The sequence below is a fragment of the Triticum aestivum genome, chromosome 7B, assembly GCF_018294505.1.
Source record: "Triticum aestivum cultivar Chinese Spring chromosome 7B, IWGSC CS RefSeq v2.1, whole genome shotgun sequence".
NCBI classification, from domain to species: domain Eukaryota; kingdom Viridiplantae; phylum Streptophyta; class Magnoliopsida; order Poales; family Poaceae; genus Triticum; species Triticum aestivum.
Window position 1 is genome coordinate 367,760,084 of NC_057813.1, and position 72,089 is coordinate 367,832,172.

Genomic DNA, 72,089 nt, shown 5'->3' on the forward strand with positions numbered 1-72,089 from the left:
TGGACTCTCCACCAAGCATATCATCGGATAATTTGCATTTGTAAGTATAACATACCATATCATGTCGATCGACCATGGTACTTGTCAGGCGGGTCACGAATGGCACCCCGACAAAGTCAGCGCGTGGCGGCATTATGTCCCATAGGTTGCACACCTCCTCCTCGCTCAGCCTCATTCTTTGAGCTATGATGGCTTCATGAAGTGGGTCCTCATCATCTTCATCGAGTGGGTCCTCATTACCTTTATCATCTTCGTCATCTTCATCATCTTCGTCATCTTCATCATCTTCCACCAGGTTGATATAAATGACAGCCAGCTTGGGTCTTTCTGCTCTGAAGGATAAGCTGGTAAACTCACCACCAGTAAGACGCATGTGGGCGAGGAAACGTGCCCATCCATCTCCTCTAATTTGTGAAATATTGCATCCTTTCTCGACCTCCATAGTGTACGGCCCCCAGCAGCCTCAAATGTCACAATGTCTCTTGTAAGCTTGTTGAATTTCAACCTCACATTGCATGGGACGATCTGTGTAAAAAAGCAAAATGACACAATGCAGTAATGCCAACACTAAAAATAAAATAGTTGTTACATTTCATATAATTTCTTACCGCCGCATGATGAAAACTCGGCTGGAAGTAGATGCCGAACAGCTTGCCAGTTGCAAGGTTGCTGGCGCACCTTGACTTGCACAATCGACATGGTGGTGGTGGTGGTGGCGCCATTTTTATAAAGCAGTATGAGCAAAGGATTAACGATCCACTTCACACGAAAGAAAAACAGTAGCATGTGATTTTTTTGGTTCTTCTTCACTTATATTTTCACAGCTAGGTGGTGCCAAATCTTCAAAGCTATCAACTAGCATACTAAATCAACTAAATCAAAATGTTCTATAAATCAACTAAATCAACTAGCCTATTAAATCAACTTGCCTACTAAATCAAATAAATCAAAATGTTCTATAAATCAAATAAATCAACTAGCCTACTAGATCAACTTGCCTACTAAATCAACAAAATCAAAATGTACTAAATCAACTAGCCTACTAAATCAATTAAATCATATGAACCAAATCAAAATGTTGCATATGACCTAGCCTACTAAATCAAAATGTAGTAGGGAGGAGGGGTTGTAGATGGAGGAGGGAGGAGGGAGAAGGAGGGCGACTGGAGGAGGGAGGAGAGAGTAGGACGGAGGAGGAAGGGCGGAGTGAGGAGGGGCCGGCCGGCGCCGAGTCCAGGGAGGACGGAGGAGGAGGGCGGTACCGAATCCAAAGAGGAGGAGGAGGTGACGGCGGCGTAGAGGGAGGAGGGGTAGGCGACGGTGACGCGACAGGGGAGGACCAACGCGGGGGTGTTGAGGGGGAGATCGAGTGTGTGGATCGGATAGAGAGGAGGGTGGGTGGTGAGATAGCTAGTTTTAGTAGTAGCGCGGTGTACATAAAGGCTCTATTGCGAAACTACCTAGCAGAAGTGCCCTTCTATTTAACGCGTTGCTGCTATAACTAGCTCCATGGCAGGGTTGTGGGAATTATAGCAGTAGCGTGGCTTAGAGGTGGCGTTCTACTGCTACTTTTCTTTCAGCGGCGAGTTCTGGTGGAGCGCGCTACTGATAAATTGCAGCAGCGCCTTATTTAAAACTCGCTGCTGGTAAGATCATGTGTATAGGCTTTTCCCTAGTAGTGAATGGCAATGATAAGGCCCCAGCCCTTGAAGCTTGGGATTTGGAGTGCAAGCCAAAGAATATGGGGGGGTTGGGCATCATGAACCTGGGTGTTCAAAATGATGTTCTTCTGATGAAGCATTTGAATAGGTTCTTTAACAAGCAAGATGAGCTCTGGCTTAATTTGATCTGGAATACTATCGGCGTTCTGGATACGGGGGTACCCAGACTTGCCTGCCCGCGGCCCACTGCATGGCTTCATTGACGGCTTGGTATGGCCCAACTTCAGCATCAACGACTCAAGAGCCTTGCGAGGAGCCAAGCCTCGTGAGGCGGACGACGCCAAGACATCCAAGGGGGTTGGCCTCCTCAGGTTGGCTCCCGAGGAGCGGAGACTTCTATGAAAGGTGTACCTCGTGAGGCTCAGCTGACGTGAGCCATGACGATCAAGGCCAGGCAGGCGCCACGCAGGCGCTAGCGGGAGCAGAATGCCAGTTTCCTCTTTGATGCAAAGGAGGCAAGTGCCAGGCGCGGAGTCCCGAGGAATCAGCCAAAGGTTTCCATTCTGGTGCAATAAAACCAAGACCACCAGGACGGCAGGACGGAGGTTATCGCTAAACCCATCGCAGTGTCACGACCAGAGGCTTTTGCAGGCAAAGACCACTTTAGTCAGGATAGGGTGTACTTCTTATCCCCCTTCAAATATGTCCATTGTGGGATCGCTTCCTGCCTACATTTGGGAAGAGGACCAAGGCCACTATAAATAAGACTTAGCCACCACCATAGAGGAGGGACCCGAATTGATCAGAACCATTCCACCATCACCATCTCACCAGCTCACTTGAGCTCAAGACCACCTCACTTCCTGAGGCTGTTCATCCACTGTATTAGTTCATCCTCAGCCCATCGAGGCAATCCACCACAAAGCTCGTGTAGGGTATTACACCGCAAGGTGGCCCGAACTAGAATAAACTGTTGTGTACCTCTGTCCCTTTGAGCTCGACGCGCTAAGTTGCGAGGATCGCGAGTAGGCAGGCTAGGTAGGTTGAGATCTCCACACGCACCCAGAGTTCGAACCTCTCAAGGGTTTGCGGAACCTGAAATGTGAGATTTGGCGCGCCAGGTAGGGGTGCGTCGGATCTTCTCTTCCGTCAATCGATCCACCGCTACTCCGACGCTTCCATGGCTGACGCACGTCGGGCTCGCGCTGAGCGTAGGCCCACGGTTGCCGCCCGCGTCGCCTAGACATCACATTCGGGCGACGGTTGTGCTCGCCGTCCTTTGTCACCAGTGGCCAACGCCGCCATGGGCCCTGCTAGCCACGAGCAGCATGCTTCATTGCTGCACCCCTCGGTGCGCCGCAATGAGCGCCCCGCCACTCCGTCGCTGACTCCGGCCGCTTCGTCCTCCCACGCGCGTCGTGAACCTGCAAACGTGCATGCTGCTCTGCTCATGGTGCGGGAGATACTTCGCTACCGCCCAGTTGACGACTTCTACAAGGAGTGGCTTGAATGCATCGCCGAGCTCGTTAGGCCGCCGGAGACTCTGCTGCGCCAGCCCGCTTGCTGCCTCAGCAGCCGCCTGCTGCGGGCGACGTGGCTTAAAGGGCACCTCTGCCACCTCCAGCTCAGGGCGCCATTGTCGAACCCAGGCGGGTGGCACCACGGCGCGACCCACCGCGCCAGGCGCCTCCGCGAAGAAGCGAGCTACCAAGTGGTGCAGCAGTCCCAAGAGGATGCTCGTGCGCTTCCAGGACCTCCACGTCAAGACCGTGCGCCGCATGTGATGGTGGCGGCATGCAAGTGCCAAGACCAGGCTCCACCTCCTTAACGCGCTCCGGTGACCACAACAGGGTGCCGCGCGTTCACCCCGGAGCTGCGCAACATTGTATGGCCGGGCAAGTTCAAGCCTGACATGCCCCCGTGCTACAATGGCACCGCCGACCCCGCCGAGTTCCTGCAGCTCTACAAACTGAGCATCGAGGCGGCCAGCGGCGACGAGAGATCATGGCGAACTGGTTCCCCATGGCCCTCTAGGATGGCGCATACTCCTGGCTCCTGAATCTCCCTGTGGGTCCGTTGAGGGAGTCCTGGATTAAGGGGTCCTCGGATAGCCGGACTGTATACTTTGGTCGGACTGTTGGACTATGAAGATACAAGATTCAAGACTTCGTCCCATGTCCGGATAGGACTCTCCTTTGCGTGGAAGGCAAGCTTGGCAATTCGGATATGTAGATCTCCTTCTCTGTAACCAACTCTGTGTAACCCTAGCCCCCTCGGGTGTATATATAAACCGGAGGGTTTAGTCCATAGGACAACAACAATCATAATCATAGGCTAGCTTCTAGGGTTTACCCTCTACGATCTCGTAGTAGATCAACTCTTGTAATACTCATATCATCAGGATCAATAAAGCAGGAAGTAGGGTATAGGGTATTACCTCCATCGAGAGGGCCCGAACCTGGGTAAAACATCGTGTCCCCTGCCTCCTGTTACCATTATCCTTAGACGCACAGTTCGGGAACCCCTACCCGAGATCTGCCGGTTTTGACACCGACATTGGTGCTTTCATTGAGAGTTCCACTGTGCCGTTGCGATAGGGCTTGATGGCTCGCCTTGTTGTCAAGGACAACATCACCTCTGGAGGATCCCTGGCTGTAGGCCAAACTCTCCGGCTGGGTAGTTTCATCATGGCCACCTGTTCAGTTGCCACGCCGACGATGACTTCTCAGGTCATCAAGAACAACCTCCACGTCAGCTCGGAATTCACCGAGCAGATGGATCCAATGGAGCTCTCCTCCCTGAAGGAGCTCTTCGATCGCATCGCTGCCCTGGGAGTCGCTATAGACTATGATCAGATCAGGCTTAAACCCAACCAAAGGGAGATTAACTCTCCGCCAGTCACCCGTCAGATAGTGCTGGTGGAGGAACAAAACAACGATTCTTTCTCTATTTTGAGGACAAACTAAGTCCGGATTCCCGAGCTCTCTGAGCCGGATACCCGTCTACGGGAGGACATGGCCCAGGCTCCGAACTTAGAATCAGGCAACGAGCCACAAATATTGGGCAACATCCTGGAGCCCGAGCTGCCAAGCTCGGGAGCTCCTTTGCCCCTGGGTCTCAGATCGGATCAGGATGTGGACTCAAGTCTACCCACCCACCCAGACACAAATGATCTTTCCCAAATTAGACAAGAGTCCCAAGAGACAGTACACCACTTCTGGGCCAGAATCCTCCTTGTAATGAGCAAGGTTAAGGACTGTCACGAGAAAGACGCAATCTCATTCTTTTGCAAAAATTGCATGGACAAGGGAATTCTCAACGCCATAAGTCGCCGTGACATAGCACACTTCGCCGATTTGGCAGCCATAGTACAGTACTGTGCAATGGAAAGTGCTTGGAAAAGCCAAACAAAATTCTGGGATCCTTTGGCTCTAACTAAACCCCTCTTCCAAACTAAAAGGGTGCGCTCTCGCAAGTCACCCAATCCAATTACAAAGAAGCTAAAGCCCTCTACAGGGCGTGGAACCGTACTGGAGGGATGGCTCAACAGGCCATGCAAAATTCATAGCACACCGGGCATCATACCAACACACAGCCTTAGAGCATGTTGGATACTCCGGCAGGTGGCCAAGAGCGGCGAGGACCTTCTCATCAACAATACTGCAGAGCACCATCCCGCAGAGAATAACAATACAGTACTGACAGTCTTCGAGACTTTCGCCTCAAACAGCCTCGCCGAAGTCTGCCACGTCGCAGCAATAAACCCGTGGAACGATACGGCCATAACCTTCAATGCCAGCAACGAACCTCAATTCCGAACAGTCCGAGCACCAGCCACTTTGGTCCTTAGTCCAATTATGGACGGCTTCCGGCTTACTAAAGTGCTCATGGACGGCAGCAGCGGATTAAACCTCATCTATGAGGAAACTCTTAACAAAATGGAAATAGATAAGAGCCGCATTAAGCAAAGTAGCACGACCTTCAGAGGAATCATCCCTAGTCGGGAGGCACGATGCGTGGGAAAAATCACATTGGATGTGGTATTCGCCACGCCGGAGAATTATAGGTCTGAAGAAATCACATTCCAAGTGGCCCCGTTTAACAATGGATACCACACCCTTTTAGGGGGGATGCATTCACAAGCTTCCAAGCTATACCCCATTATGGGTACATGAAGCTTAAGATCACTCTAGCCAATGATCCGGACATAGCACTCCGCACCGAAAATAAAACCGCCGCACTAGCCCTAGAGGCATTATCCGAAGCCCTCGCGGCCGAAGAGTTAACTGTGCTACTCTCCATAGTGGACAGGGACGATGTGATACTCGACAAACGAGCCAAGTCCACCTCTTTTAAACCAGCAGACGAAATTGTGAAATTCCAGTTCCACCCAATGGACCCTACAAAAACAGCATCAATTGGGGCACAGCTGAACCCCACAATAGACGCTGCACTACGAGAGTTCTTGCGCGAGAATTGGGACATCTTCGCCTGGCATCCTTCGGATATGCCAGGTATCCCACGCAGGCTGGCTGAGCATAGCCTAAACATACTAAAGGGATACAAGTCGGTCAAGCAGATTCTTCGGCGCTTTTCAGAACCCAAGCGACAAGCCATGGGAGAAGATCTAGCCAAGCTACTCGATGCCAGATTCATCAGAGAAATTAAACATCCGGACTGGCTAGCAAACCTGGTGATGGTACCAAAGAAGGACAAATCCTAGTGCCTATGCGTTGATTTCAAGGACCTCAATAAGGCTTGCCCCAAGGATCCCTTCACCCTCCCCCGCATCTATCAAATCATCGACGCTACCGCAGGACACGACTCATTGTGTTTCCTCGACGCATACTCCAGATACCATCAAATCAAGATGGCGGAGTCCGATCAAGCTGCAACGACATTTATCACTCCATACAGCCCCTTCTGTTTTAACACCATGCCTTTCGGGCTCAAAAACGCTGGTGCAACCTATCAACGCATGATTCAGACATGCCTGGAAACACAAATCAACAAAACAGTGGAGGCATACATAGACGATGTGGTCATCAAACTAGACACGTCAAATCTTTAATAGACGACTTGAGGCTTATGTTCGACAATCTCCAAACATATGACATCTAGCTCAACCTGAAAAAATGCGTTTTCGGTGTACCTGCTAGAAAACTCTTGGGCTTTATCGTTTCCAATAGAGGCATCGAAGCAAACCCGACTAAAATTCGAGCTCTGTCACAGTTGGCTACCCCAACAGACCTCAAGCAAATCCAGAAATTAACTGGATGCGTGGCCGCCTTGAGCTACTTTATCTCCCGATTAGGAGAAAAGGCACTACCTCTTTATCGCCTTCTTCGACGCACCGAACACTTCGAGTGGACGGTTGCGGCTATGACCGGACTGGAGGAAATAAAAGCCCTCTTGGCCACCAATCCAATCCTGGCCGCGCCAAATGTCGGTGAACCAATGCTGCTATATATAGCGGCAACACATCAGGTTGTAAGCGCAGTGCTCATCATCGAACAAGAGACAGATGGACATAATTTCCCGCTTCAAAAGCTGGGATACTACATATCCATTGTCCTCACCCCATGAAAGTTACGGTACCCACATTATCAAAAGATAGCATAAGCGGTCTTCATGGCATCCCGAAAACTACGACACTACTTTCAAGAGTGTTCGATCACGGTGGCCTCCGAAGTACCACTCAATGACATAATAAATAACCGCGATGCCATGGGACGGATTGCTAAATGGGCTATCGGACTCCTCCCATTCGACATAACATACAAACCACGGCAGGCCATTAAGTCGCAAGTACTGGCTGACTTCATCGCTGATTGGACAGAAGCCGAACTCCCTAAAGAGTATGGAGCATACTCCAATTGGATCATGCACTTTGACGGCTCTAAGATGCTAGCTGGTCTAGGGGCAGGCGTCGTCCTGACATCCCCCACCAGAGATACAGTCCAATACGGACTCCAAATACTTTACACAGATTCCAACAATGCAGCCAAATATGAGGCCTTGTTGCACGGTCTTCGGATGGTAGTCTCCATGCGCATTCAATGCCTAGAAGTGTGTGGGGATTCAAATCTCGCAATATCTCAAATAAATGGAGACTTTGACGCCAAGGACCCAAAAATGGCGGCCTACAGCAATGCCATCCTCAAAATGTCAGCTCGGTTCGAGGGGCTCGAATTCCACCATGTGGTTCGAGAAAACAATCAAGCGGCGGATATTCTTGCCCGCATCGGTGCTGAACATGACCCCGTCCCACCTAATATCTTTTTGGAAAGGCTGTTCAAGCCATCCGTGGTGTGGGAAGGGGAGACCGACAATACCAGTCTGGATCCGCATACAACCCCAGATCCCAAACAATCTGACACAATCGGAGCCTCTGCCACCGAAATAACACCTTTGGCCCACGCGATTATGGTTGTCATCACCCCGTGGACAGAGCCCTTCTTGGCCTACTTAAATAGGCAAGAACTCCCTGAGGACCAAAATGAGGCACGTTGCATTGTGCAGCGCTCTAAAGCCTCCAAATCCACGAGGGAGAGCTTTATAAGAAAAGCGCGACTTGATTGCTCCAAAGGTGCATCTCCGAAGTGGAAGGGCGGCAGCTTTTGGCCAAAATTCATGCCGGACTCGGGCGCTCGTAAGGAAGTCCTTCCGTACAGGTTTCTGCTGGCCGATAGCCCGGGCAGACGCACAGGACTGTCGGTGTCAAAAGCGGCGGATCTTGGGTAGGGCGTCCCGAACTATGCGTCTAAGGCTAATGGTAACAGGAGGCAGGGGACACGATGTTTTACCCAGGTTCGGGCCCTCTCAATGATGGTAATACCCTACTTCCTACTTGATTGTGTTGGAAATATGCCCTAGAGGCAATAATAAAATGGTTATTATTGTATTTCCTTGTTCATGATAATTGTCTATTTTTCATGCTATAATTGTATTAACTGGAAACCGTAACACATGTGTGAATACATAGACCACAACATGTCCCTAGTGAGCCTCTAGTTGACTAGCTCGATGATCAATAGATGGTTATGGTTTCCTGACCATGGACATAGGATGTCATTGATAACGGGATCACATCATTAGGAGAATGATCTAATGGACAAGACCCAATCCTAAGCATGGCACAAGATCGTGTAGTTCGTTTGCTAAAGCTTTTCTAATGTCAAGTATCATTTCCTTAGCCATGAGATTGTGTAACTCCCTGATACCGTAGGAGTGCTTTGGGTGTACCAAACGTCACAACGTAACTGGGTGACTATAAAGGTGCACTACAGGTATCTCCGAAAGTGTCTGTTGGGTTGGCACGAATCGAGACTAGGATTTGTCACTCCGTATGACGGAGAGGTATCTCTGGGCCCACTCGGTAATGCATCATCATAATGAGCTCAATGTGACCAAGTGGTTGGTCACGGGACCATGCATTATGGAACGAGTAAAGTGACTTGCCGGTAACGGGATTGAATGAGGTATTGGGATACCGACGATCGAATCTCGGTCAAGTAACGTACCGATTGACAAAGGGAATTGCATACGGAATTGCCTGAATCCTTGACATCGTGGTTCATCCGATGAGATCATCGTGGAACATGTGGGAGCCAACATGGGTATCCAGATCCCGCTGTTGGTTATTGGCCGGAGAGGTGTCTCGGTCATGTCTGCATGATTCCCGAAACCGTAGGGTCTACACACTTAAGGTTGGATGACGCTAGGGTTATAAGGGAAGTTTGTATGTGGTTACCGAATGTTGTTAGGAGTCCCGGATGAGATCCCGAATGTCACGAGGAGTTCCAGAATGGTCCGGAGGTAAAGAATGATATATAGGAAGTGAGGTTTTGGCCACCGGAAGTATTTTGGGGGTCACCGGTAATGTACCGGGACCACCGGAAGGGTTCTGGGGGTCCACCGGGAGGGGCCACCAGCCCCGGAGGCTTGCATGGGCCTAGAGTGTAAAGGTACCAGCCCCACAGTGGGCTGGTGCGCCTCCCACCAAGGCCCAAGGCGTAGCTAGGAGGGGAGAGGGCAAACCCTAGGCGCAGATGGGCCTAAAGGACCACCTTAGGGCGCGCCCCCTCTCACCCCCTCTTGGCTGCCCCTCCAAGTCCCATCTAGGCCTGCCGCACCCCTAGGGTGGGAACCCTAGATGGGGGCACAGCCGCCTCCCCTCCTCCTATAAATAGTGGGGGTTTTGGGGCTGCCATACACATGAGTTTCCATCTCTCCCGGCGCAGCCCTACGCCTCTCCCTCCTCGTCTCTCGTAGTGCTTGGCGAAGCCCTGCTGGAGTGCCACACTCCTCCATCACCACCACGCCGTTGTGCTACTGCTGGACGGAGTCTTCCCCAACCTCTCCCTCTCTTCTTGCTGGATCAAGGCTCGGGAGACATCACCGGGCTGCACGTGTGTTGAACGCGGAGGCACCGTTCTTCCGTGCTTAGATCGGATTCGGCCGCGATCTGAATCGCTTCGTGTACGACTCCACCGACCGAGTTCTTGTAACGCTTCCGCATCGCGATTTTCAAGGGTATGAAGATGCACTCCCCTCTCTCTCGTTGCTAGTATCTCCATAGATGATCTTGGTGATGCGTAGAAAATTTTGAATTTCTGCTACGTTCCCCAACAGTGGCATCATGAGCTAGGTCTATGAGTAGTTTCTATGCACAAGTAGAACACAAGTTGTTGTGGGTGTTGATTTTGTTCAATATGCTTACCGTTACTAGTCCTATCTTGTTTCGAGGTATTGTGGGATGAAGCGGCCCGGACCGACCTTACACGTACACTTACGTGAGACAGGTTCCACCGACTGACATGCACTTGTTGCATAAGGTGGCTAGCGGGTGCCAGTCTCTCCCACTTTAGTCGGATCGGATTCGATGAAAAGGGTCCTTATGAAGGGTAAATAGCAATTGGCATATCACATTGTGGTTTTGGCGTAGGTAAGAAACGTTCTTGCTAGAAACCTATAACAGCCACGAAATAACTTGCAACAACAAATTAGAGGACGTCTAACTTGTTTTTGTAGCATATGCCGCGTGATGTGATATGGCCAAGAAGGATGTGATGAATGAAATATATGTGATGTATGAGATTGATCATATTCTTGTAATAGCAAGCACGACTTGCATGTCGATGAGTATGACAACCGGCAGGAGCCATAGGAGTTGTCTTTATTTATTGTATGACCTGCGTGTCACTGAATAACGCCATGTAATTACTTTACTTCATTGCTAAACTGTTAGCCATAGTAGTAGAAGTAATAGTTGGCGAGACAACTTCATGGAGACACGATGATGGAGATCATGATGATGGAGATCATGGTGTCATGCCGGTGACGATGATGATCATGGAGCCCCGAAGATGGATATCAAAAGGAGCAAAATGATATTGGCCATATCATGTCACTATTTTATTGCATGTGATGTTTATCATGTTTATGCATCTTATTTGCTTAGAACGACGGTAGTAAATAAGATGATCCCTCATAATAATTTCAAGAAAGTGTTCCCCCTAACTGTGCACTGTTGCGAAAGATCATTGTTTAGAAGCACCACGTGATGATCGGGTGTGATAGATTCTAACGTTCACATACAATGGGTGTAAGACAGATTTACACACGTGAAACACTTAGGTTGACTTGATGAGCCTAGCATGTACAGACATGGCCTCGGAACACAAGAGACCGAAAGGTCGAACATGAGTCGTATAGTAGATACGATCAACACGAAGATGTTCACCGATGATGACTAGTCCGTCTCACGTGATGATCGGACACGGCCTAGTTGACTCGGATCATGTATCACTTAGATGACTAGAGGGATGTCTATCTGACTGGGAGTTCATTAGATGAACTTAATTATCCTGAACATAGTCAAAAGGTCTTTGCAAATTATGTCGTAGCTCGCGTTTTAGTTCTACTATTTTAGATATGATCCTAGAGAAAATTTAGTTGAAAGTTGATAGTAGCAATTATGCGGATTGGGTCCGTAAACTGAGGATTGTCCTTATTGCTACACAGAAGGCTTATGTCCTTAATGCACCGCTTGGTGTGCTGAACCTCGAACGTCGTCTGTGGATGTTGCAAACATCTGACATACATGTTTTGATGACTACATGATAGTGCAGTAATGTTAAACGGTTTAGAATTGTGGCGCCGAAGACGTTTTTTGAAACGTCGTGGAACATATGGGATGTTCCAAGGGCTGAAATTGGGATTTCAGGCTAGTGCCCACGTCAAGAGGTATGAGACCTCTGACAAGTTTCTTAGCCTACAAACTAAGGGAGAAAAGCTCAATCGTTGTGCTTGTACTTAGATTGTCTGGGTACAACAATCACTTGAATCGAGTGGGAGTTAATCTTCCAGATGAGATAGTGATGTTTCTCCAAAGTCATTACCACCAAGCTACTAGAGCTTCGTGATGAACTATAACATATCAGGGATAGATATGATGATCCTTGAAATATTCGCGATGTTTGACACCGCGAAAGTGGAAATCAAGAAGGAGCATCAATTGTTGATGGTTAGTGAAACCACTAGTTTCAAGAAGGGCAAGGGCAAGAAGGGATACTTCATGATATGGAAAATCAGTTGCTGCTCAAGTGAAGAAACCCAAGGTTAAACCCAAACCCGAGAATAAGTGCTTCTGTAATGAGGAGAACGGTCACTGAAGCATAACTAACCTAGATACTTGGTAGATGAGAAGGCTGGCAAGGTCGACAGAAGTATATTGGATATACATTATATTGATGTGTACTTTGCTAGTACTCCTAGTAGCACCAGGGTATTAAGATACCGGTTCGGTTGCTAAGTGTTAGTAACTTGAAATAAAAGAGCTACGGAATAAACGGAGACTAGCTAAAGGTGAGATGATGATATGTGTTGGAAGTGTTTCCAAGGTTGATGTGATCAAGCATGGCATACTCCCTCTACCATCGAGATTGATGTTAAACCTAAATAATTGTTATTTGGTGTTTGCGTTGAGCATAGACATGATTGGATTATGTCTATCAAAATACAGTTATTCATTTAAGGAGAATAATGGTTACTCTGTTTATTTGAATAATACCTTCAATGGTCTTGCACCTAAAATGAATGGTTTATTGAATCTCGATCGTAGGGATACACATGTTCATACCAAAAGATATAAGATAGTAATGATAGTACCACCTGCTTGTGGCACTGCCATTTGAGTCATATTGGTATAAAACGCATGAAGAAGCTCCATGTTGATGGATCTTTGGACTCACTCATTTTTTGAAAAGTTTGAGACATGCGAACCATGTCTATTGGTATGTGCGCATAAAGAAACTCCATGCAAATGGATCTTTTGGACTCACTTGATTCTAAATCACTTGAGACATGCAAATCATACCACATGGGCAAGATGATTGAAAGCCTCGTTTTCAGTAAGATGGAACAAGAGAGCAACTTGTTGGAAGTAATACATTTTGATGTGTGTTGTCCAATGAGTGCCGAGGCACGCAGTGGATATTGTTATGTTCTTACTTCATAGATGACTTGAGTACATGCTGAGTATATTTACTTGATGAAACACAAGTCTGAATTATTGAAAGGTTCAAGTAATTTCAGAGTGAAGTTGAAGATCATCGTGACAAGAGGATAAAATGTCTATGATATGATCATAGACATGAATATCTGAGTTACGTGTTTGGTACACAATTAAGACCTTGTGGAAATTGTTTCACAACTAATACCGCCCGGAACACCATAGTGTGATGGTGTGTCCGAACATCATAGTTGTACCCTATTGGATATGGTGCATACCATGATGTCTCTTATCGAATTACCACTATCGTTCATGGGTTAGGCATTAGAGACAACCGCATTCACTTTAAATAGGGCACCATGTAATTCCATTGAGATGACAGTGTATGAACTATGGTTTAGAGAAACCTAGGCTATCGTTTCGTGAAAGTTTGGGGCTGCAACGCTTATGTGAAAAAGTTTCATCCTGATAAGCTCGAACCCAAAGCGGATAAATACATCTTCATAGGACACCCAAAATAGTTGGGTATACCTCCTAATTCATATCCGGAAGCAAAAGTAATTGTTTCTAGAAACGGGTCCTTTCTAGATAAAAAGGTTTCTCTCGAAAGAATTGAGTGAAGGATGGTGGAGACTTGATAAGGTTATTGAACCATCACTTCAACCAGTGTGTAGCAGGGCACAGGAAGTTGTTCCTGTGGGACCTAAACCAATTGAAGTGGAAGTTGATGATAGTGATCATGAAACCTCGGATCAAGTCACTACCAAACCTCGTAGGACGACAAGGATGCGTACTGCTTCAGAGTGGTACGGTAATCCTATCTTGGAGGTTATGTTGCTAGACAACAATGAACCTACGAGCTATGGAGAAGCGATGGTGGGCCTGAATTCTGACAAATGGCTCGAGGCCATAAAATCCGAGAGAGGATCCATGTATGAAAACAAAGTGTAGACTTTGGAAGAACTACTTGATGGTCGTAAGGCTATTGAGTACAGATGGATTTTAAAAGGAAGATGGACAATAATGGTAAGTATCAGCATTGAGAAAGCTCGACTTGTCGTTAAGATGTTTTCCGACAAGTTCAAGGAGTTGACTACCATGAGACTTTCTCACTCGTAGTGATGCTAAGAGTCTGTTGGAATTATATTAGAAATTACTGCATGATTTATGAAATCTTGCAGATAGGATGTCAAAAAACATTGTTTCATCGACGATATTCTTGAGGAAAGGTTGTATGTGATACAACCAGAAGGTTTTGTAAATCCTGAAAGATGCTAACAAGTACGCAAAGCTCCAGCAATCCTTCTAAGGACTGGAGTAAGTATCTCGGAGTTGGAATATACGCTTTGATGAGATGATGAAAGATTTTGGGTTTATACAATGTTTATGAGAAACTTGTATTTCCAAAGAAGTGAGTGGGAGCACTATAGCATTTCTGATGAGTATATGTTGTTGACATATTGTTGATCGGAAATAATGTAGAATTTCTGGAAAGCATAAAGGGTTATTTGAAAAGTGTTTTAATGGAAACCACGGATTAAGCTACTTGAACATTGAGCATCAAGATCTATAAGGATAGATCAACAACGCTTAATAGTACTTTCAAATGAACACATACCGTGACAAGATTTTGAAGGAGTTCAAAATAGATCAGCAAAGAAGGAGTTCTTGGCTGTGTTATAAGGTGTGAATATTGAGTAAGACTCAAGACATGACCACAGCAGAAGAGAGAGAAAGGACGAAGGTCGTCCCCTATGCTTCAGACGTAGGCTCTATAGTATGCTATGCTGTGTACCGCACCTGAAGTGTGCCTTGCCATGAGTTAGTCAAGGGGTACAAGAGTGATCTAGGAATGGATTACAGGACAGCGGTCAAACTTATCCTTAGTAAATAGCGGACTAAGGAATTTTCTCGATTATGGAGGTGGTAAAAGAGTTCGTCGTAAAGGGTTACGCCAATGCAAACTTTGACACTAATCCGGATTATTCTGAGTAGCAAACCGGATACGTATAGTAGAACAGTTATTTGGAATAGCTCCAAATAGAGTGTGGTAGCTGCATCTAGGAGATGACATAGAGATTTGCAAAGCACACACGGATCTGAAAGGTTCAGATCCGTTGACTAATAACCTCTCTCACAAGCGAGATATGATCAAACCCTATGGGTGTTGATTCATTACAATCACATAGTGATGTGAACTAGATTATTGACTCTAGTGCAAGTGGGAGACTATTGGAAATATGCCCTAGAGGCAATAATAAAATGGTTATTATTGTATTTCCTTGTTCATGATAATTATCTATTGTTCATGCTATAATTGTATTAACTAGAAACCGTAATACATGTGTGAATACATAGACCACAACATGTCCCTAGTGAGCCTCTAGTTGACTAGGTCGTTGATCAATAGATGGTTATGGTTTCCTTACCATGGACATAGGATGTCATTGATAACGGGATCACATCATTAGGAGAATGATGTCATGGACAAGACCCAATCCTAAGCATAGCGCAAGATCGTGTAGTTCGTTTGCTAAAGCTTTTCTAATGTCAAGTATCATTTCCTTAGACCATGAGATTGTGTAACTCCCTGATACCTTAGGAGTGCTTTGGGTGTACCAAACGTCACAACGTAACTGGGTGACTATAAAGGTGCACTACAGGTATCTCCGAAAGTGTCTGTTGGGTTGGCACGAATCGAGACTGGGATTTGTCACTCCGTATGGCGGAGAGGTATCTTTGGGCCCACTTGGTAATGCATCATCATAATGAGCTCAATGTGACCAAGTGGTTGGTCACGGGATCATGCATTACGGAATGAGTAAAGTGACTTGCTGGTAACGGGATTGAACGAGGTATTGGGATACCGATGATCGAATCTCGGGCAAGTAATGTACCGATTGACAAAGGGAGTTGCATACGGGATTGCCTGAATCCTTAACATCGTGGTTCATCCGATGAGATCATTGTGGAACATGTGGGAGCCAACATGGGTATCCAGATCCCGCTATTGGTTATTGGCCGGAGAGGAGTCTCGGTCATGTCTGCATGATTCCCGAACCCATAGGGTCTACACACTTAAGGTTCGATGATGCTAGGGTTATAAGGGAAGTTTGTATGTGGTTACCGAATGTTGTTCGGAGTCCCGGATGAGATCCCGGATGTCATGAGGAGTTCCAGAATGGTCCGGAGGTAAAGAATGATATATAGGAAGTGAGTTTTGGCCACCGGAAGTATTTCGGGGGTCACCTGTAATGTACCGGGACCACCGGAAGGGTTCTGGGGGTCCACCGGGAGGGACCACCAGCCCCGGAGGATTGCATGGGCCTAGAGTGGAACGGGACCAGCCCCAGAGTGGGCTGGTGCGCCTCCCACCAAGGCCCAAGGCACAGCTAGGAGGCGAGAGGGGAAACCCTAGGCGCAGATGGGCCTACAGGCGCACCCTAGGGCACGCCCCCTCTCTCCCCCTCTTGGCCGCCCCTCCAAGTCCCATCTAGGGCTGCCACACCCCTAGGGTGGGAACCCTAGATGGGGGCACAGCCGCCTCCCCTCCTCCTATAAATAGTGGGGGTTTTGGGGCTGCCATACACATGAGTTTCCATCTCTCCTGGCGCAGCCCTACCCCTCGCCCTCCTCGTCTCTCGTAGTGCTTGGCGAAGCCCCGCTGGAGTGCCACACTCCTACATCACCACCACGCTGTTGTGCTGCTGCTGGACGGAGTCTTCCCCAACCTCTCCCTCTCTTCTTGCTGGATCAAGGCACGGAGACGTCACTGGGTTGCACGTGTGTTAAATGCGGAGGCACCGTTCTTCGGTGCTTAGATCGGATTCAGCCGCGATCTGAATCACTTCGTGTACGACTCCACCGACCGCATTCTTGTAACGCTTCCGCATCACGATCTTCAAGGGTATGAATATGCACTCCCCTCTCTCTCGTTGCTAGTATCTCCATAGATTGATCTTGGTGATGCGTAGAAAATTTTGAATTTCTGCTACGTTCCCCAACAGATTGATCTTGATGATATGAGTATTACAAGAGTTGATCTACCACGAGATCGTAGAGGCTAAACCCTAGAAGCTAGCCTATGATTATGATTGTTGTTGTCCTACGGACTAAACCGTCCGGTTTATATAGACACCGGAGGGGGCTAGGGTTACACAGACTCGGTTACGGAGAAGGAGATATATATATCCAAATTGCCAAGCTTGCCTTCCACGCAAAGAAGAGTCCCATCCGGACACGGGACGAAGTCTTCAATCTTGTATCTTCATAGTCCAACAGTCCGGCCAAAGTATATAGTCCAGCTGTCCGAGGACCCCTTAATCCCAGACTCCGTCAGGAGCCCCTGGACGAGGCTTCAATGACGATGAGTATGGCGTGCAGATTGTCTTCGGCATTGCAAGGCGGGTTCCTTCTCCGAATACTCCATAGAAGATTTTGAACAGGAGGATCGTGTCCGGCTCTGCAAAACGAATTCCACATACCACCGTAGAGAGCACAATATTCCGTAGATCTAATCTACCAACAAATTTTTTCATAGCGCGACATCACGCCACGGCCCGATCCTCATTCGAACCGTTTTTCACAACCAGCCACGACACATGCTGCGAGACGGTTTTATTGGCACGTCTTGTCGAAGCATAGATCGTGTTCCCCTTATCCCGGGATTCTCATAAATACAGGTGTGGGTAACCCAACCACGTTTGTTTAATATGACTCCTCGATTTTAGGCAAGTCCCAAACGGCCATGCGGGGGACGCTTGATATTTGTCCTCTTTATAAAGGGGGCCAAGGCCTGTCCTTTTCTTCCATGCTTGATCCATCCCCTCCCACACCTCGAGTTCCAACACACAAGGCTCAAGCTAAGCGCTTCGGACCTTCAACCATGTCCGGATCAAACCTTCAAGGCCAGTGGATGGCCTCCTCCGTCACAGAGGAGGACATCAAGAAACTTAGGGAGGCCAGGTATCTTACCGCCGAGATTCCGCAGAGGCTGCCTGCTCAAGGGCAGGTCATCCCCACTCTCGAACCCAATGAGAGTGTCGTATTTATTTCCCACTTTCTCCGAGGGCTAGGTTTTAGTCTTGATACCTTCGTGAGAGGGCTCATGTTCTATTACGGGCTAGATTTCCACGATCTAGCCCCGGATTCCATCCTTCACATCTCGTCGTTTATCGTCGTGTGTGAAGCCTTCCTCCGCACCACCCCCCACTTCGGCCTATGGCTCAAGACCTTCAATGTGAGGCCGAGGGTGATTGACGGGCGTCACGCAGAGTGCGGAGGCAGTATAATAAGCAAAGGCGCTAACGCCCCATGGCCAAAGGGTTCCTTCACAGAAACTTCTGTCTTATGGCAACAAGTGTGGTTTTACATCACAGCTCCCCGAGGTACAAAGCGGGCAGCCGCTCCAGCGTTCCGCTCGGGCCCTCCACCGCAACTGGCATCATGGGTCAACAAGGGGCTGGACTAGGGGCCAATTAACACGTGCTGACACTGCAAAGCCGCATCCGGGACCTCCTTAAGAAGGATGTCAGTCTTGTCAAGATAATGCAAGTAATGATGGTTTGTCGGGTCCTGCCCTGCCAACGTCGACCTCTCTGTATGTGGGAGTTCAACCCGGAAGGACCGCGAACCATCCAACAATTCTTCGGCATGACGCTCAAAGAGATGTATGGGTCATTCTTCGGGTCACAAATAAAGTGTCCGGATACCACTGAGGATGTGGGTCTCAACTGCAACCTCCCGGATACCCAAGTAAGTAATTCCGCTACCGAACACACCGTCCTTTGTGTTTATTATAACATCATTCTGAAAATTGCTCTCTGCCAGGACTTGATAAGGAAGGAGGAGAGGATTAGGTGTTCGGCCCCTCTTCCTGAAGGCTCGCCGGATCCTTTATTGACCAGGATGCTTGAGCGCGCGCCGTATCAGGTGCCATCAGGAGAAGACGAGGGGAGGAATAGAGAAGCCACATGTGGGCCTCATACTTTACACATCCAAATCGGGGGAGTAAGTGCCTCCAAGAAGGAGGACAATCGGGGAGGTGAACCTAAAATCCCCTCTCCTCAAGGTAAGAAAAGGGCCGCCTCTAAAGACATGGAAACAGAGGCTTCCAAACAAGGGAAGAAACCCTCACCAAGGGGCCCTGTCCCAGAGGGTGTCCTTACCGCACAGTGCCCGGAAGGGGGCCAGCCCTCCACCGAGCCGTAAGTAAAAAGAGTACTTTGGTAAATATATCATGTTTTGTGTATGAGAATAATAACTGAGACATATTTGTTGCATTCCGGCTCGTAACCCTTCTCCATAGAGTTCGTCTTCGGGGGATCTTCTTCTGGAGATGATGGAGAGCGAAATGCCCTTTTTCCCCTGCCTCCCCGCCACATGGGGCGGAAGACCCCGAGGTGTCGTCACGGGGGATTTCTCCTGATCCATCGAGGCCAGAAGTTGACACTTAGGCTGCCTGAAGTTCGGAATATTTGGCTCCCAAGGAGAGCGATAGAAAGAGTCCGTGATTGTCTGGCATACAGCCGGACACACTGATGGGTCTTCTGGAGCGAGAAGCCATCTCAGAGACACATTGTACCTTAATGGGTACAGTGATTGAGAGGATTTCGTCCGCCAAAAGTGGTTTGAATGCAGCCTTTACAAGTCTGCTGAGCGGCTTTGAGGTACGCAAAATAATATATGTATTTCTGACGGTACCGCACATGTTAAGTGTGCTCTGTATAGATAGTAGCCCCTGAGACTCTGGTTGCCATCCAGAGGTGGCAAACAGAGGATCGTAATCCCAGGTACTAATCGCGCTGCTTTTATTTGTAGGCGGCTGATTGTCTGGCGGCTAACCGGACTGCTGATTTTGCTGAACTAAAGCGGGAGCTTGACATGGAGGATGCCGACATCAGCTTGTTAACAAGCGGCTTGAAGAGGCCCAGGGTATGTATGTTCGGCTTGTCAGTAAATTGTAAGAGGAGCATTATGCTAGTATCTATAATACACTGTGACTGTAGATGGAGCTGCTGCCGTAGAGACCCTTCGGGCGGAGCTTGCCCGAGCCAAGGAACAAGCTCGTATAAGTGATGTGGCCGCCCTGAAGGCGGTCGAAGAGTTGAGAGCCAAATAGGCTGCTCATCGCCAGAGCGAGGAAAGGATAGCTGAGATGGCTATTGAGCTGAAAGATGCCGCCGACCGCTATGAGCTCCTTGAAAAGGACAGCTAAGCGAGAGCGGCTGACCTGAAGAAGGCCCTGGAGGCAGCCAAGGAAACCCGCTCTGAAATGAGAGGGATAAGGGAGGAGCTTTGTGAAGCCGGAGATATCACGGCTGGGAGGCCCTATTTGTTGCGGATGAAGTTCGTAGATCCGAAGTATGCCCCTCTGGATAAGTTGTGGAGTGCTGCAGATGCGTATGTAGACCTGGCAAGGAGTGCTGCTAATGCGACTGAGTTTTACAAAGATCGGAAAGACCATAAGGTAGAATGTTTATTCTGGTCACAGTTCAGTGCCCCGACGCGTCCGCTGCCATTTAATGAAAGGATGGCCGCATGGGCCGAGCTCCACAGGTTGTCCGGGCTTGCTATGAGGTCTGTCGTGGATCATCTTTACCGACGTGGACCAAGGCCGGATAGTTATTTTGGATTAGTGCAACAATTCCTTGGTGTTGTGTCGCATATCGATGATGTGAAGAGGTCGGCGTGCATAGAGGACGCGTGGATGGCTCTTGCCCATGTTAAAACATACTAGGCTGGGATGGAAACCACCGCTATTGCAACCCGGGGTCCGGAAGAAGGCTAGGACCTGGCCGAGCACTATTTTGAAGAAGTCTTAGAAGGCGCCCATTTAATAGAGGCTCAGTGCTCGAAGAGTGCTATGTTCGAGTGACATGTATCTCAATTGTAAAAACAATGCTATTTTGATTATAAAGGTTGTGTTTATATTTTTGCCCGAAACTATTATAGTGCCTCCTGTGCGGCCGTTTATGTATGTATATAACCTAAAAGTTTGCAGTCGTCGGCTTCAGCCCCCACGCATATAATGCGGGGTTGTTCGAGAAAACGCGTAGTCACAGTTTATCCAACGTCTTGGTCCGTTAAGGAGATGGTAGCATGGCGAACTAGGCAATCGGACTATATAGCCATAGGAGTTTGACGGTGGGGCTACTATATAGCCCCTGGTACTTCCGCGTTCATCCGAATATGGTGCGCGTACGTACATGACCGGGAAACCGGTCCTTCGTTAATGCGGAGGAATCGTGAAGATTCCGTTGAGTCATCGAGTGGTTGACCAGTCTCGCGCTGTATCATGATAGTCAGCTTTCGGCTTTCTCTACTAAGGTGCTCATCCAGATGAACCAGGGCACAATCGCAGTAGTTCTCCCGGTGCCGCCTTAGCCGATAGAGCAGAACGTAAGGTGGCAAAACACGAGAGCCAGGCAAACCCAACATTTGACCAAAGACATGATTCAGAGCTGATGCATATAAGGCCAAACTCGCGACGCCAAACACTCACTAAGGTATTCGGACTTTACAACATATACTGGGCTGAATAATGCCCTCGATAATAAGCACTGAGTTTCCAGGTATGTGCATTAGTCTGGTGTGACAAAAATGCCAACAACGCCAGTATCCCTCCCGGTTGTGTTAAGTTTCCGGAGGGGAAGAAGCAACAAGAGACATTAAAAAGGTTTACGCAGGGTCTTAATCTAAAGAAAAACCTTTGAGCGGGGCCCTGCTGCACGTCTGCGCCTTTGTCTTTGTTGTGACATATCCTGGAAGGGTGTAGCACGATGATCATCTGTAAAAAGGAAAAACCCAGGTGAAAGACTTCGTGTGAAGGGTTGGTTAATCTGAATGAACCATGAAAATGTGATATGTTATTGTATTAATAGGGTCGAGCCAAACTATGGGCTTCTTTTTTGGCGAGTAGCCCCTAGCACCACTTATGGGGGTATCACAGCTGGGCTGTTACATCTGGTGGAGCGCCAGACTAGTCTAACCGTGTCCGTGGTCTTGATGACCGACCGTTTATTCTGGTTGGAGGGGCCGCTCAGTGTTCGGCTGCTAGAGCCACCACATATTCTTCCGCATGTAAGGAATGCTCTGTGTTTCTGCTAACTGTGATGACGCCACGTGGACCGGGCATCTTAAGTTTAAGATAGGCGTAGTGCGGTACTGCATTGAAACGAGCGAAGGCCGTTCTTCCGAGTAGTGCGTGATAGCCGCTTCGGAATGGAGCGATGTCGAAGATTAGTTCTTCTCTTCTGAAGTTGTCGAGAGAACCGAATACAACCTCTAGTACTAGAGAGCCCGTGCAGCGGGCCTCGGCGCCTGGTATCACTCCCTTAAAGGTAGTGTTGCTTTGGGTGATTCTTGACGGGTCTATCCCCATTTTGCTGATAGTGTCCAGATATATTAGGTTAAGACTACTGTCGCCATCTATAAGGACTCGAGTGAGATGGTATCCATCAATTATTGGGTCGAGCACCAGGGCAGCCAATCCTCCCTGCAGGATATTAGTTGGATGATCCCTGCGATCAAAAGTGATCGGGCAGGACAACCAGGGATTGAATTTGGGGGTGACGGGCTCCACAGCGTATACGTCTCCGAGTGCGCGTTTGCGCCTTCTCTTTGGAATGTGAGCTGCGTAAATCATCTTCACTGTTTTGACTTCTGGTGAGAATTTTTTCTGTCCCCCAATGTTCGGCTGGCGAGGCTCATCCTCGTCTTCGCTTGGCGTCTCCTTCCCCTTGCGTTCGACATTTAGCTTGCCGGCTTGCTTGAAAACCCAACACTCTCTGTGGGTGTGATTTGCAGGTTTTTCGGGGGAGCCATGAATCTGACATAATTTGTCTAGAATTTTATTTAGGCTGGATGGTCCATCTCTGCTACCTTTAAATGGCTTCTTCTGTTGATCGGGTCGAGAGCCCCTGAATCCGGTGTTGACTGTCGTGTTATCTGGGCTGTCTTCATTGTTTCGACGCTTGTTTTTATTGCATCGCAGCTTCCCGCTGCCATCTCTGACTTCGGATGTGCCTGGGTCGCTGGTGCCTCTACGGGCCAGCCAACTGTCCTCGCCCGTGCAAAAGCGGGTCATGAGGCTTGTTCAGGCTGCCATTGCCCTCGGCTTTTCTTCGCCGAGGTGTCTGGCAAGCCATTCATGCCGGACACTGTGCTTGAAGGCTACTAGCACTACAAAAAAAATACACTTCCGTGATGATACGTGTTTGTCATAGTAGGTCGCGTTTTCTGTCATGCATGTATATCCATGACAAATTTATGACAGAATCAAGATAGTCATACCTGTGCTGTCGTAGAAGTGTTCCATGATATTACCAAAGTTATCATCACAAAAGTGTCCACTTCCATGATGATAAATCGCGTGTTACAGAAGTGCTTTTGTCAAGGGTGACCGACACATGGCATCCACCGTAACGGAACACCGTTAAGCTATCGGGTCGGGTTTTGGATCCGATAACCCATTAACAGCCCCGACCAATGGGGATTTTCCACGTGTAAAATCATCATTGGCTGGAGGAAACACGTGTCGGCTCATCGTTGGGACAGATGTCATCCACTCATTGGACGGAAGGCGCCTATGATACGTCAACACGTGGCACGGCCCAACAGAGGCCCATTCCTGTGGAAAGGCTGGCCCGTTTGACTTGGTCAAAAGGTGGCGGGCCGGCCCATGGAAAGCCTGTTAACGGCCTGTTCGCATATAGCCCATTTACAGCCCGCTAACCCAAGGTCCATTACGCCCTATCCGAATTAGGCCCAGGAGAGGTCATCTGGGCCATCCAATATGATTCCAGTCCGTTTTCACTTCTGGCCCATCTATGGCCCATGACGTCTTTCGACCCATATGAGGCCCTATGTAACTCTTGGCCTATTAATTGCCCGTGGTGAAATTGGCCCGTAATGAACAGTGTATCACTTTACACCCATTAATGGCCCGTGGTGAAACTGGCCCGTAATGAATAGTGTAATCTTTATACCCATTAACGGTCTGTTATTCCGTTGAGCCGTTTCCAACCCATGTTATCTTTCGGCCTTCTCAGAGCCCATTTATTATTGGTCTCATTTCCAGCATTCGTTTACTTACGGTTCGTTACTGTCATTTTCTGCTTGTGGGCCAAATTTAGCCCGTGGTTACAGTCGGCCCGTTTGTGGTCCGTTAATACGTTGGGCCTTTTTCATAGCGTCATCAAATACGTCCTATTAAAGATGGCCCATTATGGTCGGCCCATGAATGGATGATTCCAACTCTAGCCCATTTACGGCCATAATGCGGTCTGTTTGGCCCATGTTTGGCCAATCGATCATACGCCCCGTATAAGGCCCATTGATGATATGGCCCACAGAAGGCCCATTATTTCTACGGCCCGAAGGAGGCCCATTGTTTCTACGGCCCGTAGAAGGCCCACTGTTTCTACGGCCAGTAGGAGGCCCAGTGTCACTACAGTAAATATTAGCCCATGGTTATTGTGGCCTACTTTTAAAAAATAGGTTATTGCATCCACTAGCAAACCGCGGAAAAAGAACTGCAATGACTACAAGCAAACAAATAAACAAGACAACAAGGAAATAAATAAGCAAGCAACTAACGCTAGGCTATCACGGCTATTACACATATTACATCCACTAGGCATCAAAGTTCGCCACCAGTGCAAATATATGGAACAAAGCAGCATATCATATACACTGGTTGTCAAAGTTGGTGACCAACGCAAATAAACGCCGCAGCAAAACAAATCCAGAACTGTAACCACTTCAGAAGATCTCAAGAAACAATATCCTGGGTACCCATAATGCTGGCAAGATGCTTAGCAAGCTTATTAACTTTCTCTTGTTTGGAGCTTAAATCCTCTAGCGCTTGCTGTTGCACCAGAAAATATGCATCTGAATTCTGCAGGGACTTCCTCAGTCCTTTAGCTTCCTGTCGTAGCACATCTGATCGATGTCTTTCAACTTGAAGTTGAGACTCAAGAAGACGAACTGATTCAGGCAGCGAGTTCGAAGAGCTTGTGCCAGCAGTAGTGGCCAGTAACTCGAACACTACATCAAGACAGGACTTTTGGGTTCCCTCACTGTTGTCAAGATAGTTTTTATCAGCTTTCTTGGAGACCAACAGGGATGTCTCACTATCATGAACCTTATCTGCATTACTTCCTTTACCATTGGATAACGCGGTACTGTTCTCCAATATTTTGTCCGCATTCTAAAAGAGAAACTAGCAGACACATCACATGTTTACCATGTTGTATATGAAACTCATTTTGGTAAATGAGTTCAGTAGTAAAGTGGACGGGATAACAACATGAAACAAACATATATCTATGTACCATGGTCACTTTATGGTCTATATCATTCTAGTTTTTGTTGCCAAATCAAGATAGAGACACATTTAAAATAATATTTTTTCAAGACAAAGCAAAATAGAAAGAATATAAGTGTGGGTAACTATAGAGCAATAACAACACTTGTAATGTGCATGACATGAGAACATAATTGTTTATTCAATTGAAACTGAAATCAACATAGAGAAGGTTACAACAGCAAACCAGTTAAAGAACCAGGTTTAAAACATACCTGTTGCGCTATTGGAGTTTCAATTCCATCCTTCAAATTTGAAAATAGTTGGTATGAGTAAATAAAGTAATGCAAGAGCAAAGGAGTATGAACCATAGCTACAGAACCTGACCTGATAACAAATGTTCTTCTCCTTTAAGCGTTGAGTTTGGATTTGGAGTGGTGGTCCTCGTGCTTTGGGCACTGCAGTTCCCTTACTAACTACTCGTGTTTGGGTGCTCTATGGTGGAGATGGTGCTGTGCCAGCTGGAACTGGGTTACCATCTGCCGGGGTTGGGGTTAGAAGGGGTGTAGCCAGTTCTCTATCCAACTGGGTAGGGGTACACTGCGAGAGTTTGGGTTATGTGTGGTGGATCTGGTCCTTGGGCAAGTACAATCGTGGTTCTATCTGCATCAACTGGTAGCACTATCTTTTCTGAAGACCGTGTTGTTACTCCCTTAGATAATGCCATCACGCTCTCCAATTCAAATGGCTGATAAACAAGAAAAGTAATTGAAAGTATAGACATTGTATGATAGACAGGTGCAATTGATAGTGGGGAATAAAAGAGGGCATGAAATAATTCATATTTATGGTTTTCTAACCAAACAGGGTAGCATGACACAATTTCACATATATGATGGCTAACTAAACAGGATAGCATGACACAATTTCACATTATGATGGCTAACTAAAAAAGATGGAAAGACATAGTTCAAAATATGAGACTATGTAAACAGGATGACATGACATAACTATATAATGTGTTTATTAAATAGTTTGGCATGCCATAATTCACATACATTCACGGATAGAATGCCATAATTCAAAATATGATGACTGTAAACACTAAATAGGATGAGATGATATAACTATATGATGTCTGCATTAAATGGGTTGCCATGCCATAATTCAGATAGATGATGTGTATGTACTATGTAAACATGATGGAATGATATAATTCAAATATATGATTTATATAGTAAGCAAGTAAGCAGATGACAATCCATATATGATGTAAAAACTAAGCAATGCAAGACAACATGCATGACATGGGTAATATAACCCTCCCAAGTTTGAGCATAGACCTCAAGGGGAAAATAGGACTGGTCATCAGTCTATGAATCCTCCTTTGACGAGCTCTCTATAACCAGCAAGATGTCTGCTTTAGCAGGTAGCATTGTCTGCTCTGAATACCTTGTTTTCACTCCAGATACTTCCATCACCGCTTCAAATGGCCGATGCACAGGAAGAGTAGTTGAATATACAAACGTTGTCGACAAATGGAACACGTAATACAAAAAAATTATAGCATGATATAATTCACATACATGATGATTGGATAAACAGCATGGCATTGCATAATTCACATATATAATGCCTTTGCAACAAGATAGCATTGTATAATTCACATATATAATGTCTTGCAACAAGATGGCAATGCATAATTCACATATATGGTAATTAGACACTGAACAGGTGGCATTCACACAAAGCATGTGTAAACTAATCATATGACATAGCAATGCGAGACACCATACGCACGATATGAGCAACATAACCCTGCCAAGTTAGAGCATACACCTCGGGGGGGGGGGAATAGGACTTGTCATCTGTCTCTGAATCCTCCTCTGAGGAGCTATCCGTAACCAGCGAGATATGCGCTTCGTCAGATAGCATAGTCTGCTCTGAAGACCTTGTTTTCACTCCAGAATTTGCCATCACCGTGTCAAATGGCTGATGCACACGAAGAGCAGTTGAATGTACTACATTGTTGACAAATGTAATATGTAACGAAAAAAGGATGGCCTGATATAATTTACATATAAGATGACTGGCTAAGCAGGATGGCATTGCAAAATTCACATATATGATGCCTGGCTAAACAAGATGGCGTTGCATAATTCACATAAACGATGAATAAACTAAACAGATGGCATTCGCACAAAGGATGACTAAACTAAGCAGATGACATATTTGATGTATAAAGTAAGCAATGCAAGACACCATATGCATGATATAACCAACATCAGCATGCCAAGTTAGAGCGAAGACCTCAGGGGGTAAATAGGAGTTGTCTTCTCCTTCTGAATCCCCCTCAGAACAGATATCTTCCTCTCGATTACAATCCGAAATGCGTGGAGGGGGGGCTACCTTTGCGCCTACCATGGAGCGACGTTTGCATGAAATTTTATTGCCACGCAAGGCTCGTCCCTTTTGCTCTACATGTTCAGTTCCATTGTTTACAATAACTGTCATGCATAGGAATAAAACATAGTGAGATTATGTAAGGAGTGCATGCAGAAATCCAGAGTGATGGTAGCAACCTGTGGATAGACCCAAAACCAATAATAGCAGGCAAATAATGGCTTCAGTTAAAAAATACAGATAATGGCTTCTTTACTATTTGTTTCCCACCCAACATGAAACTCATAGTAGACACTGGAGATTAACCAGATAGTAGATAGATACTATTGATAGCGGCGCCGATATGTACCCCACAACCATTTAAAAACTCAAGTTTGACCATTAGTTTGGAGCTGACTCAGAGTCTAATCAATGAACAGGATGATAAAGTAGCATGTAATATTAAGCGATGCATAACATAAGCAGACACAAAAGAGTGCGACCTCTCTTGCGGACCCGTGTAGTCCTCGAGGTCATCTACTCGGTTGATGATGGTAATGTAGTTTTCATGGCCGCCAGTGGCGGGGAACAAGATCTGAGGCGGCGAAAGACAGTCTGGAGGCCGGATCCCTGTTGTGCTAGACCCTTCTGTCATTGGAGTAGCTGAGCTGGGGTGGACGACAGCACAGCAGGAGTGGGACAAACCACGCAAGGTTTTCTTTGGCAACTATCTGTAAGAGAAGTAATTCTGTAAGGGCTCGTTTGAATTGGAGGATTCCAACAATGCAGGGATAGGAAATAGACAGGAATAGGATAGGAATGCACGTGCAAAACATAGAATTTAAAAACACGGGATTTCTGCCAATCTGGGTGTTTGATTCACAACAATTGGAAGATCACGGGATGCAAAGAAGCATGGTGAGATTAAGTTAAACCACAAGAAAATGTACGATTATAATGCTATTATGCTACTATCTTAGTCTTGTACTTCATGAATAGGAATTTGAAAAGGAGGACAAGTGAAAATTAAAATTCCTACGTTTTGTCTTTAAAGGAGACACTAAAGGAACAAATCCGTGTGCTCAGTGGACAATATATATAACATGTAGAGTAAAAAAGAGATGCAACAAGTGTACAACTTCTTTGGCGAAGCCATGTCGATCTCAGCGTGATTGGGTTGGCCGGTGAGGATGCTCCGGCTGACTTTGCTGTCGGAGGAGAGGAAGAAGATCTTAGGCGTCTGGAGATGGAGCCCGAGGTACTACTCCGCTGTGATGGAGGGTTTCATTGTTGGAGCAGCTCCGGTGAGTTATACGACGCCGAGGCTGAAGCAGGACAAGAGAGACAACGAACAACGTTAACCTGAGTGGAATTCTAATAGAATCTCCAATACATGACGTAAAATACATAACCACAAAGTGCTAGATATAAAATACATCAGCCGCTCATCTCTGAACTTAACTGTCGAAACTGAACTTAACTATCGAAACTGAATTTTGCTGTCGAAACTGAACGCACTAGCAAGGTGAGGCTACACGTCGGTCGACTGACTTTTTCATCTCTGGTCAGTCGATTTTGCAACCGTTGGATACGAAATCAAGGCCCTGCGGTTCATCTTCAACCTCGACCCCCCTGAGCCGCCAGCCACCACAGGCCAAACACCAGCCCCCTGCTGCTCGTGGCCGGCGGTGCGCCTCCCCGCCTTCCCCGAAAACACTCCCCACCGCCAGTCCACCGCCGCCCCGGCCATCCCCACGCCACCGCCCCGCCAACGCCCCACCACCGCCGGCGACCACCGCCCACATCCTGAACCCTAAGATAGATAGTGGGGTACCTCTCCGGCGAGCTCCCCTCCCACTACGGCTGATTCTTCCTTCACCCCAGCGAGCCCACCCCTTAAAAATCGACTGACCCAAAAGTCGATTCAGTCGACTGAAGTGTAGCCAAATCGGAGAAGCATCGCAAGCAAGAGAAAGAGCGAGAGAAGCAGCGCGAGCAAGAGCAATAGCAAGAGCAGACCAGGCAGGGGACCGAGAGCAAGAGCAGAGCAGCAGCGTGAGCGAGAGCTAAAGCAGCAGCAACTCCTACTGATGTGGACGTCACTGCCGAGGAAGCGACGCCGTGGAGGAAGTGGCCGGCGACGCCGCCGTGGATGGAGCCGCGCCGTGTCGGCTCGGGACCAAGCACCGGCAGCACCGTGAGATCGAAACAAGAAGAAAATGCGGCGATTAGTGTACAACCTCTTTGGTGTCGCCGATTAGGCCGCAACTTCATCCGAGGAAACGGTCATGATGCTCTTCCGATGGTGTAGGTGAAGACGGCGGTGTGGGAATGGAGGTGGCGCGAAAGACGAGAGGAACATCGGGGCAGCTCCATGGAGGTGGAGGACAGGGTGGCTGAACCGGTGGGACGATGAGATCGACGACGGATCCTCATCCGATACGGTGGATGAGGGACGTCGAGGTGTTGCTGTGGATGACGTCGTTGGGGAAGAGGCTCCGGCTGGGTGGTGGATGGAGTAGGGTGTGGGGTTTCGTCGCGGGTTTTCGCGTCCTCGGTGTACGAATGGGTGGGCGGATGGGATGGCAGTAGGGAACCATGGCTTAGAGACGCGCTTGTCCGAAATGTGGGGTAAGTTACGAAAGTACCCCCCACCGATTTGAGGCGGTTCTTTCTGATCAGGGGTGCCACGGGCATTTCGCGTGTCGGGATTTCACAGGAGGTGGGAGTTTTCGCGCGCATTTTAATTTCGGAATAGCAAGGAGCGGGTTGAGATGGACGGAGTTGTCGGAGCACAACGAGACAAAGATATATCTTAAATATTTCGGGCTAACAAGGCGCGGGTTGAAATTTCCAGACAAGCCTAACGTGTACTGTACCAAATCAATGCACACTACAAATGTCATTCAAAACTTAAATTCATGTTATGTTCAATTAAAATATTTCGCTACGTGTATCATGCAACCTACTACTCAAATGAACGTTTTAGTGCATTCCAAACGTATATACTACCGCTTCAATATGAACTAAATTTGAATAATATCTACAATAATGATTATTGTGATGTCAAAGCATTTGAATTCGTTTCTCAGTTTTCATAAGATCTACAATCATCATTATTGTCAAGTTAAACCATCGTTTGTGTATTATCTTCACAGCACACCACATGATTAGTCTCGAGTTACATATGAACTATGTGTACTATATGAACTCGAACTAGATTTTTTGAATCCACTTTATTTTGATTTCAAATCACATTACATTTCTAGCTCTAGCTAGATCTTCATAATCTAAACCATGTCTCATATGTATAATGTGTTTATCACATTATGTATGGTGCCCCGCTGTCGGTGTCAAAACCGGCGGATCTCGGGTAGGGGGGCCCGATCTGTGTGTCTTAGGCTGATGGTAACAGGAAGCAAGGGACACAATGTTTACCCAGGTTCGGGCCCTCTCGATGGAGGTAAAACCCTACTTCCTGCTTGATTAATATTGAAGATATGAGTAGTACAAGAGTAGATCTACCACGAGATCGTAGAGGCTAAACCTAAGAGCTAGCCTATGATGGTATGATTGTAATTATGATCAGCCTTCTAAGGACCAACCTCTCTGGTTTATATAGACACCGGAGAGGGCTAGGGTTTACATGGAGTCGGTACAAGGAAGGAAATATAATATCCGGATCGCCAAGCTTGTCTTCCACGCAAAGGAGAGTCCCATCCGGACACGGGACAGAGTCTTGAGTCTTGTATCTTCACGCTTCAATGGTCCGGATGATGTATATAGTACGGCTGTCCGGATACCCCCTAATCCAGGACTCCCTCAGTAGCCCCTGAACCAGGCTTCAAAGACGGTGAGTCTGGCGCGCAGTCTTGTCTTGGGCATTGCAAGGTGGGTTCCATCTCCGAATACTCCAATGTACCTATTATGACGAACAGTGTCCAGCTTCTCATCAATGTTGTATACCTCAGCTTCAGTGCCTCAATAATGACCATTTCCACGTGTCGAGAGAATGCGAGGAGTCAAGGCACTTTTGCATTTGCCACCCTGATCCTTCAGGCTAGCCGTCTATTTGAAGAGACGGGAATTCTGAGATCCAAACCTCACTCTTCCCCCTCGAGCAAGCATCCAACAGAGCGCCCCGGAAAAACCATTCCAACATGGCCGGTCGTCGTAGCTCTTCTGCTCGCTCCCCTTGCCCCAAGCCGGGGGACTGGGGAGAGTGTTCAGTTCCTCATAGCCGTTTGATAGAGTTACAACCCCAAGGGTTTCTCCCATCGGCATTTATGGTCCCCGTTCGAGCCGGAATAGCCACTTATAACGGAGGGGAACAAGCGGAGGGATCTCCTAATCCATCTCTAGAGGAGCAAATATGCCTCATCCCGCACCTCCTAAGGGGCGTCGGGTTTCCTATCCACCCATTTCTTCGCAGGCTCCTGGATTTCTACAGTCTCCAGTTGCACAACCTTACCCCTGCCTCTGTACTACACATAGGAGGGTACGTTGCCCTTTGTGAGCTATTTTTAGGCTGCGAGCCTCACTTCGGGTTATGGAAGAAGCTGTTCTGCCTCGTCCCTCGTACCCAAGGAGAATCCCTATGTCAAGTGGGCGGGGCCGAAGTATGGCGCATTGCCAAGACTGGATACCTATCCGGCACTCCCAAGAAGGCACCAGAGAACTGACCTTCAGAGTGGTTTTACATTGATGATGTTCCCCTTCTGGATCCAGTCCGGACAGGACTCCCCAAGTTCAGTAACGCCCCGCCGAGGGCACGTCTAAGCTGGTGCCCCCGAGGCCCCCAAGAAGAGGATACCAGGGAAATACATTTCCTGATGAGCAGGATAAAGTTACTGGCCAAATCCGGACTGACGATAGTCGAGGTCATGGCAATATGCATAATGCGGGGAGTGCAACCGCTTCAATATCGGGGCAATCCCATGTGGAATTTCAACGGGGAAGACGATGTCACCCGTTGTGGCCGTAAGGTTCCGGACTCCGCCACTGCTCTGGCAAGGATACTGTCCGATTTATACAAAGGAGAAGAGGAAGACTTCCTTCACATCAAACAACGGGATGGATTCTCCATGTACAATCCCCCAAACTGGGTAGGTTGTCATTCATTTTCCCGCTTCACTTATCATGGCATTCTTTGCTAAGATTACCTGCCTCGATATTTCTGAGCAGGAACTGAGGAGGGCCGTAGAAGGAATCTACAGCCCTTCCCCGCAGCCAGAGGACCCCGAAAGGGCCCTAGATCCAGGACTCGAAGAAGATCCGGATATGACCGTGGAGCTTGTCAACGGGATATTTTATCGGGTGAGCCGTGACGGCGCCTCAGTGGCTGTTACTTCCGATTATCCCGGACTGCTACCTACGTCGCGTGTAAGCCAAGCCGAAGACTCTATCCTCCGAAGAGGACTCCTTCTTGATGTCATGCCTTACCCCTAAAGTGTCGTGTTTTTGCAGAGACGACGGTCGGAGCGCAGGGCCGAGCCCCTAGGGACCCGTCGGCCATAGGCGTCCGGATTGGGTAGGCTCAAGAGGAAGGCGCTTAGGGCCGAAACGCCGCTATAGAGATAAGGAAAAAACCTGCCATGTAATTATTGTTATTTCAAGTATAACAGCGCCCTTTACATCCTGGCAGGAAGAGGAGTATCCGGACTATATCTGGGGATCCTGCCAATCACGCCTCCACCAGTCGTGTTCCAGAACCGGCTTCGAGAGAGGAGGCGGACATGGGGCCGATGCTGCATAGTCCTCCGACAGAGGACGCAGATATGCTCTCTGCCACGAATTCCGAAGTAGAAAGCGCCATGAATCACCAGCGTTGACGGGCCGTGCTTTGCAACAACATCTTTTCCAAAGAGGCATTTAATGCTTTCAATTCGGGAGACGCATACATCCGAGCTGCTCAAGGCGGGCTTGCCCGGGCGATGGACCAGTATACCAAAGATATATGGGTAAGAAAGTTTGATAAGCATGTATAGCAGTAGCCCCTGAGACTTGAAACGGTTGGAACAACTATTTTAAGGATCTAGTTATGCGTAGGTTCTTGTAGATAAGAATGAGCAATTGTCTCGGGAGCTAGAGGGGTGCAAGACCCAACTGAGGGCCATGGTTGCCAAGCTAGAGGAATCCCAGAAGGCCTCATCTGGTAACATTTATCTCGATTGTAAGAAAATGTACCAGTTAGTAACTGGCTGGTATGATGAGTTTAACAAAAAATTCTGCAGATAACCTCGGGGTGAATCCGGAGGGCGGGAGGGATGACGACTCGCATCTCCACAGGAAACTAAAGGCTGGCGAGCGCATTCTTACGCAACTTAAGCAGGAGAAGAATAATCTCCAAGATGCCAATGTTCGGCTGGACGTGGAATTGAATGACGTCCGCGCGCAGCTGGCGGACTCCGTGAAGGAGAACAAAAGGCTTCGCCGCGGCATTTATGGTAAGTGCCTACACGAACTGTAGCATAGTTCAGTGAGGAAGTATATTGAGAGAATTTTGCTTGTAGGAATGCTAACGGGTCGCCCTGAGGAGGAGATGCCCGCATCTGCAGGCGATTTACTACAAGACCTCTCACAACTGCACGAGCGAGCTCGGTAGGCGATGCAGGGCGTTGTGCAGGCTTCGTGTCCGTCAAGCTTCCTGCCGAATGGCATGGGGGAGCTTGTGGACATGCTTCAAGGAGCACGGCGGCACTTTTGATTGTGGAAGATGTCAGCCTGCCGGCAAGGTGCAAGAGAAGCATGGGATATGGTGAAGACGCGCTACACCAAGGCGGACCCGAACCATATGGCCGAAGTCAGACCGGCAGGGCCAGATGGGCAAGAAATTCCCGTGAGTCTGGTATATGACCAGGTGGCATTAGCCGCAAAGTATTCTCAACAGGATTGTAAGCTAGATAGCCTATTGGATGGTATAGAGGAGGAATATAGTCAGTCCAAGTGACTGTGTAATTCGATGGACATAAGTAGCCCCTGGCCCGATTAAAATCATTTGTCATGGTGGACCTTTTCGCTTTAGCCCCCGGATCCTACAGTCCGGGGTGTGTCCGAATACCTGCTCAGTTATACAAAACCGGGGTATGCGTGGAAACCAGGCGTAGGGGTCATAAGTGCTTGAACATACAAGTACCCAACTAGTTATGTTATATTACATGGATAGTAAGAAACATCTTCCAGGGAGAATAGTTCTGTTAGGGGTTCTTTCCCTGGGTAAGCATGCGACAATGCACATGTCCGGACTGTGAACCATGGCGCAGGATACAAGACTTGTGCGGATTTATTTGTAATAAACGAATACATCTTTTGGTCACCGACCGAATATTCTCTTAAGGAAACTAGCTTTCGGCTTCACCCAGTCTGAGGTACACATCCGGCTGAACCGACAGTAACAATCGTAGAGGTGCTCCCCTTATGCCCTAGCCGAATTAACGGGAACGTAGGGCATAAACACAACAGCCAGGCAACTCAGCTTGGCCACATCTTAAGTCATATCGATGCATATAATGGTGAAGAAAAGGCACATATGGAAAAAGAAATGCATATGCGATGGGCGAAAAGCCATTAGAGTAATTATTTTTAGCTTCCATATAGGAAGCCCCCAGGTATTGCTTACACACATAGTGCGGCCGGAGTGATCCGGAAGTCCGCACTGTATTAAATACTTTGTGTGAAGAGGAAGAAAAATTGAGAAAGGAAAAAGGGATGGGGCATAAATAAAAGGGAGGGAGTAAGGAGACGAACATTGAGTTCGGTGTTAGGCATAGAATCTCCGGAGTCTGGCCGCGTTCCATGGGTTCGGCTCGAGTCTGTTATTTGATGCATTACGTAAGCGATATGCTCCTCCAGTGAGAACTTTGTCAATGACGAAGGGGCCTTCCCACTTGGGTTTGAGCTTGTCCTTCTTCTTCTCCGGTAGGCATAGAACGAGTTCACCAATATTGTAAGTTTTGGCCCGTACTTCTCTGCTGTGGTATCGTCGAGCCTGCTGTTGATAGAATGCGGAGCGGGCTTTTGCAACGTCGCGCTCCTCTTCCAGGGCATCCAAGTTGTCCTGCCGATCTAACTCGGCTTCCTTCTCTTCGTACATACGTACGCGTGGCGAATCATGTATTATGTCGTAGGGTAGTACTGCTTCCGCGCCGTACACCATAAAAAATGGTGTATATCCGGTGGTGCGATTCAGCGTGGTCTGCAGCCTCCAGAGTACGGAGTCGAGCTCCTCGACCTAGTGCGTGTCCGACTCTATCAAGGATCGCACTAGTCTGGGTTTGATGCCGCTCATGATGAGACCATTCGCCCATTCGACCTGGCCGTTTGTTTGAGGATGGTAGACGGAAGCATAGTCGAGCTTAATGCCCATTTTGCCGCACCAAGCTTTCACTTCATCGACTGTGAAATTTGAGCCATTATCGGTGATGATGCTGTGGGGGACACCATATCGGTGTACGACCCCGGATATAAAGTCTATTACTAGTCCGGATTCGGCCGTTTTGACTGGTTTGGCTTCTATCCATTTGGTGAACTTGTCTACCATGACCAATAAATAGTTTTTCTTGTGGCTTCCCTCTTTAAGGGGTCCAACCATATCCAGCCCCCAGACCCCGAAGGTCCAAGTTATGGGGATTATTTGGAGAGCGGTAGGGGGCCTATGACTCTGATTGCCAAAGAGCTGGCAACCGACGCAGTGTTGGACAAGGTCCTGTCCGTCTGCTCGGGCTGTCGGCCAATAGAAACCTGTACGGAAGGCCTTGCTGACTAGTGCTCGAGCCGCGGTGTGGTGCACGCCCAGTCTGGCATGGATTTCAGCCAAGAGCTGTCGCCCTTCCTCTTCGGAGATGCACCTTTGGAGCACTCCGGTCACACTTTTCTTATAGAGTTCCCCTTCATGGACTTTGTAAGCTTTAGAACACCGGACGGTGCAGCGTGCTTCATTTTGGTCTTCAGGGAGCTCCTGCCTCTTTAGGTAGGCCAAGAAAGGCTCAGTCCACGGGGCGATGACAGCCATGATTTCGTGGCCCGAAGATGTTATTTCGGTGGTAGAGCCTCAGATTATGTCTGATAGTTCAGAATCTGGGGATGTATTCGGATCCGTGCTGGTATTGCCGGACTCCCCTTCCCATACCACGGATGGCTTGAACAGCCTTTCCAGGAATATGTTAGGTGGGACAGGGTCGCGTTTAGCACCAATGCGGGCAAGGACGCCTGCCGCTTGATTGTTTTCTCGAGCCACATGGCGGAGTTCGAGCCCCTCGAACCGAGCTGACATTGTAAGGACGACATTACGGTAGGCCGCCATTTTCGGATCATTGGCATCAAAGTCTCTGTTTATTTGTGATATTGCGAGGTTTGAATCCCGGTGCACCTCTAGGCGGTGAATGCCCATAGAGACTGCCATCCGAAGACCGTGCAACAGAGCCTCGTATTCGGCTACATTGTTGGAGTCCATGTATAATATTTGGAGGACGTATTGGACCGTGTCTCCAGTGGGAGACGTCAGGACTACACCTGCCCCCAATCCGGCCAGCATTTTAGAGCTGTCGAAGTGCATGATCCAGTTAGAGTACGCGCCGTACTCTTTAGGGAGTTCCGCTTCCATCCATTCGGCGACAAAGTCAGCTAGTACCTGTTACTTGATGGCCCGCCGAGGTTTTGTATGTTATGTCGAACGGAAGGAGCTCGATGGCCCATTTAGCGATCCGGCCCGTGGCATCGCGGTTATTTATTATATCATTTAGTGGTATTTCGGAGGCCACCGTAATCGAACGCTCTTGAAAGTAGTGTCGTAGCTTTCGGGATGCCATGAAGACCACTTATGCTATTTTTTGATACTGTGGGAATCGGAATTTGCATGGGGTGAGGACCGTGGATACGTAATAAACCGGCTTTTGTAGCGGGAATTTGTATCCTTCAACCTCTCATTTGACGACGAGTACTGCCCTTACAACTTGATGTGTTGTAGCTATGTACAGCAGCATAGGTTCGCCGATATTTGGCGCTGTTAGGACTGGATTATTGGCCAATAAGGTCTTTATTTTATCGAGTCCGGCTGCGGCTGCATCCGTCCACACAAAGTGTTCAGTGTGCCGAAGAAGGCGGTAAATAGGTAATGCCTTTTCTCCTAACCTGGAGATAAAGCGTCTCAAAGCAGCCACACATCCAGCTAGTTTCTGGATGTGTTTGAGGTCTGTTGGTATAGCCAACTGCGACAAAGCTCGGATTTTTGCCGGATTCGGTTCAATTCCTCTATCGGAAACGATGAATCCCAGCAGTTTTCCAGAGGGGACGCCGAAAACGCATTTTTCCGGGTTCAGCTTGATGTTGTATGTTCGGAGGTTGTCGAACGTAAGCCTCAAGTCATCTATTAGGGTTTCGACGTGTCTTGTTTTTATGACTACGTCGTCCACATATGCCTCCACTGTTTTTCCAATTTGCTTTTCCAGGCATGTTTGAATCATGCGTTGATAGGTTGCGTCGACATTCTTAAGCCTGAAAGGCATATTGTTGAAGCATAAAGGGCCATATGGCGTTATGAAAGTTGTTACAGCTTGGTCGGACTCTGCCATCTTTATTTGATGGTATCCAGAGTATGCGTCGAGGAAACACAGGGAGTTGTGTCCTGCTGTGGCGTCGATGATTTGATCGATGCGAGGGAGGGGAAAGGGATCCTTGGGGAAAGCCTTGTTGAGGTCTTTGAGGTCGATGCACATGCGCCAGGATTTGTCCTTCTTTGGTACCATTACCAAATTTGCTAGCCAATCCGGATGCTTGATATCTCTGATGCATCCAGCCTCAACTAGCTTCGGTAGCTCTTCCCCCATGGCTTGCCGTTTGGGCTCTGAAAAATGCCTTAGGGTCTGTTTGACAGGTTTGTATCCTTTTAATATGTTGAGGCTGTGTTCGGCCAATCTGCGTGGGATGCCCAGCATGTCCAATGGGTGCCAGGCGAAAATGTCCCAATTCTCGCGTAAGAAGTCTCGTAGTGCGGCGTCCATTGCGGGGCTCAACTGTGTTCCGATGGAAGCTGTCTTCGTAGGGTCCGTTGGATGGACTTGGAATTTGACTATCTCATCCGCGGGTTTAAATGAGGTGGACTTGGGTCGCTTGTCGAGTATCACGTCATCCCTATCCACAGTGGCGCGCAGAGTTGTTAATTCTTCGGTTGCTAGGGCTTCGGATAATGCTTCCAAGGCTAGTGTTGTGGTTTTGTTTTCAGCACGGAGTGCGACGTCCGAATCACTCGCTAGAGTGATGATCCCATTGGGTCCGGGCATTTTAAGCTTCATGTACCCGTAATGGGGTATAGCTTGAAATCTTGCAAACGCGTCCCGCCCTAGAAGGGCGTGGTATCCGCTGCTGAAAGGAGCCACTTGGAATGTGATTGCTTCGGATCTGTAATTCTCCGGGGTGCCGAATACCACATCGAGTGTAATTTTTCCCGCACACCGTGCTTCCCGGCTAGGGATAATTCCCCTGAAGGTTGTGCCGCTTTGTTCAATGCGGCTTTTATCAATTTCCATCTTCTTGAGTGTTTCTTCGTAGATCAAGTTTAATCTGCTTCCGCCGTCCATGAGTACTTTAGTGAGCCGAAAGACCTCCACTATTGGGCTAAGGACCAGAGCGGCTGGTGCCCGGATGGTCTGGAATTGGGGTTCGTCACTGGCATTGAAAGTTATAGCAGTGTCGTTCCACGGATTTATTTTTGCCACATTGCAAATTCCAGCGGGGCTTCGATGAGCTCCCTTACGCTTATTGTTTGAGGCAAAAGTCTCGAAGACTGTTAGTACCGTATTGTGTTCTTTGGCGGGATGTTGTTCTAATTTATGGCTCACGAGGAGATCCTCGCCACTTTTCGCTACCTGCCGGAGTATCCAACATGCCCTAAGGCTATGGGTTGGTGTTGCGTCCGGCGTACTGTGAAGCTTACATGGCCCATTGAGCCATTCTTCTAATACAGTTCCACGCCTGGGGCGGGTTTCGACTTCTTGGGGATTGGATCATCCAACCTTCGAGAGTTCGCCGATTTAGCTCGCACAAAGGGTTTGGTGAGAGCGTGGCTATCCCAAAATTCTGTTTGGGTTTTCCAGGCACTTTCCATCGCACATTATTTTTGTACTATGGTTGCTAAGTCAGCAAGGTGTACTATGTCACGGAGACTTATAGCATTAAGGATTCCTTTGTCCATACAAGTTTTGCAGAAAAGTGAGACTGCGTCCTCCTCGCGACAATCCTTGACCTTATTTAACACAAGGAGGAATCTGGCCCAGTAGCGATGTACTGTCTCGTGGGGCTCTTGTCTGATAAGGGAGAGACGGCTTAATCACAGAGGGGTGTCCGTGGATGAGTCCAGATTCTGGCCTAGCGCCTAGGGGTAGGGGAGCCACCGAGTTCGATAGCTCGGTGTCAGTGTCAAAACCGGCGGATCTCGGGTAGGGGTTCCCGATCTGTGCGTCTTAGGCTGATGGTAACAGGAAGCAAGGGACACAATGTTTACCCAGGTTCAGGCCCTCTCGATGGAGGTAAAACCCTACTTCCTGCTTGATTAATATTGAAGATATGTGTAGTACAAGAGTAGATCTACCATGAGATCGTAGAGGCTAAACCCTAAGAGCTAGCCTATGACGGTATGATTGTAATTGTGATCGGCCTTCTAAGGACCATCCTCTCTGGTCTATATAGACACCGGAGAGCTAGGGTTTACATGGAGCCGGTTACAAGGATGGAAACATAATATCCGGATCTCCAAGCTTGTCTTCCACGCAAAGGAGAGTCCCATCCAGACACGAGCCGAAGTCTTGAGTCTTGTATCTTAACGCTTCTATAGTCCGGACGATGTATACAGTCCGGCTGTCCGGATACCCCCTTATCTAGGACTCCCTCACTCGGGATCCGGGATGCTGCCCAATTTTTCCAGCCGAATACCCGATCCTAAGTCCAGGATCTGGGCCACATCTTCCCTCGAGCGGGAATTCGGCTCAGGGAGCTCGGTGATGCGGACACGATTCGTCCTCAAGATAGAGGGGTAATCCGTATGTGGTTCCTCCACTACCGCTATCTCATGGGTTGCCGGCGGGGATCTAATGTCCCTTTGGTCGGGTTTAAGCCCAATCCGGTCATAGTCCGTAGCGACTCCCAAAGCGGCGATGCAATCCAAGAGCTCATTAAGGGAGGAGAGCTCTATTGGATCCATCTGTTTGGCAAGCTCCGAATTGATGCGAAGGTTATGCATGACGACATGAGAGGCCATCGTTGGCGCGACAGCTGATGGGGCGGCCATAATGAAGCCGCCAAGTCAGAGAGTTTGGCCTACAACCAGCGCTCCCCTAGATGTGATGTTGTTCTTGACAACAAGACGAGCCATCGAGCCTTGCAGCGACGACACAGAGGAACTCTCAATGAAAGCACCAATGTCGGTGTAAAAACCGGAGGATCTCGGGTAGGGGGCCCCGATCTGTGCGCCTTAGGCTGATGGTAACAGGAAGCAAGGGACACAATGTTTAGCCAGGTTCGGGCCCTCTCGATGGAGGTAAAACCCTACTTCCTGCTTGATTAATATTGAAGATATGAGTAGTACAAGAGTAGATCTACCATGCGATCATAGAGGCTAAACCCTAAGAGCTATCCTATGATGGTATGATTGTAATTGTGATCGGCCTTCTAAGGACCAACCTCTCCGGTTTATATAGACACCGGAGAGGGCTAGTGTTTATATGGAGTCGGTTACAAGGAAGGAAATATCATATCCGGATCGCCAAGCTTGTCTTCCATGCAAAGGAGAGTCCCATCCGGACACACGACAGAGTCTTGAGTCTTGTATCTTCATGCTTCAATAGTCCGGACGATGTATATAGTCTGGCTGTTCGGATACCCCCTAATCCAGGATTCCCTCACCCGCCCCCTACGCCTACAAGTATTTAGATGTGACTTGAAAACACCACACATTACCACAAATTCAAATAAAATATGAGAATGTGCTATATAGTATTGTTTAGATTGCTCGATATTTAGTTGTAAGCCGAAAACGCCACACATTATCACAAATTCAAATAAAATGTGAGATTGTTTGATCTATAGTATGGTTTAGATTGTTCGGCATTTAGCTGTGAGTTGCAAACGCCATGCATTATCACATTATGGTATAACATGTGCACAACACGTGTATCACCGCTATATTCATGCATTCAATGTTTGAACCACTATGATCTCCTATTCAAATATATGAATCCGCTTTCATATCAAATTATGATCTTTGTTAGTCTCTTACACCCACACAATCCTCTAACCTTTGTAGCTACCACTAACTTTCTCTCGCGCATGCACACGCCCTCCTCGCCCTCCCCCTCCCTCGGCATTCTATCCACCGGGCACATTCATTTTTTTTTCTTTAGGTCATTCTCCCAGAGTCTCCACAACTCCTTTACGACACACACCGATCGATAAACCTCTCCAGCGATGCCTGCCTACAACATACACACACACCTTCAATCTCCTCCTGTATGTGTCCTTGCCTCGTGTCTCTCATACGGTCAGACACACGTGTAAACTCTCGCCCCTCTTTTCATCGATCTCCCAACCGCACACTCCTCCCCCTATCTAGCTAGTAGTTGGGCCTCTCGCACCACCTCCTAGCTCCATTCTCTCTGTCCATCCATCTCGCTGGGCCTTATTTGCCTCTAACAAATGGATGTACACCGACCGATCTCTCGCTATACATATAGCTAGCTAGGTCCTTATAACTCATTTTTACCCACACGTCGATTGATCTACCTCATTAGTTGTGTCTCTCCCTTCCTCCGACAAACAACAATTGGTCTACCGATCTAGTTAGGTTTTCTTACCAAACACATGTGGTTCCCCTTCATCATCCATGGATGCGTCCCGATAGATCTATCACGCACAGGCACACACAGAAACACATCCCCACTCTTATCGATAACATTGCAGTTCCACACTCAGTTTGTCTAGTAGGCCTCTCCCAACATCTCCGAGAAGCAACTCCATCACCCATCCAACACTCTACCCCTCTCCCTCCCTCTCCCTCCCTCTCTCTCCTCTCTCTCTCTCTCTTTGTCCCATCATATTTCCCGTCCTTCAGTTATGTATGGATGTCGACCCATCTCACTCAAGACATAGCTGGGTCTCTCCTTCTCAACACATATACGAGTCGTTCTACCTCTATAGTTAGGCCTCTGCCTACCCCTCCCCCCCACACATACTGATACATCAAGCGCTCTAGTCATGTCTCCCTGCCACACACAAACTTGACATGTGCCCTCTAACATTCCGGCAGGCCAGTCGCGCTATATCTTTGACTTGCACACACACACAATTTCGATGGCTCTCTTCATCGATCTCGCACCCACCCACTTGATCCTATCTTCGACTCTATCGATATCTATGAACACTCCCTCTCTTCTCATGGATTGCCCGACCCTCTATGTATGATATGGATAGGCCTCCATTTCACACACATTTCATGCAAAATTTTGTTTGAGATGTCATCGACACATATTCCCACAAATAATTCACGAAATCAACCCCCCACCCCCACCCCAAAACAAAAAACACTCACGAACGTGGTTTGTATCTCTCAAACACACCCACGTAGGTGGGGGACGTGCACAAAGAGAAGAGGTGCATGCACGGTGCATGTACTCCCGTCTCTTTCCCAACCACACCCGCGCGGGTACACGGCGGAGCTCATTTTTGTACGAAAAAGGCAGCCCACGTGGTAATTTGGCACGTGTACTGGTTGTCCACTTGGTGGAGGGAGGATCGTCTACCACGGGTGAACAAACAAATGCGACTTGACACGTTATGTTAAATTAAAAAAGGAGGCAAACCATGTGGGGCCTACCTTAGAGGCAAGGCTCTATACACTGGAGTACTTTTGATGTGTCCCGTCAACTCGCAGAACAAGGAGAAGCTTGCTTAGTACACCGTGTCCCCCGCCCATGGGCGTGGTGGCTCACAGGATGAGGTGAAGCTTGCTCCACCTTTACGCCCGCTCCCTCGCCCATGCGCGCGGTGGCTCGCAGGATGAGGAGAAAAATTTACTACTCCCTCTGTTTACTCCTCATCCCTACTACCTTTGTTATAGAGATTATATCATATTGTTTGGAATATATATGTCCTTTAGTAGATTTCAGTATGAACTACTAGTACATACTCCAAACACTGATGTGTATAAAAGTATTTTAGAGTGTAGATTCCCTCATTTTGATCCGTATGTACTACTACCTCTGTCCGGGTTTATTGGTCCCCATTGAATTTCGTGCCAAATTTTGACCATAGATTGAACTAAGAAAATGTTCATGCATGTCACCAAACATTATATTTTTGAAAACTATGTTCAAATACGAATCCAATGAGATAATTTTTCTTGACATGCATTAACATTTTTTTAGTTAAATCTTTAGTCAAAATTTGGGACAAACTATAAAAGGGACCTATAAACCAGGACGGAGGTAGTAGCACTCTCCCTCGCCCATCGACCCTCGCCCACGTGGTGGACGTGCATAAATTCATTCGGTCTCATATAGCCAGAATGATATATACTACACTACCATTATTGCTCGACTTCCCAAAGAGGCGAAGAGCCAATCACAAGGTTAATATTTTGGAGAGGAGTTTACTCCTACACGCGCGAGCACTCCACTATATACATAGTCAGTACGGGCCGGCCTACACGGTTGCTTGCTGGGGTTGCTCTCTTCACACTCTCTCGCACAAAACGACTGTGGCGACATCTCTAACATCCCGGCGGATCACGTACGCTTGGGGAAGGGGTGGATGCTTAGTGTAGATGCGGTGGCCGTCGCCGACGGCGAAAACACACTGTTGGCATGTCCCAATCAGGGGTCCCCGCCGTTCTCTCTCACAAAGCCGGTGAGGTTGCCTTCGTCCCTTGCTCACTGCCGCGATGTGGGCAGTTGCCGCCTCCCGCCGCCCTCCTCAAGGTTGAGCTACATCCCTCAGGTACAACTCCCTTTACAGCCGGCTTGCACCACTGCTCCAGCTGCCCACATCACTCCCTATGGATATTTCTCTACTTCTTTGCCCCCCACATACCTGATACCTCTACTGGCTTTTTTTAGAACCTCTGCTGGCTTCTACGTACTGTATTTGTGATGAGTTTATGTCTCATCAACTAGTCCCAGTAATCTTATTCTAATCACGCTTCTTCAATTTCTTTGCCACAGGGATGCTCATCTCGATTTTGGTGAAACTGCACAAAATGATTTGATGGTCAACAGGTTGCAAACTTCATTTATTAGGAAGCTCGAACGTTGCCAGCAAATTGAAGCCTGGTCAGGGTTCACGGTTCAAGGGCTAGGGACTACATGGATCGTTTTTTTCTTTAGCTGCCTCTGTTCCAAAATAAGTGTCAACTTTAGTAGTAGTACAACTTTGTACTAAAGTTTGCACAAAGTTGAAACACTTATTTTGGAACGGAGGGAGTACATATTTGCTATGATCTGTCAATCATTGAGATGCAATAGCATGCATGTTAGTCTCCTTTGTATTTGATGAAATGTTGCAACGGGCAACCTTGGACGCAAGATACATGTAACATGAGCTGGAAGCTTCATAGCATTGTACAAATTTATCTCGCTGATAAATTATAGTACGTAGTACTATGCTAGTACTTCCTCCGTTCCTAAATATAAGTCTTTGTAGAGATTTCACCATGAACCACATGCGGATGTATATAGATGCATTTTAAGTGTAGATTCATTCATTTTGTTCTGTATCTAGTTCACCTAGTGGAATCTCTACAAAGACTTATCTACTAGTAATAGCTAGCCCCCACTACTAGGCATTCTCTATCCTCTCCTTGAGACACATCATCAAAATTGATGTAGCTTTTAGATGAAGTAAATCAGTCCATAATAGCCGTCTGATCTAGACGTTGAGAGGCTCCGCACTAAGCCACATGCAAGCATGCAGAAATACCGTGGCACATGCATGTGAGTGGGTTTTAAATCACATCAACATGTCTGCATGCAAGCATGCACCGGTAGCATGCATGTAAGTGAGCTTTTAAGTCCCATTAACATGTCAAAAAGAAAAATATAATCCTATTATGCAGTAGGAGTTGGCTGATCTTTTTTCCTTACGTGGGATGATCTAAATGATGATGGGAGTTTATTTAGTTTGGCTACCACATTTGTCATGCGGTTATAGAATTGTTTTTTTAGTTCTATGAAATCAATAATTGTGCAGAGAGATATACCGCTGTTCTGCGGCAACGTGCGGGGACTCATCTAGTAATATTTAGGAATGGAGGGAGTACACTGTAAAGAGTTAGGTGTCGCACGGTGATAGTTTGAGGTGGGCCATGTAATCACTAAGCCTATGTGTTTTCGCTGGTCTTGCACTCCTCCACTGTAAGAATGGATAAAATTGTAATCTAGTAGTAGTAGTACCTCCTTTCGCCGAAAGCGTGGGACATCCAGCAGTCCTACCACCTCAGTAATAAAGACCAATGAGCTGTCAAATCACATAGATCCAGTGATAGGTTGCATCCGCTCTGCCCGGGCATGAATGCGGCACCGATTCTTTGGAGTGGCACCGAGCGTTTCGGGCGGGAAGCGCGCGCGGGCGATGGAGGGGCTTTGGATGGGCCAGGCTGGTCAGGAGCGGGCGTGGCAGCTGTCCGCATGTCCCTACCGGATACGCCCGGAAACGAGAGGATGCACCGACTCTCGCGGCTAAAATCGTACACTACACACCATCTCTCTGTAGGAGTAGGTTGACCTGTCAAACTCTCTAACACACACATGATGTTAAACACACACACGCACATGCACGCACCTTGGTCCCGTTGCACCTTCTAACGTGACTTATTACACCTAGATGGAGGGATTAGTAAGTATACGAGATACAGTGGCACACTGACTTAAGTCGAATACAAGTGCCCAAAATTTGTGTGCATGTTATAATAAGGATTCAATTAAAATAGTACGTGAGCGAACAGAGGGATCAATTGGACAGTGTTCCCGAGTAGTAGCGAGATGTGTGAGGTAAGATACACCGCTGGCGCTTTTAATTTTTCTTATTAATTTGTTTGTTTCACCCTTTGACTGGTGGGACCCAACATACTACATGGAGAGAGGTAAGGTGACTAATACTGCATTATTTCTGCACCACTGTGGATAGTCTTACCACCAAAGCCACATGACACGATTATGATTGAAATCCCAATGACTCCCACACACACACACACACACACACACACACAAAACACGACATGCTTGTCACACGAATGCAGGAATGTATAAAAAGTTATTTTCCTCTCGTTGAACATAACGGGAGGGTTGTGTAGCTGGTTAGCCTGTTCGCTCATCAAACTTGAGGTCTCAGGTTCGATAACTACACTTGAGCATAATTTTTGCCAGGAGGATTCTTTGACTAGTCAAAATGTTTTCTAGGGTTTGCATGCTTCACACTCTCTCTCCAGTATATATATATATACGCTGGAGCATTAGCGCTTGTAGTTGCTCTCTTCACACTCTCTCACCCTCTCCCGCTAGAGCCTCAACGCTTATAGTTGCTCTCTTCACACTCTCTCGCCCTCTCCAGATCTAACAAGACATCGTTGGCCTCTCTCTCCACTCACTGCTGCTCAAAGAGCCGGCATGATCCGTCCGCTGGGAAGGGAAGGAGGCTTAACACTGTCGCCGTCGGCGAGGGAGGGAATCCACTACCGGTGCAGCTGTTCACTTTCCACCCAGCAGTGGCGCGGGAGGGCCTCTGACCCCTTCTTCTTCGCCGCCATCCCGTCGCCCATCGAACCACGCGCCAAGAACCTTAAGGTATATTTTACTTACTCCACATGCATTGCTCTAGCTGCATGTATACCATGAATCTAGGACGTGGTTCAAAGAGGAAAGGAGTGGGGGAAAGTAGTGGGAAAAGTTGTATATAGCATGAATCTAGGATGTGGTTCAAAGAGGAAATGAAGGGGGAAAGTTGTATAGCATGAATCTAGGACGTGGTTCAAAGAGGAAAGGAATGGGGGAAAGTAGTGGGGAAAGTTGTATCGCATAAATCTAGGACGTGGTTCAAAGAGGAAAGGAAGGGTCGAAAGTACTAGTTCAAAAAGGAAAGGAAGGGACAAGGCTGTAGAGTTTGAGCAGGACTAGATTTGCTGCGCTCACATAGGGAAAGGTGTCTAAAGATAACAAAACTGGGACCAACACAAATATGCTCCTTGGTTGTTTGTTCTTTGTTGCAACAGACTGTGCATGACCACAATACATTGGTAGATGCACATGGTGCTGGTGCTTCCACTGTCCCATGCAACTCATTAGCTATTGTTAAATCTAAGGCCCTGTTTGGTTAAAAACTCCCTAGTCCCTACCTGCTTGGTTCCAAGGACTAAACATGGACTAGAGCTTATTAAATGACATGCTAAAAGACCATGTTACCCCTAGTAATGAACTAATAGAAACAAGGTGCGATGCGTGGCAGGGGCAACTGTTGGAAAAAGTCCCAAAAAGACTCCCTCGGGGTCTTCTTTCTTTAGTCCCAAATGCCCACTTTTAGTCCCTAAAAGTCCCTCCTGTTTGGTTTAGATGGGACTGACACAGAGTTTTTTTAGTCCCTACACCAAAATGTCCCTGTAAACAAACACCCTCTAATAATGCCGCTGGAAAATTGATGCAATGCCAGTAAAGCAACTTCATGTTTAATGAATTTTATTGTTAATATAATCTCTATGTTAATATTAATCAATGCCACCATTTGAGAAATGCTACTGTCTTGCTTTCTTTCCCATTTAGATAAGGTAGATGCTTCTTTTTGTTGGCTTCTGTGTCATCCACCGTTATTGACCACTAATTGTTTCCTTTGCACCTCTATGTAAACAGGGTTATCTACTTCACCTCGTTGCCATTGTGACCTTTTGTTGCACTGCACAAAACACTTTTGTTTTAAGAGTGTTTTGTGCAGTTCAACCAAAATGTCACACCGACAATGTTGCTTGATTGCTTGATCTTGGTGGAACTGCACAAGAGGAGATCTTACTTTCTATCCGTTAAGGCGAATTTGGTTCACATCTTCTTCTTGTGAGTTGTTTGAATTCCGCATCATGAGAGGTCTTCTTATTGAACCAAGTGATGAAGGGGAAGAACAAGCGGAAGAAAAACAAAAATCAACTCCCGGTGCTGTAATGAAGCACTGGAACTGTGATGACACAAGTAATGATATAGTTTTGCATCTTAATTTATTGCTATGGCTGGAACGAGCAATTGTTTTGCCACTGATTTGATGCCATATGTAATTATCTCTACTTGTGCAAACAGGGACCTTCTTTGAAGATACCATATGTTTTAGTGGAACTGCACAAGAAGATGTTGGAAACATTAAACTAATCGAGGAGTATATAGTAAGCATGGCCACCCCCGTAGATAGCAACAGATGGTTCCGGAGAAGTGCTTCATCTGTATGCTCTACACAATCAGCCTCCTGACAAAGGTTGGTACTCGCCCACTGATTTCATCCATATGATTGAGCTTTGTCATCTCTATTGGTGTTGTGCTACTGTTTAGATACTGTCATGAAAAAGTGGTATTGTCCTTGAGAAGTGCTTCATCTGTGCTGTTTTAAATATTTCCTTTCCTTTTTTCGAGCAAACAGGGATGCTAGCATTTAGTAGTCCTCTTGTCTTTGCACAACAGGATCATCTTCCTCTGAAGAAGAATATGGAGTACGTGAAGTGACTAGTTCCGATTATGCCAGGATGAAGAAGCCCTGTCTATCTTCTCATCAGAAGGAGCAGTTGAAGGATGGTTACATTACTCCCCACAAGACCAAACTAACTTCAGCTCAGAAGGACTGACAAATCTCCATTTTTTTGCTGTGATGCGCGAGTACAATGTTGTTCTAGGATTCTTTCTGGTGAGTTCCATTTTTCTAAAAGTGTGCTCTACATGGACCATGTATGTGCCTGTTGAAACTGTCAATTCATAGTACAGTTTGCTTTATACTAATCACTTTTTTGTATTTGTGCAAACAGGGGTGCTCAGCTTGATTTCAATGGGAACTACACAAAATGTTCATGAATACATCGCATCATTCATTTCCACCACAAGAAAGGAGGTGCCCATAAGTTCAAGGCGTTGCAACATATAAGGGCGAAATCATACAAGCTACACGCGAATTTGGTTGATTTTGGTGGAACTGCACAAAAAGAACAGCTGGTTTATTTAGCACGAGGTGCCATGTCAATGTCCGAACTGATGGCAAACCCTGCCCATTCCACAATCCTAGGCATTTGATATTTTGGAATGGGACAACCTTGTCAAATTTTGCTCATGGATTTTAGCAAGATATGCGTTTGATATTTTCGAATGGGACGCCCTTTGCTGTCAGCAGCGTAGATCAATTTTGCCTTTATTCTTTAGTTGTGAAGTAAATATTGCCTCTGACATGTGAGTCGCTGAGATGCATAATCATCGATTGTTTTGAATGTTCTCTATGAATTGCCAGGCCTGTGTGTTTGATTGCAATGTACAGAAACGCTAAAAAGCTGCTCAAACTCTTTGTACTCCTTCTGTTCCTTTTTACTTCGCACATTCTGAAAGTGCATACTTTTTTGTATAAGATTGGTCAAAGTAGAGATACTTTGACTGCAGAAAAAACTTGTATGTAGACTAGAAAGGACCGGAGGGAGTACATGTGAAACTGCTGCAAACGAGGTGATCACCCTGGGAATAATGCTAGTACGTATTGTTTTGCATGTTCATCAAATGCCAGTGATACAGGAATTCGAAACTAATCGAAATAAATTCATTCATACACGGTCGGATTTCATATAAACATGCCGGATTTCATTACATTTCATACATTCTTCAACTAAAAAGGGGTACACTGGAGGTATAATTAATTAACCGAAGCTACCCACCTATGTCCCGCTGAGCCGAACAAAAGCTTCAGTGACTTAACTGCAGGTGCAGTTGCGTAACTGACATGTGGCCTATTGGGCCCACGTGTTAGTCAGCCAACTGCACCATCAGTTAAGTAGAAGCAGTGTTCTTCAGCGTAGCTCTCCGACTCCACGTCGCTGCCAAGAAGCTAACCGGCCGTCAATGGTCAACCTGCCTAGCTTGGCTTCAACCGGAGTGTAGCAGTGGTGGCCATACTTGGACCCGAGCAGCGGCGACCTACCTTGTTCTACTCTTCCTTGTTTTCTATGTGGCGCAGCCTCGTTGGCAGCGGGGCGGGGCCTCGGCGGAACCGGCGATGTCCTCTATCTCGTTGCCGGCCGGCGGCGCCCAGCGGAGCGGTGGAAATCCTCCCCCTCGTTGCCGGCAGGGTGGGGCCTCGGCTGAGCCGGTGATGTCCTCTGCCTCATTGTTGGTGGGGCGGGGGCTCGGCGGAGACGACGGTGTCCTCTGTCTCATTGTTGGTGCCGCGGGGCCTCGGTGGAGCCGACGGTGTCCTCTGCCTCATTGTTGGTGCCGCAGGGCCTCGGCGGAGAAGGGCCTCGTCGACGCCAACGGAGCAGGGACTCATCGGAGCCGGCATTGTCCTCTGCCTCGTCCTTGGTCTCACCAAACAGCGCCTCGACCGCTTCATCCTCCTCTTTGTTAGCCTCTTTGTAGGCGGCCGCAGCCTCTGCCACCCGCATGCGGTACCGCCAGCGCTCAAGGCGGCCCTTGCGGGCGGAGCGGTACGAGTCGAGCAGCGCCTCCTGCTCCGCCCGCTCCTCGGCGATTTGCTCCTCTGCCTGCAGGTGCTCCTAGAGGAGATGGTGGTTGTAGGCGGCGTCGGACTGCGCCTCCCGAAACTGCTCCTCACGCATCTGCCTCATCCTGTCCATATATTGGACACGGGCCTCGCCGATGGTCATCCCGAGGGGGTGGGCGCCGGATTGTCGACTACCATGTTCTCCATTGGGACATCTTCGTACTCCGCCTGCCTGCCGGCCAGCCGGTCGGCAACAATGGCTGCCATCTCCTTATGGTCCGTCGTCCGCCCGTCCCGAAGAGCGCTGGAGCGCAAGGAATCCATGGTGGGTAGTAGTGGTGTGGATAGGAGAAAGGGAACGGATGCGGATGACTGCGGCTATGGCTGGCGCAGCAGTTTATATAGCAATGGTGGGCGGGCGGAGGGACGGACGTGTGGCGCCGGAGTAGCCGCCTCGGCAACCGTGTATCATTAATGTGTGCGGCAGATGGACAGACGGACGACACTTGTGTCATTTGAAGGCAGAGCAATCGCCTGCACCGGGAAGCGGGGCGGCTGGCGCTGACTGTTTCGTGCGGAAAGCGCGCACGGGCGAGGAGATGACTTTACTTGGAGAGGAGGACAATGGGGACCCACCAGGTCCATAGCCTCACGTACGCAAGTGCCTCCTTATTATATATATATATAACTATAATTTATTTTGCTTCCTCCTGGTTTCTTGACATCATGGTCCCACGCCATTGTCAACCTATGTACTCCCTCCTTTTCGGTTTATAGGGCTTATCTCAAAATTTTAGTTTTTCCATTTTATAAGGCTCAATTTGGTTGTTTTCCATCACATGCTCGTATTCCAAGGTGCATTAAATCATTGCATGCAAGTATTAAGAGAAAATTGACCAATGCATGTACTTTATGCATGCATGCATTGCAATTAATGCATTGATAAACATAATTTTCTGAGGATAACAAGAGCATTAATTAGGTGCTTTTGCAAAACTACAAAAAGTATTCCACCACTCGCCATCTACCTTGATTGGTGAGATTTTTGAATTGAGCATTATAAACCGGAAAGGAGGGAGTAGTCAATAAACGAGAGAATTGCACAAGAAGCGGCCGACAGCTGGGACCAAGCAGCTCGAGCAGTATTTGTGTTTTTGAGGTGTGAGCACTGCAGAGTTTTTCGATGTTTACCCCAGATATTAATTTTTCTCCTCTGAACAACAACGAAAACATCGCTGCAGGTATTAACTGGGCGGGCTGTGGCCCGTCTAGCCCAGGCCAGATATCCAGCCCAGATATTAATTTTTTTCAAGCTAAAAATGGTTAGCCCAGCTATACTTTTTTAGGAATACCCAGGCAAGGTCAAGTTGTTATTCTCTGCCCCGCTGGGCTGCAAATCTTTCCTAGGAGGGATGCATCAGGCTTAACAAGAAAATGGGATTTAAGAAATAATAAATGGTATTTAATTGTAAAAACTGGGTAGTAACTATAAAAAAATGCACCGAACAGTGATTACTTTATAAAATATTATTTTTGGATATTGAAAATTTTAATTTCATTAATTGTTGCGAGCGCAATGTTTCGTTGGATTTTTACGTAATATAAATTTATATTGAAATTGTATTTAATTTGACTAGAAATTTCGGGATAAAAATATTCGGATCCCATCAAAATGTGGGAAATTTTATTGAATTCTATTTTGAACGGTTGGTTGAGATGGGCTGTACTTTTAACAAACTGTAAATGGGTTGTAGTAAATTCCATTAGAATTCAAAAATGGGCTACACATTCTTACAAATCTCAAATGGGCTTTACTAAGTTGACGCGTAACTTGACGCGTCCCCTAAAAAAACTAGAGTTGACGCGTATGCAAGGCTTTGTCAACTTATAGTCAACAAACGGTTCCTGCAGTAGTGGTCGTTGGATGTCCATCCAACGGATGCCGTGCTTCTTCTTCAATCTCGGATATTCTAGCTTCACCCGCCCAAAAAATGATTCCTCCCGCTGACATCTGGGGCCCACCGTTTCGGAAGCTGACCTGTGGGCCTACTAAGTTGACGTACCAAGGGCTTTGTCAACTTAGTCAATATAAACGATTCTAGCTACAGTGACCGTACGATGTCCATCCAACGACCATCGTGCTTCTTCAACCTCTGGTCTTCTTGCTCCAGCCACCCAAAGCAGTGCCGGTCATGCCGCCTGCTCCTGCCTCCCGTGGCCGGCTGTGCTGCCGCGGAGGCCTCACCGCCCCTACTACTCCCACCGCTGCCCAGGCCATCCCTTCACTCACCCACACACCCTGTTATTCTGCGGCGACGGCAGCGCAGCCGAACTAGTGAACCCTCGTACTCCTCTCCGCGTGTGCATCCACTGCCGCATCTTCCCCGGCTCCGCGTCGTCCCCTTCCTAGGCCTCGCCGTCGTCCACCGCCGTGGTGCTCTCGGCGCAGCATGGTCAACGTGGTCAAGAAACGACTTCCATCGGACGTGGAGTATATGTGGAGAGGCTGACAGCTGGGTCCACGGCAGCCGCAAGGAAGTGCCTCCTTATTACGGGCAAAATAATTATTCCTCCACCTGACAGCGGGACCCACCAGACGGGCTACCGTATTTCGCGAAAAAAATGATTCGCCCCCTGACTGCTAGGGCCCACGAGCTACATCTTCGCACGCAAGGAAGTGCGTCCGGGAATAAAAAAAGATTCGCCCCCTGACTGCTGGGAGCCACCAGCTACATCTTCGCACGCAAGGAAGTGCGTCTAAAAAAATGATTCGCACCCCGTCTGCTGGGACCCACCAGCTACACCTTCGCACGCAAGGAAGTGCATTCGGGCAAAAAAAACGATTCACCCCCTGACTGCTCGGACCCAGCAGCTACACCTTCGCACGCAAGGAAGTGCATCCAGGCAAAAAAAAACCAAAACGATTCGCCCCCCTGACTGCTGGGACCCACCAGCTACATCTTCGCAGGCAAGGAAGTGCCTGACAGTCGGGACCCACCTGGTTGAAGCGTACGTAGTGTTGTCATCCTGGTCGCGAACGTGTACGGACATACTGGTCGATGTAGAGGCGCGCACGTGTCGTAGTAGAGATGCGCACGTAGCATGTACACATACGTACAACGGCCAGGGTGCAAGAAAGAAAATATGGCCACATATGTGTACATACGGGTGGGGTCTAGAACACCTACTCACGCATACGTACAGCGAGGGCTCGTGTTCATGGGGAGGCAACGGAATGCGTCGTGTTCATGGGGAGGCAACGGAATGCGTCGTGTTCATCGGGAGGCAACGGAACGCGTGGGAGCCAACCGGCTGGGTCGGAACGGAATGCGTGGTCGTGTTCATCGGGAGGGCTTGGACGGAACAGGCGATGGAAACGAGGCCTGGCGTACCACAAAACGGAGGAAACGGACCTCCTACGGTCGAAACGGGGTCCTGTTGATCGGGAGGGGTGTGGCGTACCGCAAAACGGAGGAAACGGACCTCCTACGGTCGAAACAGGGGTCCTGTTGATCGAGAGGGGTGTGGCGTACCGCAAAACGGACGAAACAGACCTCCTACGGTCGAAACGGGGGTCCTGTTGATCGGGAGGAGTGTGGCGTACCACAAAACGGACGAAATGGACCTCCTCCGGTCAAAACGGGGGTCCTGTTCATCGGGAGGGGTGTGGCGTACCGCAAAACGGGACTCCACGGGATACTGTTCATCTCCACCGTCGACCTCCTCCAGCCTCCACGAGCTACCGTCGACCTCCTCCAGCCTCCACGGGCTCCTGTTCATCCAGCCTCCACCGCGTGCTACTCCACCAGCTACTGTTCAACCACCCCTCCACGGGCACCCCTCCACCGTCTACTTTTCATCCAGCCCTCCACACCACGGGGTCCTGTTCATCCACCCCTCCACGGGCACCCCTCCATCGTCTACTGTTCATCCAGCCCTCCACACCACGGGGTCCTATTCATCCACCCCTCCACCGTCTACTGTTCATCCAGCCCTCCACACCACGGGGTCCTGTTCATCCAGAGACAATGTCACCGCTCACTGTTCATCCAAACCCCCCGCAACGCTCACTGTTCATCCAATCGATCGGCTTCAGTTAGCAGCAGTAGCGAAGGAATCGCTTGATCAGGTTCAGTTAACAGCCATCGATCGATCGCTCGGGTTCAGTAACGCATAGCCTGCAGTGCAATCGCTCGGGTTCAGTTAGAGCCCAACGCCTCGCTCGGGTTCAGTTAGAGCCAACGCCTCGCACACACGCGCGTACGTGTACGAGAGAAACGTGCATCGCTCGGCCCCCGACCTCCCACCGTAACCGGCAACTCCCCGAAATTTTCCTCCCCCCTCGCTTCTACCACGGTTTTTTCCGTCATGGACGGCCCAAAGAATGTCATGCAGCTGCGTCTCCGGCCCGCCCAGGACGAAAAGCCCATTTTCTGTCATGATTTTTTGTCATAGAAGTAGGAGCCCACCACATCTATGATGATACCGGGTTTTGTCACAATTATCGTCATAGAAGTGTCATATGTATGACAGAAAAAAAATTCGTTCGACCCAAAATGTCACAGATATGTCTTTTTTTTGTAGTGTAGGGCCTCGGCATCCGGGCCGTCGACGATTTGATTCTCCTTAGTAAGAAATCTGTTCCAAAGTTTTTGGGCGGACTCTTCAGGCTGTTGAATTATGTGACTTAGGTCATCTGCTTCTGGAGGTCGGACATAGGTCCCTTGAAAATTGGCCCTAAAAGCATCATCAAGTTCTTCCCAACTTCCAATTGAGTTTCCAGGGAGGCTTTTCAACCAGTGCCGAGCTGGTCCTTTCACCTTGAGGGGTACGTAAATTTAATGGCGTGGAGATCGTCTCCGTGGGCCATGTGGATGTGAAGAATAAAGTCTTCGATCCAGACCACAGGGTCTGTTGTTCCATCGTATGCCTCTATATTCACGGGTTTAAATCCTTCCGGAAATTCATTGTCCAACACCTCATCGGTGAAGCACTGGGGGTGTGCGGCTCCCCTGTATTTGGACATGTCGTGGCATGCTGTCGACGGTTGTTGTGTTCGGTTCTGATTCCTAGCTGGTATTCGATCAATGCGATCATTTTGGTAGCTCTGATCCTGTGCTGAAGCGCGCTTCCTAGATCCATAGATGGACCTGGCCATACCGGACTTTTTGTCCAGGAGCTCATGTATATCGTGTGTTGACTTGTGTGCGGCTTCATTAGCCGTCCTGTCACGGACACGAGGTGGTCGGTCCGGCTGATCGGTCGTTTTCGGCTGAATGGGCTCTATGGCCTCATTGTCGAATTCAGGCAGCAGCTTCCGCTTTGGATAGCTCTTTGTGTGGCGATTGTCACCGTATTTCTCTTCAGTGTCAAGCACTTTGTTCCATCTGCGGTTGAGCGTGTCCTGCACGGCCTTAAGCCTTTGCTTCTGCTTCTTTAGGCTCCTCGCGGTGGCAATGAGCCTTCTGTGGAGGTTCTCTTGTTCCAAGTGTTTTTTCTGGGATGATGAGTGCATCATCGTCCGGACTGTTCTCCTCTCCGGAGACCGGTTGATGAATTTTACCCTCGGGATCGGCGTCATCTGACATCAGCTCCGGATTGTGTTCATCGTCCCCTGGCTCATCCTGCTCCATCGTTGGGTCCATGGGGTCATCGTTTCCTTTGGATTCCACCGGGGTATTATCCTTTCTTGCGCTGTTGTCGCTGTTTTTACTGTGGAGGGATTTAGAGCGGCGCCTACGGCGTCGCTTTGGTGGCTTATCAAGGGGATTATCCTTCATTGCATCCCATCGCCTTCTTTTGGTGTGTCCACCATATATATTTCATATGATGAGGTGGTAGTCCAGCGCCCAGTGGGCGGTGGTTCCTATTCTTCTCCTGCATCGTCGTAAATACCGTCGACGTCTTCGGAGTCGAAATCGAGCGTATCGGTTAAGTCATCGATAGTGGCTATGAAGTGGGTGGTGGGTGGGGAATGAATTTCTTCGTCGTCCACTTCCCACTCGAGTCGGACATAGTTCGGCCAACAGTCTCCTGACAAGGAGAGAGACCTTAGTGAATTTAGCACGTCACCCAAGGGTGAGTGCTGAAAGATATCCGTGGAGGTGAACTCCATGACCGGTGCCCAATCAGATTTGATAGGCACGGCCGTACGCGGTTCGGATCCTGTAGTCGGAGTCGATTCAGAGGGTCTGATGATACCGGCCTCATAGGAGGTGAGGTCAGTGTTCGGCTCCAAGGCCGAGGAGTGTGCGGCCTCCGTGGCGGGGTCCATCCACATGTCCTCAGATGGCACGATCTGCTCCGGATTGATTCCTGGTGCCGCCGCATGCGCAATCTCCCGTACACTGTCCGATGGCAGATCTAAGTCATGCTCGTCGTGACCATTCAGCGCACCTGACATGAGCTCGAATCCGTCGAAGATCAAGTCTCCGCGGATGTTGGCAGTATAGTTCAAGCTTCCAAACCTGACCTGATGGCCAGGGGCGTAGCTATCGATCTGCTCCAGATGGCCAAGCGAGTTGGCCTGCAGTACGAAGCCGCCGAATACGAAGATCAGTCCGGGAAGGAAAACCTCCCCTTGGACCGTGTTGTTGAAGATGGTTGAAGGAGCCATCAAGCCTTATCGCGACGGCACAGTGTAACTCTCAATGAAAGCACCAATGTCAGTGTCAAAACCGGTGGCCTCGGGTAGGGGGTCCCGAGCTGTGCGTCTAAGGCTAATGGTAACAGGAGGCAGGGGACACGATGTTTTACCCAGGTTCGGGCCCTCTCGATGGAGGTAATACCCTACTTCCTGCTTGATTGATTTTGATGATATGAGTATTACAAGAGTTGATCTACCATGAAATCGTAGAGGCTAAACCCTAGAAGCTAGCCTATGATTATGATTGTTGTTGTCCTACGGACTAAACCCTCCGGTTTATATAGACACCGGAGGGGGCTACGGTTGCACAGAGTCAGTTACAGAGAAGGAGATCTATATATTTGAATTGCCAAGCTTGCCTTCCACGCAATGGAGAGTCCCATCCGGACACGGGACGAAGTCTTCAATATTGTATCTTCATAGTCCAACAGTCCGGCCAAAGTATATAGTCCAGCTGTCCGAGGACCCCTTAATCCCGGACTCCCTCAAGGACCTTGTCCAACATTGAGTCAGTTGCCAGCTTTTTGCAAATCAAAGCCATATGCCACTTACCGCCCTCCAAACAATCCCCATAACTTGGCCCTTTGCGGTCTAGGGGCTCGACATGGTTGGACCCCTTAAAGCAGGAAGCCATAAGAAGAAATACTTGGTGGTGATGGTCGATAAATTTTCACCAAATGGATAGAAGCCAAACCAGTTAAAACGGCCGAGTCGGGACCAGTGATAGACTTCATATCTGGGGTCGTACACCGTTACGATGTCCCCCATAGCATCATCACCGATAACGGCTCAAACTTCACAGCCGACGAGGTGAAATCCTGGTGCGGCAAAATGGGCATAAAACTTGATTATGCCTCCGTCTATCACCCCCAAACAAACGGTCATGTCAAACAAGCTAATGGTCTTATCATGAGCGGCATTAAACCCAGACTAGTGCGATCCTTGAAGGACTCAGATACGCACTGGGTCAAGGAGCTCGACTCCGTACTATGGGGGCTGTGGACCACGCCAAATCGCACAACCGGATACACACCATTTTTTATAGTGTACGACGCAGAGGCAGTGCTACCCTGCGATATCATCCATGACTCACCTCGAGTGCACATGTACGAAGAGAGAGAAGCCGAGCTAGATTGGCAGGACGACTTAGATGCCCTGGAGGAGGAGCGTGACATCGCAAAGGCCCGTTCCGCATTCTATCAACAACAGGCTCGAAGGTATCAAAGCAGAGAAGTATGGGCCAAAACTTATAACATTGGCGAACTCGTTCTACGCCTACTAGAGAAGAAAAAGGACAAGCTCAATGCCACGCCCAATATGCGACCCTATCCAAGAGGAACTCAAAGGTCCCACCAAGGATAGACCCGCATATTGAAACGCTTTTGCAAGGTGGATATCATTACATCAACATTAGATAATAGATGGGGATACATACAAGGTATACAATGCCACACGAATACAACAATACATCATACATAAGACCAACATCCGACTACGGATGAAACACAAACAGAAGCTCAAACAACATCCACCCTGCTAGCCCAGGCTGCTGACCTGGAACCTATCCCCTGATCGAAGAAGAAGCAAAAGAAGAACTCCAAAACAAGGAACATCGCTCTCGCGTCATGATCATCGCAAACCAGTACCTGCAACTGTTGTTGTAGTAATCTGTGAGCCACGAGGACTCAGCAATCCCATTACCAAGGGTATAAAGTCTAGCAAAGTTTAATGGGTAAGGAAGGGGTAAAGTGGTGAGCTTGCAGCAGCGACTAAGCAAGTATGGTGGCTAACATACGCAAATAAGAGCGAGAAGAGAAACAACGGAACGGTCGTCAAGCTAGCAATGATCAAGAGGTGATCCTCAACTCCTACTTACGTCAAACATAAACCAAAACCGTGTTCACTTCCCGGACTCCGCCGAAAAGAGGCCATCACGGCTACACACGCGGTTGATGCGTTTTAATTCAAATCTGGTGTCAAGTTATCTACAACCGGACGTTAACAAATTCCCATCAGCCACATAACCGCGGGCACGGCTGTCGAAAGTTTATACCCTGCAGGGGTGTCCCAACTTAGCCCATCACAAGGTCTCACTGTCAATGAAGGATATTCCTTCTCCTAGGAAGACCCGATCAGTGTCGGAATCCCGGTTTACAAGACATTTCGACAATGGCAAAACAAGACCAGCAAAGCCGCCCGATGTGTCGACAATCCCGATAGGAGTGGCACGTATCTCGTTCTCAGGACACACCGGATAAGCGAAGCGTACAGGTACCGACGTAACACAAGTTGCCAAGGGATGGTCCCGCACGGTGCTCTAGTTTGGACCAACACTCCAAGGAGCACTAGCCCGGGGGGTAAAATAAGATGACCCTCGGGAGCGCGATTTCCAGGGGAAAAATGCTAGGTGAGGCAAATGGTAAAACCAAGGTTGGGCCTTGTTGGAGGAGTTTTATTCAAAGCGAACTGTCAAGGGGTCCCATAAATCACCCAACCGCGTAAGGAACGCAAAATAAAGGAACATAACACCGGTATGACAGAAACTAGGGCAGCAAGAGTGGAACAAAACACCAGGCATAAGGCCGAGCACACTCAAAACGGAGCAACGGATCAACACATACACCCTACAAGTTGAAAGGACAAGCTGTCCAAAACAGTAACTAGGCATCTAGCAAGCATCAAAAAAATATTTTACAACATCTCAACGTGAAAACAAAAGGCATGGGCATGAAGTGCAGGTAAAGAATGACAAAATATGAAAACTGAGCTATCTCCAGAAAACAATAGAACATGCTCAAAAGCACATGGAAATATTGCAAATAATAACAGTTTACAGACTTAGCAGAAATAACATTAGGTTGCAATGTTTAGATCTATCAAACAACATGTTACAAGAACTTAACATGGCAAACAAAGGCATGGAATGCTAATACTAAAGACAAATAACAAAACGCCTTTACTGAACAAATTCCAAAGATCAACAGAAAACATGGTAGCATCCATGTAAACACGCAAGTGATATGACAGATTCAGACATGGCAGGAACAACAATAAGTAGGCATGTTGGTGAGCTTGAACAACTCACCACAGAGCAATACATGGCATGACAAGGTGACCAAAAGTAATATGGCATAATTATGAAGCTAAAGATGGCAATATCATGGTCATAGGATGCATGGATTGAAGGAAATATGCCCTAGAGGCAATAATAAAGTTATTATTTCTTTCCTTATATCATGATAAATGTTTATTATTCATGCTATAATTGTATTAACCGGAAACATAATACATGTGTGAATACGTAGACAAACACAGTGTCACTAGTATGCCTCTACTTGACTAGCTCGTTATCAAAGATGGTTATGTTTCCTAGCCATGGACAAAAGAGTTGTCATTTGATTAATGGGATCACATCATTGGGAGAATGACGTGATTGACTTGACCCATTTAGTATGTTGCTATTGCTTTCTTCATGACTTATACATGTTCCTATGACTATGAGATTATGCAACTCCCATTTACCGGAGGAACACTTTGTGTGCTACCAAACGTCACAACGTAACTGGGTGATTATAAAGGAGCTCTACAGGTGTCTCCGATGGTACATGTTGGGTTGGCGTATTTCGGGATTAGGATTTGTCACTCCGATTGTCGGAGAGGTATCTCTGGGCCCTCTCGGTAATGCACATCACTATAAGCCTTGCAAGCAATGTGACTAATGAGTTAGTTGCGAGATGATGTATTACGTAACGAGTAAAGAGACTTGCCGGTAACGAGATTGAACTAGGTATTGGATACCGACGATCGAATCTCGGGCAAGTAACATGCCGATGACAAAGGGAACAACGTATGTTGTTATGCGGTTTGACCGATAAAGATCTTCGTAGAATATGTGGGAGCCAATATGAGCATCCAGGTTCCGCTATTGGTTATTGACCGAGAATAGTTCTAGGTCATGTCTACATAGTTCTCGAACCCGTAGGGTCCGCACGCTTAACGTTACGATGAGAGTTATATTATGAGTTTATGAGTTTTGATGTACCGAAGGAGTTAGGAGTCCCGGATGAGATCGGGAACATGACGAGGAGTCTCGAAATGGTCGAGACGTAAAGATCGATATATTAGACGACTATATTCGGAGTTTGGAAAGGTTCCGAGTGATTCGGGTATTTTTCGGAGTACCGAAGAGTTACGGGAGTACGTATTGGGCCTTATTGGGCCATACGGGAAAGACGAAAAAGGGCCTCAAAGGTGGCCACACCCCTCCCCTTGGTCTGGTCCGAATTGGACTAGGGAAGGGGGACGCCCCCTTCCTTCCTTCTCCTTTTCCCTTCCTTTTTTCCTATTCCATATGGGAGGTGGAATCCTACTAGGACTAGGGAGTCCTAGTAGGACTCCACACTTGGTGCGCCCCCTCCTAGGGCCGGCCTCCTCCTCCCTTGCTCCTTAATATACGGGGGCAGGGGGCACCCCATAGACACACAAGTTGATCTTCGTGATCGTTCCTTAGCCGTGTGCGGTGCCCCCCTCCACCATATTCCACCTCGGTCATATCGTCGCGGAGTTTAGGCGAAGACCTGCGCCGGTAGAACATCATCATCGTCACCACGCCCTCGTGCTGACGGAACTCATCCCCGACACTTTGCTGGATCGGAGTCCGGGCATCGTCATGGAGTTGAACGTGTGCTGAACTCGGAGGTGCCGTACGTTCGGTACTTGGATCGGTCGAATCATGAACACGTACGACTACATAAACACGTTGTCATAACGCTTCCGCTTACGGTCTACGAGGGTACGTGCACATTACTCTCCCCTCTCGTTGCTATGCATCACCATGATCTTGCGTGTGCGTAGGATTTTTTTTTTGAAATTACCACGTTCCCCAACAGTGGCATCCGTGCCTAGGTTTTATGCGTTGATGTTATATGCACGAGTAGAACACAAGTGAGTTGTGGGTGATACAAGTCATACTGCTTACCAGCATGTCATACTTTGGTTCAGCGGTATTGTTGGATGAAGCGGCCCGGACCGACATTACGCGTACGCTTACGCGAGACTGGTTTTACCGCCGTGCTTTGCACACAGGTGACTAGCGGGTGTCTGTTTCTCCAACTTTAGTTGAACCGAGTGTGGCTACGCCCGGTCCTTGTGAAGGTTAAAACAACACTAACTTGATGAACTATCATTGTGGTTTTGATGCGTAGGTAAGAACGGTTCTTGCTCAGCCCGTAGCAGCCACGTAAAATTTGCAACAACAAAGTAGAGGACGTCTAACTTGTTTTTGCAGGGCATGTTGTGATGTGATATGGTCAAGACGTGATGCTATATTTTATTGTATGAGATGATCATGTTTTGTAACCGAAGTTATCGGCAACTGGCAGGAGCCATATGGTTGTCGCTTTATTGTATGAAATGCAAACGCCCTGTAATTGCTTTACTTTATCACTAAGCGGTAGCGATAGTCGTAGAAGCAATAGATGGCGTAACGACAACGATGCTACGATGGAGATCAAGGTGTCGCGCCGGTGACGATGGTGATCACGACGGTGCTTCGGAGATGGAGATCACAAGCACAAGATGATGATGGCCATATCATATCACTTATATTGATTGCATGTGATGTTTATCCTTTATGCATCTTATCTTGCTTTGATTGACGGTAGCATTTTAAGATGATCTCTCACTAAAATTATCAAGAAGTGTTCTCCCTGAGTATGCACCGTTGCGAAAGTTCTTCGTGCTGAGACACCACGTGATGATCGGGTGTGATAGGCTCTACGTTCAAATACAACGGGTGCAAAACAGTTGCACACGCGGAATACTCAGGTTAAACTTGACGAGCCTAGCATATAACAGATATGGCCTCGGAACACGGAGACCGAAAGGTCGAACGTGAATCATATAGTAGATATGATCAACATAGTGATGTTCACCATTGAAACTACTCCATCTCACGTGATGATCGGACATGGTTTAGTTGATTTGGATCACGTGATCACTTAGATGACTAGAGAGATGTCTGTCTAAGTGGGAGTTCTTAAGTAATATGATTAATTGAACTTAAATTTATCATGAACTTAGTCCTGGTAGTATTTTGCAAATTATGTTGTAGATCAATAGCTTGCGTTGTTGCTTTCATATGTTTATTTTGATATGTTCCTAGAGAAAATTGTGTTGAAAGATGTTAGTAGCAATGATGCGGATTGGATCCGTGATCTGAGGTTTATCCTCATTGCTGCACAGAAGAATTATGTCCTTAATGCACCGCTAGGTGACAGACCTATTGCAGGAGCAGATGCAGACGTTATGAACGTTTGGCTAGCTCAATATGATGACTACTTGATAGTTTAGTGCACCATGCTTAACGGCTTAGAATCGGGACTTCAAAGACGTTTTGAACGTCATGGACCATATGAGATGTTCCAGGAGTTGAAGTTAATATTTCAAGCAAATACCCGAGTTGAGAGATATGAAGTCTCCAACAAGTTCTATGGCTAAAAGATGGAGGAGAATCGCTCAACTAGTGAGCATGTGCTCAGATTGTCTGGGTACTACAATCGCTTGAATCAAGTGGGAGTTAATCTTCCAGATAAGATAGTGATTGACAGAGTTCTCTAGTCACCATCACCAAGTTAGTAGAACTTTGTGATGAACTATAGTATGCAAGGGATGACGAAAACGATTCCCGAGCTCTTCGTGATGTTGAAATCGACGAAGGTAGAAATCAAGAAAGAGCATCAAGTGTTGATGGTTGACAAGATCACTAGTTTCAAGAAAAGGGCAAAGGGAAAGAAAGGGAACTTCAAGTAGAATGACAAGCAAGTTGTCACTCCCACGAAGAAGCCCAAAGCTGAACCAAAGCCTGAAACTGAGTGCTTACACTGCAAAGGAAATGGTCACTGGAAACGGAAATACCCTGAATATTTGGTGGATAAGAAGGATGGCAAAGTGAACAAGGGTATATTTGATATACAGGTTATTGATGTGTACCTTACTAGTGTTTATAGTAGCCCCTGAGTATTTGATACTTGTTCGGTTGCTAAAATTAGTAACTCGAAACAGGAGTTACAGAATAAACAGAGACTAGTTGAGGGTGAAGTGACGATGTGTGTTGGAAGTGGTTCCAAGATTGATATGATCATCATCGCACACTCCCTATACTTTCGGGATTAGTGTTAAACCTAAATAAATGTTATTTGGCGTTTGCGTTGAACATGAATATGATTTGATCATGTTTATTGCGATATGGTTATTCATTTAAAGTCAAAGAATAATTGTTGTTCTGTTTACATGAATAAAACCTTCGATGGTCATACACCCAATGAAAATAGTTTGTTGGGTCTCAATCGTAGTGATACAGATATTCATAATATTGATGCCAAAAGATGCAAAGTTAATAATGATAGTGCAACTTATTTGTGGCACTGCCGTTTGGGTCATATCGGTGTAAAGCGCATGAAGAAACTCCATAAAGATGGATTTTCGGAATCACTTGGTTATGAATCATTTGATGCTTGCGAACCGTGCCTTTTGGGCAAGATGACTAAAACTCCGTTCTCCGGAAAAATGGAACGAGTTACTGACTTACTGGAAATAATACATACCGATGTATGCAATCCGATGAGTGTTAAGGCTTGCGGCGTGTATCGTTATTTTCTGACCTTCACAGATGATTTGAGCAGATATGGGTATATCTACTTGATGAAACATAAGTCTGAAACATTTGAAAAGTTCAAACAATTTCAGAGTGAAGTGGAAAATCATCGTAACAAGAAAATAAAGTTTCTACGATCTGATCGTGGAGAAGAATATTTGAGTTACGAGTTTGGTCTTCAATTAAAACAATGTGAAATAGTTTCGCAACTCACGCCATATGGAACACCACAATGTAATGTTGTGTCCGAATGTTGTAATCGTACTTTACTAGATATGGTGCGATCTATGATGTCTCTTATCGGTTTACCACTATCGTTTTGGGGTTATGCATTAGAGACAGCTGCATTCACATTTAATAGGGCAACATCTAAATCCGTTGAGACGACACCGTATGAACTATGGTTTAGCAGTAAACCTAAGCTGTCGTTTCTTAAAGCTTGGAGTTGCGATGCTTATATGAAAAAGGTTTTCAACCTGATAAGCTCGAACCCAAATCGGAGAAGTGCGTCTTCATAGAATACCCAAAGGTAACTATTGGGTACACCTTCTATCACAGATCCGAAGGCAAGTTATTCGTTGCTAAGATGGATCCTTTCTAGAGAAGAAGTTTCTCTCGAAAGAAGTGAGTGGGAGGAAAGTAGAACTTGATGAGGTAATTGTACCTTCTCCCTTATTGGAAAGTAGTTCATCACAGAAATCAGTTCCAGTGATTCCTACACCAATTAGTGAGGAAGTTAATGATGATGATCATGAAACTTCAGATCAAGTTGCTACCAAACCTCGTAGGTCTTCCAGAGTAAGATCCGCACCAGAGTGGTACGGTAATCATGTTCTGGAAGTCATGTTACTAGACCATGATGAACCTACGAACTATGAGGAAGCGATGATGAGCCCAGATTCCACGAAATGGCTTGAGGCCATAAAATCTGAGATATGATCCATGTATGAGAACAAAGTATGGACTTTGATTGACTTGCTCGATGATCAGCAAGCCATGTTAAATAAATGGATCTTCAAGAGGAAGACGGACACTGATAGTAGTGTTACTATCTACTAAGCTCGACTTGTTGCGAAAGGTTTTCAACAAGTTCAAGGTGTTGAATACGATGAGATTTTCTCACTCGTATCGAAGCTTAAGTCTGTCTGAATCATGTTAGCAATTGCCACATTTTATGAAATCTGGCAAATGGATGTCAAAACTGCATTCCTTAATGGATTTATTAAAGAAGAGTTGTATATGATGCAACCAGAAAGTTTTTGTCAATCCTAAAGATGCTAACAAAGTGTGCAAGCTCCAGCAATCCATCAATGGACTGGTGCAAGCATCTCGGAGTTGGAATATACGCTTTGATGAGTTGATCAAACCATATGGTTTTATACGGACTTTTGGAAAGACCTGTATTTACAAGAAAGTGAGTGGGAGCACTACAGCATTTCTGATAAGTATATGTGAATGACATATTATTAATTGGAAATGATGTAGAATTTTTTGGAAAGCATAAAGGAGTGTTTGAAAGAAGTTTTTCAAAGAAAGACCTCGGTGAAGCTGCTTACACATTGAGCATCAAGATCTATATAGATAGATCAAGACGCTTGATAAGTTTTTTCAATGAGTACATACCTTGATAAATTTTTTGAAGTAATTCAAAATGGAACAATCAAAGAAAGAGTTCTTGCCTGTGTTGCAAGGTGTGAAGTTGAGTAAGACTCAAAACCCGACTATGGCAGAAAATAGAAAGAGAATGAAAAGTCATTCCCTATGCCTCAGTCATAGGTTCTATAAAGTATGCTATGCTGTGAACCAGACCTATTGTATACCTTGCTCTGTGTTTGGCAAAGGAATACAATTTTGATCTAATAGTAGATCACTGGACAGCGGTCAAGAATATCCTTAGTGAGGACCAAGGAAATACTTCTCGATTATGGAGGTGATAAAAGAGCCCGTCGTAAAAAGTTACATCGGTGCAAGCTTTTACACCGATCCAGATGACTCTAAGTCTCAATCTGGATACATATTGAAAGTGGGAGCAATTAGCTAGAGTAGCTCCATGCAGAGCATTGTAGACATAGAATATTTGCAAAATACATACGGCTCTGAATGTGACAGACCCGTAGACTAAACTTCTCTCACGAGCAAAACATGATCATACCTTAGTACTCTTTGGGTGTTAATCACATAGCGATGTGAACTAGATTATTGACTCTAGTAAACCCTTTGGGTGTTGATCACATGACGATGTGAACTATGGGTGTTAATCATATACAGATATGAATATTGGTGTTAAATCACATGATGATGTGAACTAGATTATTGACTCTAGTGCAAGTGGGAGACTGAAGGAAATATGCCCTAGAGGCAATAATAAAGTTATTATTTATTTCCTTATATCATGATAAATGTTTATTATTCATGCTAGAATTGTATTAACCGGAAACATAATACATGTGTGAATACATAGACAAACATAGTGTCACTAGTATGCCTCTACTTGACTAGCTCGTTTATCAAAGATGGTTATGTTTCCTAGCCATGGACAAAAGAGTTGTCATTTGATTAACGGGATCACATCATTGGGAGAATGATGTGATTGACTTGACCCATTCCGTTAGCTTGGCACTTGATCGTTTAGTATGTTACTATTGCTTTCTTCATGACTTATACATGTTCCTATGACTATGAGATTATGCAACTCCCATTTACCGGAGGAACACTTTGTGTGCTACCAAACGTCACAACGTAACTGGGTGATTATAAAGGAGCTCTACAGGTGTCTCCGAAGGTACATGTTGAGTTGGCGTATTTCGAGATTAGGATTTGTCACTCCGATTGTCGGAGAGGTATCTCTGGGCCCTCTCGGTAATGCACATCACTATAAGCCTTGCAAGCAATGTGACTAATGATTTAGTTGCAAGATGATGTATTACGCAACGAGTAAAGATACTTGCCGGTAACGAGATTGAACTAGGTATTGGATACCGACGATCGAATCTCGGGCAAGTAACATTGCCGATGACAAAGGGAACAACGTATGTTGTTATACGGTTTGACCGATAAAGATCTTTGTAGAATATGTGGGAGCCAATATGAGCATCGAGGCTCCGTTATTGGTTATTGACCGAGAATAGTTCTAGGTCATGTCTACATAGTTCTCGAACCCGTAGGGTCCGCACGCTTAACGTTACGATGACAGTTATATTATGAGTTTATGAGTTTTGATGTACCGAAGGAGTTCGGAGTCCCGGATGAGATTGGGAACACGATGAGGTGTCTCGAAATGGTCGAGACGTAAAGATCGATATAATAGACGACTATATTCGGAGTTCGGAAAGGTTCGGAGTGATTCGGGTATTTTTCGGAGTACCGGAGAGTTACGGGAATACGTATTGGGCCTTATTGGGCCATACGGGAAAGAAGGAAAAGGGCCTGAAGGATGGCCGCGCCCCTCCCCTTGGTCTGGTCCGAATTGGACTAGGGAAGGGGGGCGCCCCCTTCCTTCCTTCTCCTTTTCCCTTCCTCTTTTCCTATTCCATATGGGAGGTGGAATCCTACTAGGACTAGGGAGTCCTAGTAGGACTCCACACTTGGGGCGACCCCTCCTAGGGCCGGCCTCCTCCTCCCTTGCTCCTTTATATACGGGGGCAGGGGGCACCCCAGAGACACACAAGTTGATCTTCGTGATCGTTCCTTAGCCGTGTGCGGTGCCCCCCTCCACCATATTCCACCTCGGTCATATCGTCGCGGAGTTTAGGCGAAGCCCTGCGCCGGTAGAACATCATCATTGTCACCACGCCGTCGTGCTGACGGAACTCATCCCCGACACTTTACTGGATCGGAGTCCGGGGATCGTCATCGAACTGAACGTGTGCTGAACTCGGAGGTGCCGTACGTTCGGTACTTGGATCGGTCGGATCGTGAAGACGTACGACTACATCAACCGCGTTGTCATAATGCTTCCGCTTACGGTCTACGAGGTACGTGGACATTACTCTCCCCTCTCGTTGCTATGCATCACCATGATCTTGCGTGTGCGTAGGATTTTTTTTCGAAATTACTACGTTCCCCAACATGGATCACTAGCAAACCTCGTGGCAAAACTGAACTTAATGTTAACAGGCTGACAGCAACATTATTTAGCAATTTGAGAGGAAGATTACAACAAGCTATGTCAGGATATTAATACTACCAGGGGCATGTAGGGATAGAGATGACATTTATAACAAAACATCTTTAGTGAACATCTCCAGATTATGCATAAAATGACTTGTAGAAGCAGATTTACATAGCATCATGATATAACAGATTCAGCCTAGCAAAACGGTAACAGCAAGTACCCTACTTCACGAGCTTGATGCACTCACTACAAGACTCGAAAAAATACATGGATTGCACCAGTGTAAAGATGGCATGATGTAGCTCAAAACACATGTAGACATCAAGCTCATAGGATGCACACACAAAATGCAATGAAAAAGACAAAACAACAAGTTATAACAGTTTCAGCAGGTTAACATCATATAGCACTCTTGCAACGATGATAATGGCATCAATATGGACTCAAACAAGCATGGCACAATGGAACAAAATGAAGATCACTTCATGATGAACATTTTGATATAACATACACGCACATCGGAGCAACTTGCACACATTTAAGGCAGTTCAAACATGCAAACATAATATTGACAAACTGGGGACTTGACCATATTTCCAAAAAAACAGATGAGCGCTATAACACTAAAAATCGCACGGGCGGGGTTTAGTGGGGTGCTCACCCTGTGCTTCATCCCATGGCGGTGGAGGGCGAGGCGGGCAGGCACTGCTGGGCCGCGGGGCGCGCTGGGCCAAGGTGGGCCCAAGCGGGCGTTCGTCCCTCCCGATCTGATCTGGATCGGGGAGACCGAGGGCGGCGGGGTGCGTTGGCGATGCGAGGGAGCTCCCGCCAGGGATCTTCGGCAGCGGGGACGGCAGATCCGGTCGCTGGCTTGCCGGATCCGGCGACCGGCGGCGGGGCTTGCTTGGCGGTGGAGGGCGCTCGGCGGCGGGGTGCGCAGGAACCCGGGGAGGCGGCGACGAGGTTCTCCGGCGAGGAGTCGGCCGGTGGCGGAGGAGATCCGGCGGCGGGGTCGGTGATTCCGGTGGGGGAGCGGGCGGTCCGGTGCAGCCCAATATGCGACCCTATCCAAGAGGAACTCGAAGGTCCCACCAAGGATAGACCCGCATATTGAAACGCTTTTGCAAGGTGGATATCATTACATCAAATTACATAATACATGGGGATACATACAAGGCATACAATGCCACACGAATACAACAATACATCATACATAAGACCAACATCCGACTACGGATGAAACACAAACAGAAGCTCAAACGACATCCACCCTGCTAGCCTAGGCTGCCGACCTGGAACCTATCCCCTGATCGAAGAAGAAGTAGAAGAAGAACTCCAAAACAAGGAATATCGCTCTCACGTCATGATCATCGCAAACCTGTACCTGCAACTGTTGTTGTAGTAATCCGTGAGCCATGAGGACTCAGCAATCCCATTACCAAGGGTATCAAGACTAGCAAAGCTTAATGGGTAAGGAAGGGGTAAAGTGGTGAGGTTGCAGCAGCGACTAAGCAAGTATGGTGGCTAACAGACGCAAATCAGAGCGAGAAGAGAAACAACGGAACGATCATGAAGCTAGCAATGATCAAGAGGTGATCCTGAACTCCTACTTACGTCAAACATAAACCAAAACCGTGTTCACTTCCCAGACTTCGCCGAAAAGAGACCATCACGGCTACACACACGGTTGATGAGTTTTAATTCGAATCTGGTATCAAGTTATCTACAACCGGACGTAAACAAATTCCCATCTGCCACAACCGCGGGCACGGCTCTCGAAAGTTTATACCCTGCAGGGGTGTCCCAACTTAGCCCATCACAAGCTCTCACGATCAACGAAGTATTCCTTCTCCCAGGAAGACCCGATCAGTCTCGGAATCCCGGTTTACAAGACATTTCGACAATGATAAAACAAGACCAGCAAAGCCGCCCGATGTGTCGACAATCTCGATAGGAGTCGCATGTATCTCGTTCTCAGGACACACCAAATAAGCGAAGCGTACATGTACCGACATAACCCAAGTTGCCAAGGGATGGTCCCGCACGGTGCTCTAGTTTGGACCAACACTCCGAGGAGCACTGGCCCAGGGGGGTAAAATAAGATGACCCTCGG